Raw genomic sequence first — 72,089 nt, 5'->3', positions numbered from 1 at the left:
TCTTTATCTTTCGCTCTTGGCATTTTAATGATGATGTGTCTTGGTGTGGTCCTCTTTGGATTCCTTTTGTTTGGGGTTCTCCGCGCTTCTTGGACCTGTAAGTCCATTTCTTTCACCAGGTGGGGGAAGTTTTCTGTCATTATTTCTTCAAATAGGTTTTCAATATCTTGCTCTCTCTCATCTTCTGGCACCCCTATAATTCTGATGTTGGTACGCTTGAAGCTGTCCCAGAGGCTCCTTACACTATCCTCGCATTTTTGGATTCTTTTTTCATTTTGCTTTTCCGGTTGGATGTTTTTTGCTTCCTCGCATTTCAAATCATTGACTTGATTCTTGCGCTCCTCTGGTCTGCTGTCGGGCGTCTGTATAATATTCGTTATTTCAGTCTGTGTGTGCTTAATTTCTAGTTGGTTCCCCAATATAAGATCGAGGGTCTTATTAGTTTTCGTGTAGATCTCATTAAGTTTATCGGCAGCTTCTAAACAGTTCTTGAGAGACCTTAAAAGTGTGGTTCTGAACTCTATTTCTTCCATTGACAATTTTGTCCTGTTTCTTTGTCTCCGCATTTTGTTATGCTTCCTTGGTGCACCCCCTAGTGGTCTTTGTTCGCAGTCTTATAGATAAATCTTGATTGTTGTAGCTAATTCCAGGGAGGGTTTGACCTCCAGGCCAAGTGGCTATGAGAATCAGCTGTGTCAGCGGTGAGAGAACTTCTGTCCTCTAGGGAGGTGCTAATCTAGCCTTTGCCTGAGGCTATCCGGCAAATGCCTCTGTGCAGGGCTTGGGCGGGGCGGGTCGCACAGGATCAACAGGGTGGGCCAGAGAGAGCAGTTATGGCGGCTCTCAGTCCTGTCCCAAGGTGTTCTGCCTCTCTGAGTCCCAGCACCCGCTGCAAAGCTCGGAGAGAAAGCTGCACTCGCTCTGACCGAAGCCAGACAGTCCCGCTTCTCCCGTTTGAGTCTGGGTCCCTAAAGACTCGCCTGGATCTGGTGCTCAGAGTCTGCGAATCCCTCCCGATTGAAAACAACAACCGCGCCCTCCACCGCCAGCCCGCTCCGCGCACTCCGCACCTCAGAATTTGACTTCAGCACTGCGCCTCCTCTGAGTGTCCGTGTGCGTTTCTCTTTCCTCCTAGTTGTAGGACTTCCACTCAGCCAGCGTTCCTGTGGTTCTGGGTGATGTCCCTTCCGTTTTTTGGTTACACTTTTGAAGTAGTTGTTCAAGGCAGCAAACTCCAGCGTTAACCTATGCCGCCATCTTGGTTCTCCTCGACTCCAGTAAATACTTCTCAGAAAACTCTCTAATTGTGGTAAAACTGTTAAAATACACAAGGATAGCTCCCAGAAATGATTAAGAACGTGTAAGAAACATTTCAAGTACACGAAAATAGATTCTTACTACGTTTACTGCCCTATTCATTCACGATGTTTCCAGGGGAAAGCTGTGAAATGACGAAAATACTGGTCATATTTACAACTCCGGGTATTTCACGTTTCATTTTCTAGGGAAAGTGCTTTCAAATATTAAGAGTTCATGTTTACCGAGCTCAGAATTTGTGTAAAAAGACTTGGAATGACGAGAATAGTGTTTATGTTTACAATTAAGGCTGATGGTCTTTGTCGTGTTTTTGTGTGAGTCAGTTAAAATGGTGACGACTCCAGTAAATACTTCTCAGAAAACTCTCTAATTGTGGTAAAACTGTTAAAATACACAAGGATAGCTCCCAGAAATGATTAAGAACGTGTAAGAAACATTTCAAGTACACGGAAATAGATTCTTACTACTTTTACTGCCCTATTCATTCACGGATGTTTCCAGGGGAAAGCTGTGAAATGACGAAAATACTGGTAATATTCACAACTCCGGGTATTTCACGTTTCATTTTCTAGGGAAAGTGCTTTCAAATATTAAGAGTTCATGTTTACCGAGCTCAGAATTTGTGTAAAAAGACTTGGAATGACGAGAATAGTGTTTATGTTTACAATTAAGGCTGATGGTCTTTGTCGTGTTTTTGTGTGAGTCAGTTAAAATGGTGACGACTCCAGTAAATACTTCTCAGAAAACTGTCTAATTGTGGTAAAACTGTTAAAATACACAATGATAGTTCCCAGAAACGATTAAGAACGTGTCAGAAACATTTCAGGCACACATAAATAGATTCTTACTTCGTTTACTGCCCTATTCAGTCACGGAGGTTTCCAGTGGAAAGCTGTGAAATGACGAAAATACTGGTAATATTCACATCTCCGGGTACTTCACGTGACGTTTCATGGGAATGTGCTTTCAAATATTAAGAGTTCATGTTTACCGAGCTCAGAGTTTTTGTATAAAGTCTTGGAATGACGATAATAGTGTTTATGTTTACAATTCAGGCTGATTGCCTTTGGCTTCTTTTGTGTGAGTCAGTATAAATGGTGACGATTCCAGTAAATACTTCTCAGTAAATTGTCTAATTGTGGTAAAACAGTTAAAATACACATTGATAGTTCCCAGAAATGATTAAGAACAGGTCAGAAACAATTCAAGCACACATAAATAGATTCTTACTATGTTAACGCCCTATTCAGTCACGGAGGTTTCCAGTGGAAAGCTGTGAAATGACGAAAATACTGGTAATATTTACAACTCCGGATAATTCAAGTGGCGTTATCACGGCAATGTGCTTTCCAATATTAAGAGTTCATGTTTACAGAGCTCAGAATTTGTGTAAAAAGCCTTGGAATGACGATAATAGTCTTTATGTTTAAAATTAAGGATGATTGGCTTTGGCGATTTTCGTGTGAGTCAGTAAAAATGGTGACGATTCCAGTAAATACTTCTCAGAAAATAGTCTAATGGCAGTAAAAGTGTTAAAATACTCAATGATAGTTCCCAGAAATGATTAAGAAAGTGTAAGAAACACTTCAAATACACGTGTATACATTCTTACTATGTTTATTGTCCTATTCAATCACGGAGGTTTCCAGTGGAAAGCTGTGAAATGACGAAAATACTGGTAATATTTACAACTCCGGGTACTTCAGGTGGCGTTTTCACGGGAAAGTGCTTTCAAATATTAAGAGTCCATGTTTACAGAGCTCAGAATTTGTGTATACAGCATTGGAATGACGAGAATAGTGTTTCTGTTTACAATTAAGGCTGATGGTTTTGTCGTTTTTTTGTGTGAGTCAGTTAAAATGGTGATGATTCCGGTAAATACTTCTCAGAAAATAGTCCAATTGTGGTAAAACTGTTAAAATAGACAATGATAGTTCCCAGAAATGATTAAGAACGTGTAAGAAACACTTCAAATACACGTAAATAGATTCTTACTACGTTTACTGTCCTATTCAATCACAGAGGTGTCCAGTGGAATGCTGTGAAATGACGAAAATACTGGAAATGTTTAAATTCTGGGTACATCAGGTGGCGTTTTCCCGGGAATGTGTTTTCAAATATTAAGAGTCCATATTTACAGAGCGCAGAATTTGTGTATAAAGCATTGGAATGCCGAGAATAGTGTTTCTGTTTACAATTAAGGCTGATGGTCTTTGTCGTTTTTTTGTGTGAGTCAGTTAAAATGGTGAAGACTCCAGTAAAGACTTCTCAGAAAACTCTCTAATTGTGGTAAAACTGTGAAAATACACAAGGATAGCTCCCAGAAATGATTAAGAACGTGTAAGAAACATTTCAAGTACACGGAAATAGATTCTTACTACGTTTACTGCCCTATTCATTCACGGATGTTTCCAGGGGAAAGCTGTGAAATGACGAAAATACTGGTAATATTCACAACTCCGGGTATTTCACGTTTCATTTTCTAGGGAAAGTGCTTTCAAATATTAAGAGTTCATGTTTACCGAGCTCAGAATTTGTGTAAAAAGACTTGGAATGACGAGAATAGTGTTTATGTTTACAATTAAGGCTGATGGTCTTTGTCGTGTTTTTGTGTGAGTCAGTTAAAATGGTGACGACTCCAGTAAATACTTCTCAGAAAACTGTCTAATTGTGGTAAAACTGTTAAAATACACAATGATAGTTCCCAGAAACGATTAAGAACGTGTCAGAAACATTTCAGGCACACATAAATAGATTCTTACTTCGTTTACTGCCCTATTCAGTCACGGAGGTTTCCAGTGGAAAGCTGTGAAATGACGAAAATACTGGTAATATTCACATCTCCGGGTACTTCACGTGACGTTTCATGGGAATGTGCTTTCAAATATTAAGAGTTCATGTTTACCGAGCTCAGAGTTTTTGTATAAAGTCTTGGAATGACGATAATAGTGTTTATGTTTACAATTCAGGCTGATTGCCTTTGGCTTCTTTTGTGTGAGTCAGTATAAATGGTGACGATTCCAGTAAATACTTCTCAGTAAATTGTCTAATTGTGGTAAAACAGTTAAAATACACATTGATAGTTCCCAGAAATGATTAAGAACGGGTCAGAAACAATTCAAGCACACATAAATAGATTCTTACTATGTTAACGCCCTATTCAGTCACGGAGGTTTCCAGTGGAAAGCTGTGAAATGACGAAAATACTGGTAATATTTACAACTCCGGATAATTCAAGTGGCGTTATCACGGCAATGTGCTTTCCAATATTAAGAGTTCATGTTTACAGAGCTCAGAATTTGTGTAAAAAGCCTTGGAATGACGATAATAGTCTTTATGTTTACAATTCAGGCTGATTGCCTTTGGCTTCTTTTGTGTGAGTCAGTACAAATGGTGACGATTCCAGTAAATACTTCTCAGAAAACTGTCTAATTGTGGTAAAAGTGTTAAAATACACAATGATAGTTCCCAGAAATGATTAAGAACGTGTAAGATACATTTCAAGTACACGTAAAGAGATTCTTACTACGTTTACTGCCCTATTCAGTCACGGAGGTTTCCAGTGGAAAGCTGTGAAATGACGAAAATACTGATAATATTTACAACTCCGGGTACTTCACGTGTCGTTTTCACGGGAATGTGCTTTCAAATATTAAGAGTCTATGTTTACAGAACTCAGAATTTGTGTATAAAACATTGGAATGACGAGAATAGTGTTTATGTTTACAATTAAGGCTGATGGTCTTTGTCGTTTTTTTGTGTGAGTCAGTTAAAATGGTGACGACTCCAGGAAATACTTCTCAGAAAACTGTCTAATTGTGGTAAAACTGTTAAAATACACAATGATAGTTCCAAGAAACGATTAAGAACGTGTCAGAAACAATTCAGGCACACATAAATAGATTCTTACTATGTTAACGCCCTATTCAGTCACGGAGGTTTCCAGTGGAAAGCTGTGAAATGACGAAAATACTGGTAATATTTACAACTCCGGGTACTTCAGGTGGCGTTTTCACGGGAATGTGCTTTCAAGTATTAAGAGTCCTTGTTTACAGAGCTCAGAATTTGTGTATAAAGCATTGGAATGACGAGAATAGTGTTTCTGTTTACAATTAAGGATGATTGGCTTGGGCGTTTTTTTGTGTGAGTCAGTAAAAATGGTGACTATTCCAGTAAATACTTCTCAGAAAATAGTCTAATTGTGGTAAAACTGTTAAAATACACAATGAAAGTTCCCAGAAATGATTAAGAACGTGTTAGAAACAATTCAGGCACACATAAATAGATTCTTACTACGTTAACGCCCTATTCAGTCACGGAGGTTTCCAGTGGTAAGCTGTGAAATGACGAAAATACTGGTAATATTTACAACTCCTGTTACTTCACGTGGCGTTATCACGGCAATGTGCTTTCCAATATTAAGAGTTCATGTGTAAAGAGCTCAGAATTTGTGTAAAAAGCCTTGGAATGACGATAATAGTGTTTATGTTTACAATTAAGGATGATTGGCTTGGGCGATTTTCCTGTGAGTCAGTAAAAATGGTGACGATTCCAGTAAATACTTCTCAGAAAATAGTCTAATTGTGGTAAAACTGTTAAAATGCTCAATGATAGTTCCCAGAAATGAATAAGAACGTGTAAGAAACACTTCAAATACACGTGAATAGATTCTTACTACATTTACTGTCCTATTCAATCACGGAGGTGTCCAGTGGAATGCTGTGAAATGACGAAAATACTGGCAATATTTACAATTCTGGGTACTTCAGGTGGCGTTTTCCCGGGAATGTGTTTCAAATATTAAGAGTCCATGTTTACAGAGTTCAGAATTTGTGTATGAAACCTTGGAATGACGAGAATAGTGTTTACGTTTACAATTCAGGCTGACTGACTTTGGCTTTTTTTTGTGTAAGTTAAAATGGTGACGATTCCAGTAAATACTTCTCAGAGAACTGTCTAATTGTGGTAAAACAGTTAAAATACACAATGATAGTTACCAGAAATGATTAAGAACGTGTCAGAAACAATTCAGGCACACATAAATAGATTCTGACTTCGTTTACTGCCCTATTCAGTCACGGAGGTTTCCAGTGGAAAGCTGTGAAATGACGAAAATACTGGTAATATTTAAAACTCCGCGTATTTCACGTGGCGTTTTCACGGGAATGTGCTTTCCAGTATTAAGAGTTACTGTTTACAGAGCTCAGAATTTGTGTAAAAAGCCTTGGAATGACGATGCTAGTCTTTATGTTTACAATTAAGGATGATTGGCTTTGGCAATTTTTGTGTGATTCAGTAAAAATGGTGACGATTCCAGTAAATACTTCTCAGAAAATAGTCTAATTGTGGTAAAACTGTTAAAATACACAATGATAGTTCCCAGTAATGATTAACAACGTGTAAGAAACACTTCAAATACACGTAAATAGATTCTTTTTTTTAATTAAATCTTTATTGTTCAGATTATTACATTTGTTCCTCTTTTTCCCCCCCCCATAACTCCCCTCCTCCCAGTTCCCGCCCCACCCTCCGCCCTCACTCCCCACCCACTGTCCTCATCCATAGGTGCACGATTTTTGTCCAGTCTCTTCCCACATCTCCCACACCCCTTTCCCCCCCAAGAATAGTCAGTCCATTCCCTTTCTATGTCCCTGATTCTATTATAATCAACAGTTCATTCTGTTCATCAGATTATTTATTCACTTGATTCTTAGATTCACTTGTTGATAGATGCATATTTGTTGTTCATAATTTGTATCTTTACCTTTTTCTTCCTCTTCCTCTTCTTAAAGGATACCTTTCAGCATTTCATATAATCCTGGTTTGGTGGTGATGAACTCCTTTAGCTTTTCCTTATCTGTGAAGCTCTTTATCTGACCTTCAATTCTGAATGATAGCTTTGCTGGATAAAGTAATCTTGGTTGTAGGTTCTTGCTATTCATCACTTTGAATATTTCTTGCCACTCCCTTCTGGCCTGCAAAGTTTTTGTTGAGAAATCAGCTGACAGTCGTATGGGTATTCCCTTGTAGGTAACTGAGTTTCTTTCTCTTGCTGTTTTTAAGATTCTCTCTTTATCTTTCGCTCTTGGCATTTTAATGATGATGTGTCTTGGTGTGGTCCTCTTTGGATTCCTTTTGTTTGGGGTTCTCCGCGCTTCTTGGACCTGTAAGTCCATTTCTTTCACCAGGTGGGGGAAGTTTTCTGTCATTATTTCTTCAAATAGGTTTTCAATATCTTGCTCTCTCTCATCTTCTGGCACCCCTATAATTCTGATGTTGGTACGCTTGAAGCTGTCCCAGAGGCTCCTTACACTATCCTCGCATTTTTGGATTCTTTTTTCATTTTGCTTTTCCGGTTGGATGTTTTTTGCTTCCTCGCATTTCAAATCATTGACTTGATTCTTGCGCTCCTCTGGTCTGCTGTCGGGCGTCTGTATAATATTCGTTATTTCAGTCTGTGTGTGCTTAATTTCTAGTTGGTTCCCCAATATAAGATCGAGGGTCTTATTAGTTTTCGTGTAGATCTCATTAAGTTTATCGGCAGCTTCTAAACAGTTCTTGAGAGACCTTAAAAGTGTGGTTCTGAACTCTATTTCTTCCATTGACAATTTTGTCCTGTTTCTTTGTCTCCGCATTTTGTTATGCTTCCTTGGTGCACCCCCTAGTGGTCTTTGTTCGCAGTCTTATAGATAAATCTTGATTGTTGTAGCTAATTCCAGGGAGGGTTTGACCTCCAGGCCAAGTGGCTATGAGAATCAGCTGTGTCAGCGGTGAGAGAACTTCTGTCCTCTAGGGAGGTGCTAATCTAGCCTTTGCCTGAGGCTATCCGGCAAATGCCTCTGTGCAGGGCTTGGGCGGGGCGGGTCGCACAGGATCAACAGGGTGGGCCAGAGAGAGCAGTTATGGCGGCTCTCAGTCCTGTCCCAAGGTGTTCTGCCTCTCTGAGTCCCAGCACCCGCTGCAAAGCTCGGAGAGAAAGCTGCACTCGCTCTGACCGAAGCCAGACAGTCCCGCTTCTCCCGTTTGAGTCTGGGTCCCTAAAGACTCGCCTGGATCTGGTGCTCAGAGTCTGCGAATCCCTCCCGATTGAAAACAACAACCGCGCCCTCCACCGCCAGCCCGCTCCGCGCACTCCGCACCTCAGAATTTGACTTCAGCACTGCGCCTCCTCTGAGTGTCCGTGTGCGTTTCTCTTTCCTCCTAGTTGTAGGACTTCCACTCAGCCAGCGTTCCTGTGGTTCTGGGTGATGTCCCTTCCGTTTTTTGGTTACACTTTTGAAGTAGTTGTTCAAGGCAGCAAACTCCAGCGTTAACCTATGCCGCCATCTTGGTTCTCCTCGACTCCAGTAAATACTTCTCAGAAAACTCTCTAATTGTGGTAAAACTGTTAAAATACACAAGGATAGCTCCCAGAAATGATTAAGAACGTGTAAGAAACATTTCAAGTACACGAAAATAGATTCTTACTACGTTTACTGCCCTATTCATTCACGATGTTTCCAGGGGAAAGCTGTGAAATGACGAAAATACTGGTCATATTTACAACTCCGGGTATTTCACGTTTCATTTTCTAGGGAAAGTGCTTTCAAATATTAAGAGTTCATGTTTACCGAGCTCAGAATTTGTGTAAAAAGACTTGGAATGACGAGAATAGTGTTTATGTTTACAATTAAGGCTGATGGTCTTTGTCGTGTTTTTGTGTGAGTCAGTTAAAATGGTGACGACTCCAGTAAATACTTCTCAGAAAACTCTCTAATTGTGGTAAAACTGTTAAAATACACAAGGATAGCTCCCAGAAATGATTAAGAACGTGTAAGAAACATTTCAAGTACACGGAAATAGATTCTTACTACTTTTACTGCCCTATTCATTCACGGATGTTTCCAGGGGAAAGCTGTGAAATGACGAAAATACTGGTAATATTCACAACTCCGGGTATTTCACGTTTCATTTTCTAGGGAAAGTGCTTTCAAATATTAAGAGTTCATGTTTACCGAGCTCAGAATTTGTGTAAAAAGACTTGGAATGACGAGAATAGTGTTTATGTTTACAATTAAGGCTGATGGTCTTTGTCGTGTTTTTGTGTGAGTCAGTTAAAATGGTGACGACTCCAGTAAATACTTCTCAGAAAACTGTCTAATTGTGGTAAAACTGTTAAAATACACAATGATAGTTCCCAGAAACGATTAAGAACGTGTCAGAAACATTTCAGGCACACATAAATAGATTCTTACTTCGTTTACTGCCCTATTCAGTCACGGAGGTTTCCAGTGGAAAGCTGTGAAATGACGAAAATACTGGTAATATTCACATCTCCGGGTACTTCACGTGACGTTTCATGGGAATGTGCTTTCAAATATTAAGAGTTCATGTTTACCGAGCTCAGAGTTTTTGTATAAAGTCTTGGAATGACGATAATAGTGTTTATGTTTACAATTCAGGCTGATTGCCTTTGGCTTCTTTTGTGTGAGTCAGTATAAATGGTGACGATTCCAGTAAATACTTCTCAGTAAATTGTCTAATTGTGGTAAAACAGTTAAAATACACATTGATAGTTCCCAGAAATGATTAAGAACAGGTCAGAAACAATTCAAGCACACATAAATAGATTCTTACTATGTTAACGCCCTATTCAGTCACGGAGGTTTCCAGTGGAAAGCTGTGAAATGACGAAAATACTGGTAATATTTACAACTCCGGATAATTCAAGTGGCGTTATCACGGCAATGTGCTTTCCAATATTAAGAGTTCATGTTTACAGAGCTCAGAATTTGTGTAAAAAGCCTTGGAATGACGATAATAGTCTTTATGTTTAAAATTAAGGATGATTGGCTTTGGCGATTTTCGTGTGAGTCAGTAAAAATGGTGACGATTCCAGTAAATACTTCTCAGAAAATAGTCTAATGGCAGTAAAAGTGTTAAAATACTCAATGATAGTTCCCAGAAATGATTAAGAAAGTGTAAGAAACACTTCAAATACACGTGTATACATTCTTACTATGTTTATTGTCCTATTCAATCACGGAGGTTTCCAGTGGAAAGCTGTGAAATGACGAAAATACTGGTAATATTTACAACTCCGGGTACTTCAGGTGGCGTTTTCACGGGAAAGTGCTTTCAAATATTAAGAGTCCATGTTTACAGAGCTCAGAATTTGTGTATACAGCATTGGAATGACGAGAATAGTGTTTCTGTTTACAATTAAGGCTGATGGTTTTGTCGTTTTTTTGTGTGAGTCAGTTAAAATGGTGATGATTCCGGTAAATACTTCTCAGAAAATAGTCCAATTGTGGTAAAACTGTTAAAATACACAATGATAGTTCCCAGAAATGATTAAGAACGTGTAAGAAACACTTCAAATACACGTAAATAGATTCTTACTACGTTTACTGTCCTATTCAATCACAGAGGTGTCCAGTGGAATGCTGTGAAATGACGAAAATACTGGAAATGTTTAAATTCTGGGTACATCAGGTGGCGTTTTCCCGGGAATGTGTTTTCAAATATTAAGAGTCCATATTTACAGAGCGCAGAATTTGTGTATAAAGCATTGGAATGCCGAGAATAGTGTTTCTGTTTACAATTAAGGCTGATGGTCTTTGTCGTTTTTTTGTGTGAGTCAGTTAAAATGGTGAAGACTCCAGTAAAGACTTCTCAGAAAACTCTCTAATTGTGGTAAAACTGTGAAAATACACAAGGATAGCTCCCAGAAATGATTAAGAACGTGTAAGAAACATTTCAAGTACACGGAAATAGATTCTTACTACGTTTACTGCCCTATTCATTCACGGATGTTTCCAGGGGAAAGCTGTGAAATGACGAAAATACTGGTAATATTCACAACTCCGGGTATTTCACGTTTCATTTTCTAGGGAAAGTGCTTTCAAATATTAAGAGTTCATGTTTACCGAGCTCAGAATTTGTGTAAAAAGACTTGGAATGACGAGAATAGTGTTTATGTTTACAATTAAGGCTGATGGTCTTTGTCGTGTTTTTGTGTGAGTCAGTTAAAATGGTGACGACTCCAGTAAATACTTCTCAGAAAACTGTCTAATTGTGGTAAAACTGTTAAAATACACAATGATAGTTCCCAGAAACGATTAAGAACGTGTCAGAAACATTTCAGGCACACATAAATAGATTCTTACTTCGTTTACTGCCCTATTCAGTCACGGAGGTTTCCAGTGGAAAGCTGTGAAATGACGAAAATACTGGTAATATTCACATCTCCGGGTACTTCACGTGACGTTTCATGGGAATGTGCTTTCAAATATTAAGAGTTCATGTTTACCGAGCTCAGAGTTTTTGTATAAAGTCTTGGAATGACGATAATAGTGTTTATGTTTACAATTCAGGCTGATTGCCTTTGGCTTCTTTTGTGTGAGTCAGTATAAATGGTGACGATTCCAGTAAATACTTCTCAGTAAATTGTCTAATTGTGGTAAAACAGTTAAAATACACATTGATAGTTCCCAGAAATGATTAAGAACGGGTCAGAAACAATTCAAGCACACATAAATAGATTCTTACTATGTTAACGCCCTATTCAGTCACGGAGGTTTCCAGTGGAAAGCTGTGAAATGACGAAAATACTGGTAATATTTACAACTCCGGATAATTCAAGTGGCGTTATCACGGCAATGTGCTTTCCAATATTAAGAGTTCATGTTTACAGAGCTCAGAATTTGTGTAAAAAGCCTTGGAATGACGATAATAGTCTTTATGTTTAAAATTAAGGATGATTGGCTTTGGCGATTTTCGTGTGAGTCAGTAAAAATGGTGACGATTCCAGTAAATACTTCTCAGAAAATAGTCTAATGGCAGTAAAAGTGTTAAAATACTCAATGATAGTTCCCAGAAATGATTAAGAAAGTGTAAGAAACACTTCAAATACACGTGTATACATTCTTACTATGTTTATTGTCCTATTCAATCACGGAGGTTTCCAGTGGAAAGCTGTGAAATGACGAAAATACTGGTAATATTTACAACTCCGGGTACTTCAGGTGGCGTTTTCACGGGAAAGTGCTTTCAAATATTAAGAGTCCATGTTTACAGAGCTCAGAATTTGTGTATACAGCATTGGAATGACGAGAATAGTGTTTCTGTTTACAATTAAGGCTGATGGTTTTGTCGTTTTTTTGTGTGAGTCAGTTAAAATGGTGATGATTCCGGTAAATACTTCTCAGAAAATAGTCCAATTGTGGTAAAACTGTTAAAATACACAATGATAGTTCCCAGAAATGATTAAGAACGTGTAAGAAACACTTCAAATACACGTAAATAGATTCTTACTACGTTTACTGTCCTATTCAATCACAGAGGTGTCCAGTGGAATGCTGTGAAATGACGAAAATACTGGAAATGTTTAAATTCTGGGTACATCAGGTGGCGTTTTCCCGGGAATGTGTTTTCAAATATTAAGAGTCCATATTTACAGAGCGCAGAATTTGTGTATAAAGCATTGGAATGCCGAGAATAGTGTTTCTGTTTACAATTAAGGCTGATGGTCTTTGTCGTTTTTTTGTGTGAGTCAGTTAAAATGGTGAAGACTCCAGTAAAGACTTCTCAGAAAACTCTCTAATTGTGGTAAAACTGTGAAAATACACAAGGATAGCTCCCAGAAATGATTAAGAACGTGTAAGAAACATTTCAAGTACACGGAAATAGATTCTTACTACGTTTACTGCCCTATTCATTCACGGATGTTTCCAGGGGAAAGCTGTGAAATGACGAAAATACTGGTAATATTCACAACTCCGGGTATTTCACGTTTCATTTTCTAGGGAAAGTGCTTTCAAATATTAAGAGTTCATGTTTACCGAGCTCAGAATTTGTGTAAAAAGACTTGGAATGACGAGAATAGTGTTTATGTTTACAATTAAGGCTGATGGTCTTTGTCGTGTTTTTGTGTGAGTCAGTTAAAATGGTGACGACTCCAGTAAATACTTCTCAGAAAACTGTCTAATTGTGGTAAAACTGTTAAAATACACAATGATAGTTCCCAGAAACGATTAAGAACGTGTCAGAAACATTTCAGGCACACATAAATAGATTCTTACTTCGTTTACTGCCCTATTCAGTCACGGAGGTTTCCAGTGGAAAGCTGTGAAATGACGAAAATACTGGTAATATTCACATCTCCGGGTACTTCACGTGACGTTTCATGGGAATGTGCTTTCAAATATTAAGAGTTCATGTTTACCGAGCTCAGAGTTTTTGTATAAAGTCTTGGAATGACGATAATAGTGTTTATGTTTACAATTCAGGCTGATTGCCTTTGGCTTCTTTTGTGTGAGTCAGTATAAATGGTGACGATTCCAGTAAATACTTCTCAGTAAATTGTCTAATTGTGGTAAAACAGTTAAAATACACATTGATAGTTCCCAGAAATGATTAAGAACGGGTCAGAAACAATTCAAGCACACATAAATAGATTCTTACTATGTTAACGCCCTATTCAGTCACAGAGGTTTCCAGTGGAAAGCTGTGAAATGACGAAAATACTGGTCATATTTACAACTCCGGGTATTTCACGTTTCATTTTCTAGGGAAAGTGCTTTCAAATATTAAGAGTTCATGTTTACCGTGCTCAGAATTTGTGTAAAAAGACTTGGAATGACGAGAATAGTGTTTATGTTTACAATTAAGGCTGATGGTCTTTGTCGTGTTTTTGTGTGAGTCAGTTAAAATGGTGACGACTCCAGTAAATACTTCTCAGAAAACTGTCTAATTGTGGTAAAACTGTTAAAATACACAATGATAGTTCCCAGAAACGATTAAGAACGTGTCAGAAACATTTCAGGCACACATAAATAGATTCTTACTTCGTTTACTGCCCTATTCAGTCACGGAGGTTTCCAGTGGAAAGCTGTGAAATGACGAAAATACTGGTAATATTCACATCTCCGGGTACTTCACGTGACGTTTCATGGGAATGTGCTTTCAAATATTAAGAGTTCATGTTTACCGAGCTCAGAGTTTTTGTATAAAGTCTTGGAATGACGATAATAGTGTTTATGTTTACAATTCAGGCTGATTGCCTTTGGCTTCTTTTGTGTGAGTCAGTATAAATGGTGACGATTCCAGTAAATACTTCTCAGTAAATTGTCTAATTGTGGTAAAACAGTTAAAATACACATTGATAGTTCCCAGAAATGATTAAGAACGGGTCAGAAACAATTCAAGCACACATAAATAGATTCTTACTATGTTAACGCCCTATTCAGTCACGGAGGTTTCCAGTGGAAAGCTGTGAAATGACGAAAATACTGGTAATATTTACAACTCCGGATAATTCAAGTGGCGTTATCACGGCAATGTGCTTTCCAATATTAAGAGTTCATGTTTACAGAGCTCAGAATTTGTGTAAAAAGCCTTGGAATGACGATAATAGTCTTTATGTTTAAAATTAAGGATGATTGGCTTTGGCGATTTTCGTGTGAGTCAGTAAAAATGGTGACGATTCCAGTAAATACTTCTCAGAAAATAGTCTAATGGCAGTAAAAGTGTTAAAATACTCAATGATAGTTCCCAGAAATGATTAAGAACGTGTAAGAAACACTTCAAATACACGTGTATACATTCTTACTATGTTTATTGTCCTATTCAATCACGGAGGTTTCCAGTGGAAAGCTGTGAAATGACGAAAATACTGGTAATATTTACAACTCCGGGTACTTCAGGTGGCGTTTTCACGGGAAAGTGCTTTCAAATATTAAGAGTCCATGTTTACAGAGCTCAGAATTTGTGTATAAAGCATTGGAATGATGAGAATAGTGTTTCTGTTTACAATTAAGGCTGATGGTTTTGTCGTTTTTTTGTGTGAGTCAGTTAAAATGGTGATGATTCCGGTAAATACTTCTCAGAAAATAGTCCAATTGTGGTAAAACTGTTAAAATAGACAATGATAGTTCCCAGAAATGATTAAGAACGTGTAAGAAACACTTCAAATACACGTAAATAGATTCTTACTACGTTTACTGTCCTATTCAATCACAGAGGTGTCCAGTGGAATGCTGTGAAATGACGAAAATACTGGAAATGTTTAAATTCTGGGTACATCAGGTGGCGTTTTCCCGGGAATGTGTTTTCAAATATTAAGAGTCCATATTTACAGAGCGCAGAATTTGTGTATAAAGCATTGGAATGCCGAGAATAGTGTTTCTGTTTACAATTAAGGCTGATGGTCTTTGTCGTTTTTTTGTGTGAGTCAGTTAAAATGGTGAAGACTCCAGTAAAGACTTCTCAGAAAACTCTCTAATTGTGGTAAAACTGTGAAAATACACAAGGATAGCTCCCAGAAATGATTAAGAACGTGTAAGAAACATTTCAAGTACACGGAAATAGATTCTTACTATGTTTACTGCCCTATTCATTCACGGATGTTTCCAGGGGAAAGCTGTGAAATGACGAAAATACTGGTAATATTCACAACTCCGGGTATTTCACGTTTCATTTTCTAGGGAAAGTGCTTTCAAATATTAAGAGTTCATGTTTACCGAGCTCAGAATTTGTGTAAAAAGACTTGGAATGACGAGAATAGTGTTTATGTTTACAATTAAGGCTGATGGTCTTTGTCGTGTTTTTGTGTGAGTCAGTTAAAATGGTGACGACTCCAGTAAATACTTCTCAGAAAACTGTCTAATTGTGGTAAAACTGTTAAAATACACAATGATAGTTCCCAGAAACGATTAAGAACGTGTCAGAAACATTTCAGGCACACATAAATAGATTCTTACTTCGTTTACTGCCCTATTCAGTCACGGAGGTTTCCAGTGGAAAGCTGTGAAATGACGAAAATACTGGTAATATTCACATCTCCGGGTACTTCACGTGACGTTTCATGGGAATGTGCTTTCAAATATTAAGAGTTCATGTTTACCGAGCTCAGAGTTTTTGTATAAAGTCTCGGAATGACGATAATAGTGTTTATGTTTACAATTCAGGCTGATTGCCTTTGGCTTCTTTTGTGTGAGTCAGTATAAATGGTGACGATTCCAGTAAATACTTCTCAGTAAATTGTCTAATTGTGGTAAAACAGTTAAAATACACATTGATAGTTCCCAGAAATGATTAAGAACGGGTCAGAAACAATTCAAGCACACATAAATAGATTCTTACTATGTTAACGCCCTATTCAGTCACAGAGGTTTCCAGTGGAAAGCTGTGAAATGACGAAAATACTGGTCATATTTACAACTCCGGGTATTTCACGTTTCATTTTCTAGGGAAAGTGCTTTCAAATATTAAGAGTTCATGTTTACCGTGCTCAGAATTTGTGTAAAAAGACTTGGAATGACGAGAATAGTGTTTATGTTTACAATTAAGGCTGATGGTCTTTGTCGTGTTTTTGTGTGAGTCAGTTAAAATGGTGACGACTCCAGTAAATACTTCTCAGAAAACTGTCTAATTGTGGTAAAACTGTTAAAATACACAATGATAGTTCCCAGAAACGATTAAGAACGTGTCAGAAACATTTCAGGCACACATAAATAGATTCTTACTTCGTTTACTGCCCTATTCAGTCACGGAGGTTTCCAGTGGAAAGCTGTGAAATGACGAAAATACTGGTAATATTCACATCTCCGGGTACTTCACGTGACGTTTCATGGGAATGTGCTTTCAAATATTAAGAGTTCATGTTTACCGAGCTCAGAGTTTTTGTATAAAGTCTTGGAATGACGATAATAGTGTTTATGTTTACAATTCAGGCTGATTGCCTTTGGCTTCTTTTGTGTGAGTCAGTATAAATGGTGACGATTCCAGTAAATACTTCTCAGTAAATTGTCTAATTGTGGTAAAACAGTTAAAATACACATTGATAGTTCCCAGAAATGATTAAGAACGGGTCAGAAACAATTCAAGCACACATAAATAGATTCTTACTATGTTAACGCCCTATTCAGTCACGGAGGTTTCCAGTGGAAAGCTGTGAAATGACGAAAATACTGGTAATATTTACAACTCCGGATAATTCAAGTGGCGTTATCACGGCAATGTGCTTTCCAATATTAAGAGTTCATGTTTACAGAGCTCAGAATTTGTGTAAAAAGCCTTGGAATGACGATAATAGTCTTTATGTTTAAAATTAAGGATGATTGGCTTTGGCGATTTTCGTGTGAGTCAGTAAAAATGGTGACGATTCCAGTAAATACTTCTCAGAAAATAGTCTAATGGCAGTAAAAGTGTTAAAATACTCAATGATAGTTCCCAGAAATGATTAAGAACGTGTAAGAAACACTTCAAATACACGTGTATACATTCTTACTATGTTTATTGTCCTATTCAATCACGGAGGTTTCCAGTGGAAAGCTGTGAAATGACGAAAATACTGGTAATATTTACAACTCCGGGTACTTCAGGTGGCGTTTTCACGGGAAAGTGCTTTCAAATATTAAGAGTCCATGTTTACAGAGCTCAGAATTTGTGTATAAAGCATTGGAATGACGAGAATAGTGTTTCTGTTTACAATTAAGGCTGATGGTTTTGTCGTTTTTTTGTGTGAGTCAGTTAAAATGGTGATGATTCCGGTAAATACTTCTCAGAAAATAGTCCAATTGTGGTAAAACTGTTAAAATAGACAATGATAGTTCCCAGAAATGATTAAGAACGTGTAAGAAACACTTCAAATACACGTAAATAGATTCTTACTACGTTTACTGTCCTATTCAATCACAGAGGTGTCCAGTGGAATGCTGTGAAATGACGAAAATACTGGAAATGTTTAAATTCTGGGTACATCAGGTGGCGTTTTCCCGGGAATGTGTTTTCAAATATTAAGAGTCCATATTTACAGAGCGCAGAATTTGTGTATAAAGCATTGGAATGCCGAGAATAGTGTTTCTGTTTACAATTAAGGCTGATGGTCTTTGTCGTTTTTTTGTGTGAGTCAGTTAAAATGGTGAAGACTCCAGTAAAGACTTCTCAGAAAACTCTCTAATTGTGGTAAAACTGTGAAAATACACAAGGATAGCTCCCAGAAATGATTAAGAACGTGTAAGAAACATTTCAAGTACACGGAAATAGATTCTTACTATGTTTACTGCCCTATTCATTCACGGATGTTTCCAGGGGAAAGCTGTGAAATGACGAAAATACTGGTAATATTCACAACTCCGGGTATTTCACGTTTCATTTTCTAGGGAAAGTGCTTTCAAATATTAAGAGTTCATGTTTACCGAGCTCAGAATTTGTGTAAAAAGACTTGGAATGACGAGAATAGTGTTTATGTTTACAATTAAGGCTGATGGTCTTTGTCGTGTTTTTGTGTGAGTCAGTTAAAATGGTGACGACTCCAGTAAATACTTCTCAGAAAACTGTCTAATTGTGGTAAAACTGTTAAAATACACAATGATAGTTCCCAGAAACGATTAAGAACGTGTCAGAAACATTTCAGGCACACATAAATAGATTCTTACTTCGTTTACTGCCCTATTCAGTCACGGAGGTTTCCAGTGGAAAGCTGTGAAATGACGAAAATACTGGTAATATTCACATCTCCGGGTACTTCACGTGACGTTTCATGGGAATGTGCTTTCAAATATTAAGAGTTCATGTTTACCGAGCTCAGAGTTTTTGTATAAAGTCTTGGAATGACGATAATAGTGTTTATGTTTACAATTCAGGCTGATTGCCTTTGGCTTCTTTTGTGTGAGTCAGTATAAATGGTGACGATTCCAGTAAATACTTCTCAGTAAATTGTCTAATTGTGGTAAAACAGTTAAAATACACATTGATAGTTCCCAGAAATGATTAAGAACGGGTCAGAAACAATTCAAGCACACATAAATAGATTCTTACTATGTTAACGCCCTATTCAGTCACAGAGGTTTCCAGTGGAAAGCTGTGAAATGACGAAAATACTGGTCATATTTACAACTCCGGGTATTTCACGTTTCATTTTCTAGGGAAAGTGCTTTCAAATATTAAGAGTTCATGTTTACCGTGCTCAGAATTTGTGTAAAAAGACTTGGAATGACGAGAATAGTGTTTATGTTTACAATTAAGGCTGATGGTCTTTGTCGTGTTTTTGTGTGAGTCAGTTAAAATGGTGACGACTCCAGTAAATACTTATCAGAAAACTGTCTAATTGTGGTAAAACTGTTAAAATACACAATGATAGTTCCCAGAAACGATTAAGAACGTGTCAGAAACATTTCAGGCACACATAAATAGATTCTTACTTCGTTTACTGCCCTATTCAGTCACGGAGGTTTCCAGTGGAAAGCTGTGAAATGACGAAAATACTGGTAATATTCACATCTCCGGGTACTTCACGTGACGTTTCATGGGAATGTGCTTTCAAATATTAAGAGTTCATGTTTACCGAGCTCAGAGTTTTTGTATAAAGTCTTGGAATGACGATAATAGTGTTTATGTTTACAATTCAGGCTGATTGCCTTTGGCTTCTTTTGTGTGAGTCAGTATAAATGGTGACGATTCCAGTAAATACTTCTCAGTAAATTGTCTAATTGTGGTAAAACAGTTAAAATACACATTGATAGTTCCCAGAAATGATTAAGAACGGGTCAGAAACAATTCAAGCACACATAAATAGATTCTTACTATGTTAACGCCCTATTCAGTCACAGAGGTTTCCAGTGGAAAGCTGTGAAATGACGAAAATACTGGTCATATTTACAACTCCGGGTATTTCACGTTTCATTTTCTAGGGAAAGTGCTTTCAAATATTAAGAGTTCATGTTTACCGTGCTCAGAATTTGTGTAAAAAGACTTGGAATGACGAGAATAGTGTTTATGTTTACAATTAAGGCTGATGGTCTTTGTCGTGTTTTTGTGTGAGTCAGTTAAAATGGTGACGACTCCAGTAAATACTTCTCAGAAAACTGTCTAATTGTGGTAAAACTGTTAAAATACACAATGATAGTTCCCAGAAACGATTAAGAACGTGTCAGAAACATTTCAGGCACACATAAATAGATTCTTACTTCGTTTACTGCCCTATTCAGTCACGGAGGTTTCCAGTGGAAAGCTGTGAAATGACGAAAATACTGGTAATATTCACATCTCCGGGTACTTCACGTGACGTTTCATGGGAATGTGCTTTCAAATATTAAGAGTTCATGTTTACCGAGCTCAGAGTTTTTGTATAAAGTCTTGGAATGACGATAATAGTGTTTATGTTTACAATTCAGGCTGATTGCCTTTGGCTTCTTTTGTGTGAGTCAGTATAAATGGTGACGATTCCAGTAAATACTTCTCAGTAAATTGTCTAATTGTGGTAAAACAGTTAAAATACACATTGATAGTTCCCAGAAATGATTAAGAACGGGTCAGAAACAATTCAAGCACACATAAATAGATTCTTACTATGTTAACGCCCTATTCAGTCACGGAGGTTTCCAGTGGAAAGCTGTGAAATGACGAAAATACTGGTAATATTTACAACTCCGGATAATTCAAGTGGCGTTATCACGGCAATGTGCTTTCCAATATTAAGAGTTCATGTTTACAGAGCTCAGAATTTGTGTAAAAAGCCTTGGAATGACGATAATAGTCTTTATGTTTAAAATTAAGGATGATTGGCTTTGGCGATTTTCGTGTGAGTCAGTAAAAATGGTGACGATTCCAGTAAATACTTCTCAGAAAATAGTCTAATGGCAGTAAAAGTGTTAAAATACTCAATGATAGTTCCCAGAAATGATTAAGAACGTGTAAGAAACACTTCAAATACACGTGTATACATTCTTACTATTTTTATTGTCCTATTCAATCACGGAGGTTTCCAGTGGAAAGCTTTGAAATGACGAAAATACTGGTAATATTTACAACTCCGGGTACTTCAGGTGGCGTTTTCACGGGAAAGTGCTTTCAAATATTAAGAGTCCATGTTTACAGAGCTCAGAATTTGTGTATGAAACCTTGCAATGCCGAGAATAGTGTTTATGTTTACAATTAGGGCTGATGGTCTTTGTCGTTTTTTTGTGTGAGTCAGTTAAAATGGTGACGACTCCAGTAAATACTTCTCAGAAAACTCTCTAATTGTGGTAAAACTGTTAAAATACACAATGAGAGTTCCCAGAAATGATTAAGAACGTGTCAGAAACAATTCAGGCACACATAAATAGATTCTTACTACGTTACGCCCTATTCAGTCACGGAGGTTTCCAGTGGAAAGCTGTGAAATGACGAAAATACTGGTAATATTTACAACTCCGGGTACTTCACGTGGCGTAATCACGGCAATGTGCTTTCCAATATTAAGAGTTCATGTTTACAGAGCTCAGAATTTGTGTAAAAAGCCTTGGAATGACGATAATAGTCTTTATGTTTAAAATTAAGGATGATTGGCTTTGGCGATTTTCGTGTGAGTCAGTAAAAATGGTGACGATTCCAGTAAATACTTCTCAGAAAATAGTCTAATGGCAGTAAAAGTGTTAAAATACTCAATGATAGTTCCCAGAAATGATTAAGAACGTGTAAGAAACACTTCAAATACACGTGTATACATTCTTACTATGTTTATTGTCCTATTCAATCACGGAGGTTTCCAGTGGAAAGCTGTGAAATGACGAAAATACTGGTAATATTTACAACTCCGGGTACTTCAGGTGGCGTTTTCACGGGAAAGTGCTTTCAAATATTAAGAGTCCATGTTTACATAGTTCAGAATTTGTGTATGAAACCTCGGAATGACGAGAATAGTGTTTATGTTTACAATTAAGAATGATTGGCTTTGGCGTTTTTTCGTGTGCGTATGTTAAAATGGTGACGATTCCAGTAAATACTTCTCAGAAAACTGTCTAATTGTGGTAAAACAGTTAAAATACACAATGATAGTTCCCAGAAATGATTAAGAACGTGTCAGAAACAATTCAGGCACACAGAAATAGATTCTTACTATGTTAACGCCCTATTCAGTCACGGAGGTTTCCAGTGGAAAGCTGTGAAATGACGAAAATACTGGTAATACTTACAACTCCGGGTACTTTAGGTGGCGTTTTCATGGGAATGTGCTTTCCAGTATTAAGAGTTCCTGTTTACAGAGCTCAGAATTTGTGTATAAAGCATTGGAATGACGAGAATAGTGTTTCTGTTTACAATTAAGGCTGATGGTCTTTGTCGTTTTTTTGTGTGAGTCAGTTAAAATGGTGATGATTCTGGAAATACTTCTCAGAAAATAGTCTTATTGTGGTAAAATTGTTAAAATACACAATGATAGTACCCAGAAATGATTAAGAACGTGTAAGAAACACCTCAAGTACAAGTAAATAGATTCTTACTACATTTAATGTCGTATTCAATCACGGAGGTTTCCAGGGGAAAGCTGTGGAATGACGCAAATACTGGTAATACTTACAACTCCGGGTACTTCCGGTGGCGTTTTCACGGGTCTGTGCTTTGAAATATTAAGAGTTCATGCTTACAGAGCTCAGCATTGGTGTCTAAAGCCTTGGAATGACGAGAATAGTGTTTCTGTTTACAATTAAGGAGGATTGGCTTTGGCGTTTTTTTGTGTGAATCAGTTAAAATGGTGACGATTGCAATAAACACTTTAAGCAAACTGTCTAATTGTGGTAAAACTGTTAAAATACACAATGATAGTTCCCAGAAATTATTGAGAACGTGTAGGAAACACCTCAAGTACACGTAAATAGATTCTTACTACATTTACTGTCGTATTCAATGACGGAGATTTCCAGTGGAAAGCTGTGAAATGACGAAAATACTGGTAATATTTACGTCTCCGGGTACTTCCGGTGGCGTTTTGACGGGACTGTGCTATGAAATATTAAGAGTTCATGCTTACAGAGCTCAGCATTGGTGTCTAAAGCCTTGGAATGACGAGAATAGTGTTACTGTTTACAATTAAGGAGGATTGGCTTTGGCCATTTTTGTGTGAGTCAGTAAAAATGGTGACGATTCCAGTAAATACTTCTCAGTGAATTGTCTAATTGTGATAAAACTGTTAAAATACACAATGATAGTTCCCAGAAATTATTAAGATCGTGTCAGAAACAATTCAGGCACACATAAATAGATTCTTACTACGTTAACGCCCTATTCAGTCACGGAGGTTTCCTGTGGAAAGCTGTGAAATGACGAAAATACTGGTAATATTTACAACTCCGGGTACTTCACGTGGCGTAATCACGGCAATGTGCTTTCCAATATTAAGAGTTCATGTTTACAGAGCTCAGAATTTGTTTAAAAAGCCTTGGAATGACGATAATAGTCTTTATGTTTAAAATTAAGGATGATTGGCTTTGGCGATTTTCGTGTGAGTCAGTAAAAATGGTGACGATTCCAGTAAATACTTCTCAGAAAATAGTCTAATTGGGCTAAAAGTGTTAAAATACTCAATGATAGTTCCCAGAAATGATTAAGAACGTGTAAGAAACACTTCAAATACACGTGTATAGATTCTTACTATGTTTACTGTCCCATTCAATCACGGAGGTGTCCAGTGGAATGCAGTGAAATGACGAAAATACTGGCAATATTTACAATTCTGGGTACTTCATGTGGCGTTTTACCGGGAATATGCTTTCAAATATTAAGAGTCCATGTTTACATAGTTCAGAATTTGTGTATGAAACCTTGGAATGACGAGAATAGTGTTTATGTTTACAATTAAGACTGATTGGCTTTGGCGTTTTTTCGTGTGCGTATGTTAAAATGGTGACGATTCCAGTAAATACTTCTCAGAAAACTGTCTAATTGTGGTAAAACTCTTAAAATACACAATGAGAGTCCCCAGAAATGATTAAGAACGTGTCAGAAACAATTCAGGCACACATAAATAGATTCTTACTTCGTTTACTGCCCTATTCAGTCACGGAGGTTTCCAGTGGAAAGCTGTGAAATGACGAAAATACTGGTAATATTTACAACTCCGGGTACTTCAGGTGGCGTTTTCACGGGAATGTGCTTTCAAATATTGAGTTCATGTTTACAGAGCTCAGAGTTTTTGTATAAAGCCTTGGAATGATGATAATATTGCTTATGTTTACAATTAAGGCTGATTGGCTTTGAGGTTTTTTTGTGTGAGTCAGTATAAATGGTGACAATTCCAGTAAATACTTCTCAGAAAATAGTCTAATTGGGCTAAAAGTGTTAAAATACTCAATGATAGTTCCCAGAAATGATTAACAACGTGTAAGAAACACTTCAAATACACGTGAATAGATTCTTACTATGTTTACTGTCCTATTCAATCACGGAGGTGTCCAGTGGAATGCAGTGAAATGACGAAAATACTGGCAATATTTACAATTCTGGGTACTTCAGGTGGCGTTTTCCTGGGAATGTGCTTTCAAATATTAAGAGTCCATGTTTACAGAGTTCAGAATTTGTGTATGAAACCTTGGAATGCCGAGAATAGTGTTTATGTTTACAATTAGGGCTGATTGGCTTTGGCGTTTTTTCGTGTGAGTAAGTTAAAATGGTGACGATTCCAGTAAATACTTCTCAGAAAACTGTCTCATTGTGGTAAAACTGTTAAAATACACAATGATAGTTCCCAGAAATGATTAAGAAAGTGTCAGAAACAATTCAGGCACACAGAAATAGATTCTTACTACGTTAACGCCCTATTCAGTCACGGAGGTTTCCAGTGGAAAGCTGTGAAATGACGAAAATACTGGTAATATTTACAACTCCGGGTACTTCACGTGGCGTAATCACGGCAATGTGCTTTCCAATATTAAGAGTTCATGTTTACAGAGCTCAGAATTTGTGTAAAAAGCCTTGGAATGACGATAATAGTCTTTATGTTTAAAATTAAGGATGATTGGCTTTGGCGATTTTCGTGTGAGTCAGTAAAAATGGTGACGATTCCAGTAAATACTTCTCAGAAAATAGTCTAATTGCGGTAAAAGTGTTAAAATACTCAATGATAGTTCCCAGAAATGATTAAGAACGTGTAAGAAACACTTCAAATACACGTGAATAGATTCTTACTACGTTTACTGTCCTATTCAATCACGGAGGTGTCAAGTGGAATGCTGTGAAATGACGAAAATACTGGCAATATTTACAATTCTGGGTACTTCAGGTGGCGTTTTCATGGAATGTGCTTTCAAATATTAAGAGTCCATGTTTACAGAGTTCAGAATTTGTGTATGAAACCTTGGAATGCCGAGAATAGTGTTTATGTTTACAATTAAGGCTGATTGGCTTTGGCGTTTTTTCGTGTGAGTAAGTTAAAATGGTGACGATTCCAGTAAATACTTCTCAGAAAACAGTCTAATTGTGGTAAAACAGTTAAAATACACAATGAGAGTTCCCAGAAATGATTAAGAACGTGTCAGAAACAATTCAGGCACACATAAATAGACTCTTACTTCGTTTACTGCCCTATTCAGTCACGGAGGTTTCCAGTGGAAAGCTGTGAAATGACGAAAATACTGGTAATATTTACAACTCCGGGTACTTCAGGTGGCGTTTTCACGGGAATGTGCTTTCAAATATTGAGTTCATGTTTACAGAGCTCAGAGTTTTTGTATAAAGCCTTGGAATGATGATAATATTGCTTATGTTTACAATTAAGGCTGATTGGCTTTGAGGTTTTTTTGTGTGAGTCAGTATAAATGGTGACAATTCCAGTAAATACTTCTCAGAAAATAGTCTAATTGGTCTAAAAGTGTTAAAATACTCAATGATAGTTCCCAGAAATGATTAAGAACGTGTAAGAAACACTTCAAATACACGTGAATAGATTCTTACTATGTTTACTGTCCTATTCAATCACGGAGGTGTCCAGTGGAATGCAGTGAAATGACGAAAATACTGGCAATATTTACAATTCTGGGTACTTCAGGTGGCGTTTTCCTGGGAATGTGCTTTCAAATATTAAGAGTCCATGTTTACAGAGTTCAGAATTTGTGTATGAAACCTTGGAATGCCGAGAATAGTGTTTATGTTTACAATTAGGGCTGATTGGCTTTGGCGTTTTTTCGTGTGAGTAAGTTAAAATGGTGACGATTCCAGTAAATACTTCTCAGAAAACTGTCTCATTGTGGTAAAACTGTTAAAATACACAATGATAGTTCCCAGAAATGATTAAGAACGTGTCAGAAACAATTCAGGCACACAGAAATAGATTCTTACTACGTTAACGCCCTATTCAGTCACGGAGGTTTCCAGTGGAAAGCTGTGAAATGACGAAAATACTGGTAATATTTACAACTCCGGGTACCTCACGTGGCGTAATCACGGCAATGTGCTTTCCAATATTAAGAGTTCATGTTTACAGAGCTCAGAATTTGTGTAAAAAGCCTTGGAATGACGATAATAGTCTTTATGTTTAAAATTAAGGATGATTGGCTTTGGCGATTTTCGTGTGAGTCAGTAAAAATGGTGACGATTCCAGTAAATACTTCTCAGAAAATAGTCCAATTGGGCTAAAAGTGTTAAAATACTCAATGATAGTTCCCAGAAATGATTAAGAACGTGTAAGAAACACTTCAAATACACGTGTATAGATTCTTACTATGTTTACTGTCCTATTCAATCACGGAGGTGTCCCATGGAATGCAGTGAAATGACGAAAATACTGGCAATATTTACAATTCTGGGTACTTCATGTGGCGTTTTACCGGGAATATGCTTTCAAATATTAAGAGTCCATGTTTACATAGTTCAGAATTTGTGTATGAAACCTTGGAATGACGAGAATAGTGTTTATGTTTACAATTAAGAATGATTGGCTTTGGCGTTTTTTCGTGTGCGTATGTTAAAATGGTGACGATTCCAGTAAATACTTCTCAGAAAACTGTCTAATTGTGGTAAAACAGTTAAAATACACAATGATAGTTCCCAGAAATGATTAAGAACGTGTAAGAAACAATTCAGGCACACGTAAATCGATTCTTACTTCGTTTACTGCCCTATTCAGTCACGGAGTTGTCCAGTGGAAAGCTGTGAAATGACGAAAATACTGGTAATATTTACAACTCCGGGTACTTCACGTGGCGTTTTCACGGGAATGTGCTTTCAAGTATTAAGAGTCCATGTTTACAGAGCTCAGAATTTGTGTATAAAGCATTGGAATGACGAGAATAGTGTTTCTGTTTACAATTAAGGCTGATGGTCCTTGTCGTTGTTTTGTGTGAGTCAGTTAAAATGGTGACGATTCCAGTAAATACTTCTCAGAAAACCGTCTAATTGTGGTAAAACTCTTAAAATACACAATGAGAGTTCCCAGAAATGATTAAGAACGTGTCAGAAACAATTCAGGCACACATAAATAGATTCTTACTTCGTTTACTGCCCTATTCAGTCACGGAGGTTTCCAGTGGAAAGCTGTGAAATGACGAAAATACTGGTAATATTTACAACTCCGGGTACTTCAGGTGGCGTTTTCACGGGAATGTGCTTTCAAATATTGAGTTCATGTTTACAGACCTCAGAGTTTTTGTATACAGCCTTGGAATGATGATAATAGTGCTTATGTTCACAATTAAGGCTGATTGGCTTTGAGGTTTTTTTGTGTGAGTCAGTATAAATGGTGACAATTCCAGTAAATACTTCTCAGAAAATAGTCTAATTGCGGTAAAAGTGTTAAAATACTCAATGATAGTTCCCAGAAATGATTAAGAACGTGTAAGAAACACTTCAAATACACGTGAATAGATTCTTACTACGTTTACTGTCCTATTCAATCACGGAGGTGTCAAGTGGAATGCTGTGAAATGACGAAAATACTGGCAATATTTACAATTCTGGGTACTTCAGGTGGCGTTTTCATGGAATGTGCTTTCAAATATTAAGAGTCCATGTTTACAGAGTTCAGAATTTGTGTATGAACCCTTGGAATGCCGAGAATAGTGTTTATGTTTACAATTAAGGCTGATTGGCTTTGGCGTTTTTTCGTGTGAGTAAGTTAAAATGGTGACGATTCCAGTAAATACTTCTCAGAAAACAGTCTAATTGTGGTAAAACAGTTAAAATACACAATGAGAGTTCCCAGAAATGATTAAGAACGTGTCAGAAACAATTCAGACACACATAAATAGATTCTTACTTAGTTTACTGCCCTATTCAGTCACGGAGGTTTCCAGTGGAAAGCTGTGAAATGACGAAAATACTGGTAATATTTACAACTCCCGGTACTTGTGACGTTTTCCCGGGAATGTGCTTTCAAATATTAAGAGTCCATGTTTACAGAGTTCAGAATTTGTGTATGAAACCTTGGAATGACGACAATAGTGTTTATGTTTACAATTAAGACTGATTGGCTTTGGCGTTTTTTCGTGTGCGTAAGTTAAAATGGTGACGATTCCAGTAAATACTTCTCAGAAAACTGTCTAATTGTGGCAAAACAGTTAAAATACACAATGATAGTTCCCTGAAATGATTAAGAATTTGTAAGAAACACCTCAAGTACAGGTAAATAGATTCTTACTACATTTACTGTCGTATTCATTCACGGAGGTTTCCAGTGGAAAGCTGTGAAATGACGAAAATACTGGCAATATTTACAAGTCCGGGGACTTCCAGTGGCGTTTTCAAGTGACTGTGTTTTCAAACATTAAGAGTTCATGCTTACAGAGCTCAGAATAGGTGTCTAAAGCCTTGGAATGACGAGAATAGTGTTTCTGTTTACAATTACGGAGGATTGGCTTTGGCGTTTTTTTGTGTGAATCAGTTAAAATGGTGACGATTCCGGTAAATACTTCTAAGCAAAGGGTCTTATTTTGGTAAAACTGTTAAAATACACAATGATAGTTCCCAGAAATGATTAAGAACGTGTAAGAAACACCTCAAGTACAAGTAAATAGATTCTTACTTCATTTACTGTCATATTCAATGACGGAGGTTTCCAGTGGAAAGCTGTGAAATGACGCAAATACTGGTAATACTTACAACTCCGGGTACTTCCGGTGGCGTTTTCACGGGTCTGTGCTTTGAAATATTAAGAGTTCATGCTTACAGAGCTCAGAATTGGTGTCTAAAGCCTTGGAATGATGAGAATAGTGTTTCTGTTTACAATTAAGGAGGATTGGCTTTGGCCTTTTTTTTTGTGAATCAGTTAAAATGGTGACGATTGCAATAAACACTTTAAGCAAACTGTCTAATTGTGGTAAAACTGTTAAAATACACAATGATAGTTCCCAGAAATTATTAAGAACGTGTCAGAAACAATTCAGGCACACATAAATAGATTCTTACTACGTTAACGCCCTATTCAGTCACGGAGGTTTCCAGTGGAAAGCTGTGAAATGACGAAAATACTGGTAATATTTACAACTCCGGGTACTTCACGTGGCGTAATCACGGCAATGTGCTTTCCAATATTAAGAGTTCATGTTTACAGAGCTCAGAATTTGTTTAAAAAGCCTTGGAATGACGATAATATCTTTATGTTTAAAATTAAGGATGATTGGCTTTGGTGATTTTCCTGTGAGTCAGTAAAAATGGTGACGATTCCAGTAAATACTTCTCAGAAAATAGTCTAAGTGGTCTAAAAGTGTTAAAATACTCAATGATAGTTCCCAGAAATGATGAAGAACGTGTAAGAAACACTTCAAATACACGTGTATAGATTCTTACTATGTTTACTGTCCTATTCAATCACGGAGGTGTCCAGTGGAATGCAGTGAAATGACGAAAATACTGGCAATATTTACAATTCTGGGTACTTCATGTGGCGTTTTACCGGGAATATGCTTTCAAATATTAAGAGTCCATGTTTACATAGTTCAGAATTTGTGTATGAAACCTTGGAATGACGAGAATAGTGTTTATGTTTACAATTAAGACTGATTGGCTTTGGCGTTTTTTCGTGTGCGTAAGTTAAAATGGTGACGATTCCAGTAAATACTTCTCAGAAAACTGTCTAATTGTGGTAAAACAGTTAAAATACACAATGATAGATCCCAGAAATGATTAAGAACGTGTCAGAAACAATTCAGGCACACAGAAATAGATTCTTACTACGTTAACGCCCTATTCAGTCACGGAGGTTTCCAGTGGAAAACTGTGAAATGACGAAAATACTGGTAATACTTACAACTCCGGGTACTTCAGGTGGCGTTTTCACGGGAATGTGATTTCCAGTATTAAGAGTTCCTGTTTACAGAGCTCAGAATTTGTGTATAAAGCATTGGAATGACGAGAATAGTGTTTCTGTTTACAATTAAGGCTGATGGTCTTTGTCGTTTTTTTGTGTGAGTCAGTTAAAATGGTGATGATTCCGGTAAATACTTCTCAGAAAATAGTCTAATTGTGGTAAAATTGTTAAAATACACAATGATAGTTCCCAGAAATGATTAAGAACGTGTAAGAAACACTTCAAATACACGTAAATAGATTCTTACTACGTTTACTGTCCTATTCAATCACGGAGGTGTCCAGTGGAATGCTGTGAAATGAGCAAAATACTGCCAATATTTACAATTATGGGTACATCAGGTGGCGTTTTCCCGGGAATGTGCTTTCAAATATTAAGAGTCCATGTTTACAGAGTTCAGAATTTGTGTATGAAACCTTGGAATGACGAGAATAGTGTTTATGTTTACAATTAAGGCTGATTGGCTTTGGCGTTTTTTCGTGTGAGTAAGTTAAAATGGTGACGATTCCAGTAAATACATCTCAGAAAACCGTCTAATTGTGGTAAAACTCTTAAAATACACAATGAGAGTCCCCAGAAATGATTAAGAACGTGTCAGAAACAATTCAGGCACACATAAATAGATTCTTACTTCGTTTACTGCCCTATTCAGTCACAGAGGTTTCCAGTGGAAAGCTGTGAAGTGACGAAAATACTGGTAATATTTACAACTCCAGGTACTTGTGACGTTTTCCCGGGAATGTGCTTTCAAATATTAAGAGTCCATGTTTACAGAGTTCAGAATTTGTGTATGATACCTTGGAATGACGAGAATAGTGTTTATGTTTACAATTAAGACTGATTGGCTTTGGCATTTTTTCGTGTGCGTAAGTTAAAATGGTGACGATTCCAGTAAATACTTCTCAGAAAACTGTCTAATTGTGGCAAAACAGTTAAAATACACAATGATAGTTCCCAGAAATGATTAAGAACCTGTAAGAAACACCTCAAGTGCACGTAAATATATTCTTACTACATTTACTGTCGCATTCACTGACGGAGGTTTCCAGTGGAAAGCTGTGAAATGACGAAAATACTGGCAATATTTACAAGTCCGGGGACTTCCAGTGGCGTTTTCAAGGGACTGTGTTTTCAAACATTAAGAGTTCATGCTTACAGAGCTCAGAATAGGTGTCTTAAGCCTTGGAATGACGAGAATAGTGTTTCTGTTTACAATTACGGAGGATTGGCTTTGGCGTTTTTTTGTGTGAATCAGTTAAAATGGTGACAATTCCGGTAAATACTTCTAAGCAAACTGTCTAATTTTGGTAAAACTGTTAAAATACACAATGATAGTTCCCAGAAATGATTTAGAACCTGTAAGAAACACCTCAAGTACAAGTAAATAGAGTCTTACTACATTTACTGTCGCATTCACTTTCGGAGGTTTCCAGTGGAAAGCTGTGAAATGATGAAAATACTGGTAATATTTACAACTCCGGGTACTTCCGGTGGCGTTTTCACGGGACTGTGCTTTCAAATATTAAGCGTTCAGGCTTGCAGAGCTCAGCATTGGTGCCTAAAGCCTTGTAATGATGAGAATAGTGTTTCTGTTTACAATTAAGGAGGATTGGCTTTGACGTTTTTTTGTGTGAATCATTTAAAATGGTGACGATTCCGGTAAATACTTCTAAGAAAACTGTCTAATTTTGGTAAAACTGTTAAAATACACAATGATAGTTCCCAGAAATGACTAAGAAACTGTAAGAAACACCTCAAGTACACATAAAAAGATTCTTACTACATTTACTGTAGTATTCAATGACGGAGCTTTCCAGTGGAAAGCTGTGAAATGATGAAAATACTGGTAATATTTACAACTCCGGGTTCTTCCGGTGGCGTTTTCAAGGGATTTGGCTTTGAAATATTAAGAGTTCATGGTAAAAGAGCTCCGAATTGTTGTCTAAAGCCTTGGAATGACGAGAATAGTGTTTCTGTTTACAATTAAGGAGGATTGGCTTTTGGCGTTTTTTTGTGTGAATCAGTTAAAATGGTGACAATTCCGGTAAATACTTCTAAGCAAACTGTCTAATTTTGGTAAAACTGTTAAAATACACAATGATAGTTCCCAGAAATGATTAAGAACCTGTAAGAAACACCTCAAGTGCACGTAAATATATTCTTACTACATTTACTGTCGCATTCACTGACGGAGGTTTCCAGTGGAAAGCTGTGAAATGACGAAAATACTGGTAATATTTACAACTCCGAGTACTTCCAGTGGCGTTTTCAAGGGACTGTGTTTTGAAATATTAAGAGTTCATGCTTACAGAGCTCAGAATTGGTGCCTAAAGCCTTGGAATGACGAGAATAGTGTTTCTGTTTACAATTAAGGAGGACTGGCTTTGGACTTTTTTTGTGTGAATCAGTTAAAATGGTGACGATTCCGGTAAATACTTCTAAGCAAACTGTCTTATTTTGGTAAAACTGTTAAAATACACATTGATAGTTCCCAGAAATGATTAAGAACGTGTAAGAAACACCTCAAGTACACGTAAATATATTCATACTACATTTACTGTCGTATTCAGTCACAGAGGTTTCCAGTGGAAAGCTGTGAAATGACGAAAATACTGGTAATATTTACAATTCCGGGTACTTTCGGTGGCGTTTTCACGGGACTGTGCTTTCAAATATTAATAGTTCATGCTTACAGATCTCAGCATTGGTGTCTAAAGCCTTGGAATGACGAGAATAGTGTTTCTGTTTACAATTAAGGAGGATTGGCTTTGGAGTTTTTTTGTGTGAATCAGTTAAAATGGTGACGATTCCGGTAAATACTTCTAAGCAAACTGTCTAATTTTGGTAAAACTGTTAAAATACACAATGATAGTTCCCAGAAATGATTAAGAACCTGTAAGAAACTCCTCAAGTACACGTAAATAGATTCTTACTACATTTACTGTCGCATTCAATGACGGAGGTTTCCATTGGAAAGCTGTGAAATGACGAAAATACTGGTAATATTTACAACTCCGGGTACTTCCAGTGGCGTTTTCACGGGACTGTGCTTTGAAATATTAAGAGTTCATGCTTACAGAGCTCAGCATTGGTGCCTACATGTTTGGGGCCAGATGTAAGCTGGCAAGGTCCTTGCACCTGTAGGGGCTAGCAAGGCTGGGACCCTTACCCACACAGTTTTCCCAGACTTGTTTGGATGGTGATTATCAGTAGAAATGGAGTAACATTTGTAGAATGAGAACAGCTTTTCATAGCTTGCCAAGAAGTCTGTAACTATTTTACTGAGATATGCTGTACTGAGAACTTGTCCTTCTGCTGTATCTCTCCCTTAGAGATTAAGAGGAACAAACAATACATTCCTCTTGACCGACCTCCGATTCAGTGTGTTGTGTATAAATAGGATTGTATAGCTAATAAACTCCCTTCAGTTCATCAAGAGAACTGGGGTCCTCCCGAGCTCGCTTTCCTCTCTTTCTTCCTTTTCTCAATTCCCACCTCCCTGCCTCAGCCCGGCTCAACCTGTCAGGCTGGCCCTGACAGATCTGGTGCCCGAGCTAAGGGACTGAGGGACTGGGAAAAAGACGGTGAGGAACTCCGTCGGGCTTGGAGAGACGACGGTGAGGAACTCCTCCGGATCAAGAGTGCACTCGTTAAGGTAAGGGAGGAGCAATTTTTTGATAATCGGGAGTAAAGCATGGGGCAATTAGAATCTAGAGAAAATGCCCTTTATGGGCAAATGTTAAAGTTTATGTTCAATAGTAGAGGAACTAAGGTTAATGACAAGCAAGTAGAAAATTTTTTAAAATTCATTCAGGAGGTCTGCATTTCCTTATCGAATTTAATACGGGATTATTTAGATCCCAGGCATGACCATAATCAACCGTCTCTTAAGCCAGAAAAAAAGGAGAAGCAGCGTGATAGCACAAAACAGGGGTCTAAAAAAGACAGTATATTAAAAAGAAATAATGTAACTTTTAAAGACAATTTAACTCCTCAAGATGAGGAGGGTTTTGAGGAAGCTGCTGCTCTTTGTCATGATGATAATACAGGTGTTGTTCAGGCAAAAGAGGAGGAAGAATGTTTTTCTGCTGGAACTGAAGAGGGCAGTGATATAGAGGATGTGTTGGAATCCTTTTTAGAAACATTAAAGCTTCTTGGCAAGAAAAAGAGAAGCCGCGGGGGCCGTTCCCGCCGCTCTCCGCTGCCTTTTGCAGCACCAGTTCCACTTTCCCCTCTCCAGATGGCCTTGCAGGAAGCACGAAAGTGTGGTGAGGAATTGGGCATTCACGCCTTCCCTGTTATGGAACAGGTGAACCCTCACACGGGACAGCATGAGCGTGTTTATGACCCGCTTCCTTTTAAAACTTTAAAAGAGTTAAAAACAGCCTGTGCTCAGTATGGGCCCACTTCCCCTTATACTTTAACTATCTTGGAAACTATGGCCTCAGAGGCTCTCCCACCTAATGATTGGAGAGCTATTGCCAAGGCTTGTTTATCAGGAGGGGATTATCTCTTGTGGAAGTCAGAATATGATGAAAAGGCTAAGGAACAAGCTTCTCGTAATCGAGCTGCCCAGATTAATATTTCTTATGAAATGCTGGTAGGTGAAGGAGTCTATGCTGATACCCACAATCAAATTCAATACCCCCAGGAAGCTTATGGACAGATTAATGGAGCTGGGATCAGAGCCTGGAAAAAGTTACCCACCTCTGGTCAGAAAACAGAGGAGCTCTCAAAAATTATTCAAGGGCCAGATGAAAAGTATCAGGATTTTATCTCTCGGCTATTACAGGCTGTTGGCCGAGTAGTGGTGGATGGAGAGGCTGGCATGTTGATAGTTAAACAGTTGGCATATGAAAACGCCAACACTGCCTGCCAAGCTGCACTGCGGCCCTATCAAAGACAGGGGACTCTCTCAGATTATATCCGCATTTGCGCAGATATTGGTCCCTCATATATACAAGGAGTTGCCATTGGGGCTGCATTAAAGGGAACCACCATTGAAGGAATTCTTCAGCAACAATTTAGCACAGGGAAAAGTCAAACATACAAGTGTTACACTTGTGGAGGAACAGGACACATGGCAAAACAGTGTCCTTCTAATAAAGGGGTTAATAAAGGAAATGGCAGAGGTCCCAAACAACCTGGACTATGCCCTAAATGTAAAAAAGGGAAACATTGGGCAAATGAGTGTAAATCTAAGTCAGATATCCAGGGAAATTCTTTGCCTCAACACCAGTCGGGAAACTACCAAAAGGGGCCGGCCCAGCCACGGCAAATAACAGGGGCATTGTCTATTTACCCTCCTGTCCCTGTGCTGTCTCAAGGCCAGCAGGCTACACAGCACCCAGCCTGCCCCAGAGAGCAAAATAGATACAAGAGCTATTCCGAGCAACCCCAGGGAGTGCCGGGCTGGACCTTGGATCCATAGGAATAAGACATTCTGTCTGCCCTGGGTGCTGCCCTTGCCTATTGAAATAAACAAAATATCATTAGATTTAAAACCTCCCACATAGAGAAGAAATGATGATTTCCTTGCATTTCCGATACAGCTACAGCAAATGCCACCGGATCTGAAATTTAAAAATACGTCTGGGATTTCTGTACACGTGTAAAGAGAAAACTGGCTTGAAACTAATGCGCGCAACGTCCGATTTTGGACATTTAGATAGAGTTTCAAGCTAAAATCTCTTTACAAATATACAAAATAAAACCCAAGACTGATTATTTCCTAATAAAAATAGCAAAATTTGACCCAAAGGAAAAAAGATGCTGGCTAGATTCTAGCAGCAGGATTGGCATTTCCATAATAAAGAACAGTTTTTAAATACTAATAAAAAATATTAAAAAATTATTTTCAAGGCTGAAGAGGAAATTCAGTAAAATTGTCTCTGTTAGAAAAATTTGCTAAAGAATATGCCTTAAAATAATAAATTGGATTTAAATCTCAAGAATTATTAAAATATATTAATTATAAAAATATAAGTAGCCCAGGTAAAAGACGGCTACGCCCTCTAATTAAGGCTGGCTTCCCAAAGCAATTTTTAATAGAGGAAGGGCTAGCCCCCGTTCCCCCAACAGAGCAAGTAGGCAAAAAATTTCCTGCCAGTGACAACTTTTAAAGAGAGGCTTGCTTCCCAGTTTCCCATCCTTGGTAGAAAGAATATAATTTACATTTTAATGGTTACCTGTTTTCAGTCAATGGCTCCCCAAGGCTTAGGAGTTTGCTTAATTATATTAGATATTCTGAAATAACAAAATGTTAAAATATTAATCTAAATTTCCCTCACAAAAAATCTAGAGGACAGAATTAAATCTATTAATTATGTCTTGTATTTTTAAAGTATGTTTTTTAAAAAAGTTACTGATTTAAAAATACTAAATATTTAACTTGCCAGCTAAGAGTTTAAAGTTCTGGTTAAATAAATTGAGAAAGATCATATAATTATAATAAAATTTCAACATTTACCTAATTGAAAAAAGAGGATAAATTCTATAATCCCAACCAAAATTTTTAAATACAAAAATCAGTTTTAATTTAATTGATATCTCTTAATAATTATAAAAGGTATATAATCTTTAAATTATATATACACATATATATTTAATAGTTTTTTAAGTTAGATTTCAAAACTATAATCAAGGAATGACTTTAGGACATTTCATGGGCCCTGAAATGTTTTCAAAAGTTTATTCTCTTTTCTTAAATAATTTTTTAATAAAGCCAATTTAATATACTTGAAATCACCTAGAAAGCTTTATCAGATAAATATTAATAAATATACATTTTAAGTTTTTGCCTCTAAGAAAGGGCAAAACAAGTTATCTTATTTAATATTTCTTAAAATACAGCAGTAGAATTTTAATATATAATTTAAAATAACAAAAGCTCATTAATAATTTTTAATATTTTATAACAGCATATTAACATTTACTCCAAACAAGCTTACAAACTAATTGTTTGGCAGCAATTTAATAAGAACATGAAAGGATTTTATCCCTTCCACTGTGTGGAGGGCCCCCTAGGAAGGCACTTGAGCATTCTATATTGACCTCTCTTGACCTTTTTACCAAAGGGGTCCCTCTTCCAATTGCCCATAGCTGTTACCTAAGCTCTCTGTTCATGCTGAGGTTGAAGCCTCATGGTGGCTGGTACCATGGATCTGTCTCTTGCCCAATGGCGTAAGCTGGGCCCTCTTCAGAGAAGAAATCTGGGTTCCCCATGATCAATGCCGGGGCCCCACCAGCAGGTGAGGGGATCCAAAGGCAGTTACTGGGCATGGAGGCCACAGGGGCATACACTACCAAGGAGACAAAACTAAACCTCACATCACCCTGCTTGGCCCCGGAGGATGGCTGGTTAGTCAACGACGGGTAAGACCCCTCTGGGAGGGGCAACCTAAGACAGGCACAGTCGCAGGGGGCCTCAGGGAAGAACTTGGGGGTCAACAGAGGTGGGGCAGAGATCCTCACCCCCCCAGTTGTGCAGGGGCTTGAACACTCGCCCCTTCTGAGGGAGGTCTCCTGCCCCCATGGCTGCTGCGCTTCCCATGCCCAGCTCAGATCGGGACCCAAATAACAGAAAGAGACTTAGGCCAGCCGAAATCGATAGCCAGATAACAGAGACTTGGCTAACAGCAACTACCCTATATCTAAATCCAGCTTAACACCAGGAATGCTCAGGGCCTCCTCAAGGATACAAAATAATCCTTTCCATTAATATTTGCAGTGTAAACTAAGATTGTTATTAGATTATTAAATTTAACAGTAAAATAATAGTCAAGTTTTCAGATTAATTAAAACTAGCTCAAGAAGTATTAACCAAAATTTTCATTTCATGGACAAATTGCTTAACATACTATAAACCTAAAGCAGTCAGATTTTTATACAAAAATTAAAATTTAAAGTTATCTAGACTGCATTATATAATTTCCAAAAACCTCCTAATATTAAAAAATAAAAAAGGGGGGATAGTGGAATAATAACCTGTTAAGTAAATGATAACCTGTTAAGTAAATGCCTTAATTGTTTTAATATTTTTACTTGAAAATTAATTTTTTCATTTATAATGCTAATAGCAAGACACCCATGAAAAACATACGTGGTGTCAAAATAAGCCAAAGGAAAATCGTTTGGACAAAAATTAAAAGAATCCCAAGTCTAAATTATAGATATGATTCCTTTATTAACCTTTGGTCGAGAATACATTTGTGTATTTTCAGAAAAAAACTCCAAAACCATGTGGATTCCTGCAACAGAAGAGAATTATCAGGAATGCTCCAGCCATGAAGACAAGAGAAAAAACAATCCAGAGATAAAGAACAAAGTGGAACAAGAACTCACTCCACCATTCAAGAGGCTACGAGTCGGTCCACTAGCGCCCGTGCCGCCGCCACCGCCACGGAGATCACGGATGACTCGGAGGACATCTCCACCAACTTGGGAACAGCTGAAGAAGCTGACAATGAAGGCCGAGGCCATGTTCCCTTGCCAAGGAGCACAACGAACTGCTAAGACTTTGTTTCTAGCCATGCTGTCAATTTTGGCTGTTCAGGTCTGTGATGCTCAGACTCCATACTGGGCATACATTCCAGATCCACCCTTTCTCAGGGCTGTTACTTGGGATGACCCCAGCATTCCTGTTTTTGTTAATGATACAGATATCATGGGCCAATCAAGTGCAGATTTTCTTACCCCTCAATGGGTAGGAGATATAGATATGATGGAAGGTCAACCAGGGTCCCCATATGTTTTACAGCCATTAAATATTGGAATAACTGTCTTACTGTAGAACCTTCACCAAGATATATCCATGGCATTAGCAGAGGTGGAGATCCTGAAGAGTATGAGGGGTGGATCCGACGAGAATGGTTCCTTACTATATATGGCTTGCCTGACATCACCCATACTGTCTCTCAGGGTGTCCCGCCCAAATTGCCTCCATGTGTGTATAATGAATATAGGCTATTTCTGAAGTATCCACCTTGGCGGCGTTGCCGTCATGAGTTGGCTGTGGTACATACTCCCATTAAAAATTCCTTTCAGTTACTTGATTGGTCCTATCCCAACCCGCTATTTAGCAGAAGTAGTTTTAAGGCTAGAGAGACCCCTGGAGGCTGGGTAGAAGAGATACTCACCACCAAGCGGGGAGGAATACAATTAGAAATATTTAAGCTTATGGCCGCTGTAGGTAGCATTTCTTTGCATCATGATAACCTTACAGTGATCACAGGTCTTACTGCTTGTGTACCTCCTCCTTACCTTCTCCTTATTGGAATTGTAGATATTGTACTTAAGGACAACTTGTATACAATTTTTTGTACTCATTGCAACTTGTCTAACTGTGTGTCTAGATACAACTTTGATTATGAAGTGGTTGTATTACATCAGCCTTCCTTTGTCATGCTCCCGGTTAATATTACTGGACCTTGGTACAGGGATACAGGTTCCCAAGTATTAAGGGAACTAAATGAATTGCTAAGCCGCCCTAAGAGGTTCATCGGAATGCTTATTGCTGGCCTCGTGGCTCTAGTCTCCCTCATTGCTACTGCCACTACTGCGCCCATAGCTTTAACCCAAGAAATACACACAGCTCATTTTGTAGATAGCTTGGCGAAGAATGTTTCGGATGCCTTAGGAGCTCAAGAGCTCATAGATAAGAAAATAGAACAAAGGCTCAATGCACTAGAAGAAGCTGTGCTCCTTATAGGAAATCAAATGCACAGCTTAAAAGTACGTTCTACCCTTCAGTGTCATGCTGAGTTTGATTGGATTTGTGTCACCCCCAAGATATATAATGGTACTATGTGGCATTGGGATCGAGTTCGCAAACACCTGCTAGGAGTTTGGGATCAGACTAACTTTACTTTAGATATCAGTAGATTACATGGAGAGATTCAAGCTATTAGTGATGCAGGTTCTGCTCTATTGCCTCCTAGCGAAGTAGCACAGAATATTTTTAATGAAATTCAAAGCCTTATGTCCTTTCATGGATTACAGTCTTTTATTTGGTCTCTATTAACTGTTGTTATCCTTGCTCTCGTTATTCTCTGTTTACTTCCAGTCTGCTTCCGAACCATCGGATCCAGCATCCGATCCCTACAAATAGAACTACATAAACTTCGCCTAAAAAACAAAGAAGGGGGATCTGTTGGAGGCCAGATGTAAGCTGGCAAGGTCCTTGCACCTGTAGGGGCTAGCAAGGCTGGGACCCTTACCCACACAGTTTTCCCAGACTTGTTTGGATGGTGATTATCAGTAGAATGGGAGTAACATTTGTAGAATGAGAACAGCTTTTCATAGCTTGCCAAGAAGTCTGTAACTATTTTACTGAGATATGCTGTACTGAGAACTTGTCCTTCTGCTGTATCTCTCCCTTAGAGATTAAGAGGAACAAAGAATACATTCCTCTTGACCGACCTCCGATTCAGTGTGTTGTGTATAAATAGGATTGTATAGCTAATAAACTCCCTTCAGTTCATCAAGAGAACTGGGGTCCTCCCGAGCTCGCTTTCCTGTCTTTCTTTCTTTTCTCAATTCCCACCTCCCTGCCTCAGCCCGGCTCAACCTGTCAGGCTGGCCCTGACACCTAAAGCCTTGGAATAACGAGAATAGTGTTTCTGTTTACAATTAAGGAGGATTGGCTTTGGCGTTTTTTTGTGTGAATCAGTTAAAATGGTGACGATTCCGGTAAATACTTCTAAGCAAACTGTCTTATTTTGGTAAAACTGTTAAAATACACATTGATAGTTCCCAGAAATGATTAAGAACGTGTAAGAAACACCTCAAGTACACGTAAATATATTCTTACTACATTTACTGTCGTATTCAATCACAGAGGTTTCCAGTGGAAAGCTGTGAAATAAGGAAAATGCTGGTAATATTTACAACTCCGGGTACTTCGGGGTGCGTTTTCACGGGACTGTGCTTTGAAATATTAAGAGTTCATGCTTACAGAGCTCAGCATTGGTGTCTAAAGCCTTGGAATGACGAGAATAGTGTTTCTGTTTACAATTAAGGAGGATTGGCTTTGGCGTTTTTTTGTGTGAATCAGTTAAAATGGTGACGATTCTGGTAAATACTTCTATCAAACTGTCTAATTTTGGTAAAACTGTTAAAATACAAAATGATAGTTCCCAGAAATGATTAAGAAACTGTAAGAAACACCTCAAGTACACGTAAAAAGATTCTTACTACATTTACTGTCGTATTCAATGACGGAGGTTTCCAGTGGAAAGCTGTGAAATGATGAAAATATTGGTAATATTTACAACTCCGGGTACTTCCGGTGGCGTTTTCAAGGGACTTTGCTTTGAAATATTAAGATTTCATGCTAAAAGAGCTCAGAATTGTTGTCTAAAGCCTTGGAATAACGAGAATAGTGTTTCTGTTTATAATGAAGGAGGATTGGCTTTGGCGTTTTTTTGTGTGAATCAGTTAAAATGGTGACGATTCCGGTAAATACTTCTAAGCAAACTGTCTAATTTTGGTAAAACTGTTCAAATACACAATGATAGTTCCCAGAAATAATTAACAACCTGTAAGAAACACCTCAAGTACACGTAAATAGATTCTTACTACATTTACTGTCGCATTCAATGACGGAGGTTTCCAGTGGAATGCTGTGAAATGACGAAAATCCTGGTAATATTTACAATTCCGGATACTTCCAGTGGCGTTTTCAAGGGACCGTGCTTTGAAATATTAAGAGTTCATGCTTACAGAGCTCAGCATTGGTGTCTAAAGCCTTGGAATGACGAGAATAGTGTTTCTGTCTACAATTAAGGAGGATGGGTTTTGGCGTTTTTTTGTGTGAATCAGTTAAAATGGAGACGATTCTGGTAAAGACTTCTACGCAAACTGTCTAATTTTGGTAAAACTGTTCAAATACACAATGATAGTTCCCAGAAATGATTAAGAAAGTGTAAGAAACACCTCAAGTACACGTAAATAGATTCTTACTACATTTACTGTCCTATTCAATCACGGAGGTTTCAAGTGGAAAGCTGTGAAATGACGAAAATACTGGTAATATTTACAACTCCGGGTACTTCCGGTTGCGTTTTCACGGGACTGTGCTTTCAATTATTAAGAGTTCATGCTTACAGAGCTCAGCATTGGTGTCTAAAGCCTTGGAATGACGAGAATAGTGCTTCTGTTTACAATTAAGGCGGATTGGCTTTGGAGTTTTTTTGTGTGAATCAGTTAAAATGGTGACGATTCCGGTAAATATTTCTAATCAAACGGTCTTATTTCGGTAAAACTGTTCAAATACACAATGACAGTTCCCAGAAATGATTAAGAACGTGTAAGAAACACCTCAAGTACACGTGAATAGATTCTTACTACATTTACTATCACATTCAATGACGGAGGTTTCCATTGGAAAGCTGTGAAATGACGAAAATACTGGTAATATTTACAACTCCGGGTACTTCCGGTGGCGTTTTCACGGGACTGTGCTTTGAAATATTAAGAGTTCATGCTTACAGAGCTCAGAATTGGTGCCTAAAGCCTTGGAATGACGAGAATAGTGTTTCTGTTTACAATTAAGGAGGATTGGCTTTGGAGTTTTTTTGTGGGAATCAGTTAAAATGGTGACGATTCTGGTAAAGACTTCTACGCAAACTGTCTAATTTTGGTAAAACTGTTCAAATACACAATGATAGTTCCCAGAAATAATTAACAACCTGTAAGAAACACCTCAAGTACACGTAAATAGATTCTTACTACATTTACTGTCGCATTCAATGACGGAGGTTTCCAGTGGAATGCTGTGAAATGACGAAAATCCTGGTAATATTTACAATTCCGGATACTTCCAGTGGCGTTTTCAAGGGACCGTGCTTTGAAATATTAAGAGTTCATGCTTACAGAGCTCAGCATTGGTGTCTAAAGCCTTGGAATGACGAGAATAGTGTTTCTGTCTACAATTAAGGAGGATGGGTTTTGGCGTTTTTTTGTGTGAATCAGTTAAAATGGAGACGATTCTGGTAAAGACTTCTACGCAAACTGTCTAATTTTGGTAAAACTGTTCAAATACACAATGATAGTTCCCAGAAATGATTAAGAAAGTGTAAGAAACACCTCAAGTACACGTAAATAGATTCTTACTACATTTACTGTCCTATTCAATCACGGAGGTTTCAAGTGGAAAGCTGTGAAATGACGAAAATACTGGTAATATTTACAACTCCGGGTACTTCCGGTTGCGTTTTCACGGGACTGTGCTTTCAATTATTAAGAGTTCACGCTTACAGAGCTCAGCATTGGTGTCTAAAGCCTTGGAATGACGAGAATAGTGCTTCTGTTTACAATTAAGGCGGATTGGCTTTGGAGTTTTTTTGTGTGAATCAGTTAAAATGGTGACGATTCCGGTAAATATTTCTAATCAAACGGTCTTATTTCGGTAAAACTGTTCAAATACACAATGACAGTTCCCAGAAATGATTAAGAACGTGTAAGAAACACCTCAAGTACACGTGAATAGATTCTTACTACATTTACTATCACATTCAATGACGGAGGTTTCCATTGGAAAGCTGTGAAATGACGAAAATACTGGTAATATTTACAACTCCGGGTACTTCCGGTGGCGTTTTCACGGGACTGTGCTTTGAAATATTAAGAGTTCATGCTTACAGAGCTCAGAATTGGTGCCTAAAGCCTTGGAATGACGAGAATAGTGTTTCTGTTTACAATTAAGGAGGATTGGCTTTGGAGTTTTTTTGTGGGAATCAGTTAAAATGGTGACGATTCTGGTAAAGACTTCTACGCAAACTGTCTAATTTTGGTAAAACTGTTCAAATACACATTGATAGTTCCCAGAAATGATTAAGAACGTGTAAGAAACACCTCAAGTACACGTAAATAGATTCTTACTACATTTACTGTAGTATTCAATCACGGAGGTTTCCAGTGGAAAGTTGTGAAATGATGAAAATACTGGTAATATTTACAACTCCGGGTACTTCCCGTGGCGTTTTCACGGGACTGTGCTTTGAAATATTAAGAGTTCATGCTTACAAAGCTCAGCATTGGTGCCTAAAGCCTTGGAAAGACGAGAATAGTGTTTCTGTTTACAATTAAGGAGGATTGGCTTTTGAGTTTTTTTGTGTGAATCAGTAAAAATGGTGACGATTCCGGTAAATACTTCTAAGAAACTGTATTATTTTGGTAAAATTGTTCATATACACAATGATATTTCCCAGAAATGATTAAGAACATGTAAGAAACACCTCAAGTACACATAAATAGATTCTTACTACATTTACTGTTGTATTCAATCACAGAGGTTTCCAGTGGAAAGCTGTGAAATGACGAAACTACTGGTAATATATACAACTCGGGGTACTTCCGGTGGCGTTTTCACGGGACTGTGCTTTCAAATATTAAGAGTTCATGCTTACAGAGCTCAGAATAGGTGTCTAAAGCCTTGGAATGACGAGAATAGTGTTTCTGTTTACAATTAAGGAGGATTGGCTTTGGAGTTTTTTTGTGTGAATCAGTTAAAACGGTGATGATTCAGGTAAATACCTCTAAGCAAACTGTCTTATTTTGGTAATATTGTTCATATACACAATGATAGTTCCCAGAAATGATTAAGAACGTGTAAGAAACACTTTAAGTACACGTAAATATATTCATACTACATTTACTGTCGTATTCAATCACAGAGGTTTCCAGTGGAAAGCTGTGAAATGCGAAAATACTGGTAATATTTACAACTCCGGGTACTTCCGGTGGCGTTTTTACGGGACTGTGCTTTCCAATATTAAGAGTTCATGCTTACAGAGCTCAGCATTGGTGTCAAAAGCCTTGGAACAATGAGAATAGTGTTTCTGTTTACAATTAAGGAGGATTGGCTTTGGCGTTTTTTTGTGTGAATCAGTTAAAATGGTGACGATTCCAGTAAAGACTTCTTTGCAAACTGCTTAATTTTGGTAAAACTGTTAAAATACACAATGATAGTTCCCAGAAATGATTAAGAACGTGTAAGAAACACCTCAAGTACACGTAAATATATTCGTACTACATTTACTGTCGTATTCAATCACAGAGGTTTCCAGTGGAAAGCTGTGAAGTGACGAATATACTGGTAATGTTTACATCTCCGGGTACTTCCGGTATCGTTTTCACGGGACTGTGCTTTGAAATATTAAGAGTTCATGCTTACAGAGCTCAGCATTGGTGCCTAAAGCCTTGGAATGACTAGAATAGTGTTTCTGTTTACAATGAAGGAGGATTGGCTTTGGAGTTTATTTGTGTGAATCAGTTAAAATTGTGACGATTCCGGTAAATACTTGTAAGCAAACTGTCTTATTTTTTTAAAATTGTTCGTATACACAATGATATTTCCCAGAAATGATTAAGAACGTGTAAGAAACACCTCAAGTACACGTAAATATATTCATACTACATTTACTGTCGTATTCAATCACAGAGGTTTCCAGTGGAAAGCTGTGAAATGAGGAAAATACTGGTAATATTTACATCTCCGGGTACTTCCGGTGGCGTTTTGACGGGACTGTGCTTTGAAATATTAAGAGTTCATGCTTACAGAGCTCAGAATTGTTGTCTAAAGCCTTGGAATGACGAAAATAGTGTTTCTGTTTGCAATTAAGGAGGATTGGCTTTGGCGTTTTTTTGTGTGAATCAGTTAAAATGGTGAAGGTTCCGGTAAATACTTCTAAGCAAACTGTCTAATTTTTGGTAAAACTGTTAAAATACACAATGATAGTTCCCAGAAATGATTAAGAACATGTAAGAAACACCTCAAGTACACATAAATAGATTCTTACTACATTTACTGTTGCATTCAATGACGGAGGGTTCCGGTGGAAAGCTGTGAAATGACGAAACTACTGGTAATATATACAACTCGGGGTACTTCCGGTGGCGTTTTCACGGGACTGTGCTTTCAAATATTAAGAGTTCATGCTTACAGAGCTCAGAATAGGTGTCTAAAGCCTTGGAATGACGAGAATAGTATTGATGTTTACAATTAAGGAGGATTGGCTTTGGCGTTTTTTTGTGTGAATCAGTTAAAATCGTGACGATTCCGGTAAAGACTTCTAAGCAAACTGTCTAATTTTGGTAAAACTGTTAAAATACACATTGATAGTTCCCAGAAATGATTAAGATTGTGTAAGAAACACCTCAAGTACACGTAAATAGATTCTTACTACATTTACTGTAGTATTCAATCACGGAGGTTTCCAGTGGAAAGTTGTGAAATGATGAAAATACTGGTAATATTTACAACTCCTGGTACTTCCCGTGGAGTTTTCATGGGACTTTGCTTTGAAAAATTAAGAGTTCATGCTTACAAAGCTCAGCATTGGTGCCTAAAGCCTTTGAATGACGAGAATAGTGTTTCTGTTTACAATTAAGGAGGATTGGCTTTGGAGTTTTTTTGTGTGAATCAGTTAAAACGGTGATGATTCAGGTAAATACCTCTAAGCAAACTGTCTTATTTTGGTAATATTGTTCATATACACAATGATAGTTCCCAGAAATGATTAAGAACGTGTAAGAAACACTTCAAGTACACGTAAATATATTCATACTACATTTACTGTCGTATTCAATCACAGAGGTTTCCAGTGGAAAGCTGTGAAATGCGAAAATACTGGTAATATTTACAACTCCGGGTACTTCCGGTGGCGTTTTTACGGGACTGTGCTTTCCAATATTAAGAGTTCATGCTTACAGAGCTCAGCATTGGTGTCTAAAGCCTTGGAATAATGAGAATAGTGTTTCTGTTTACAATTAAGGAGGATTGGCTTTGGCGTTTTTTTGTGTGAATCAGTTAAAATGGTGACGATTCCAGTAAAGACTTCTTTGCAAACTGCTTAATTTTGGTAAAACTGTTAAAATACACAATGATAGTTCCCAGAAATGATTAAGAACGTGTAAGAAACACCTCAAGTACACGTAAATATATTCGTACTACATTTACTGTCGTATTCAATCACAGAGGTTTCCAGTGGAAAGCTGTGAAGTGATGAATATACTGGTAATGTTTACATCTCCGGGTACTTCCGGTATCGTTTTCACGGGACTGTGCTTTGAAATATTAAGAGTTCATGCTTACAGAGCTCAGCATTGGTGCCTAAAGCCTTGGAATGACTAGAATAGTGTTTCTGTTTACAATGAAGGAGGATTGGCTTTGGAGTTTATTTGTGTGAATCAGTTAAAATTGTGACGATTCCGGTAAATACTTCTAAGCAAACTGCCTTATTTTTTTAAAATTGTTCGTATACACAATGATATTTCCCAGAAATGATTAAGAACGTGTAAGAAACACCTCAAGTACACGTAAATATATTCATACTACATTTACTGTCGTATTCAATCACAGAGGTTTCCAGTGGAAAGCTGTGAAATGAGGAAAATACTGGTAATATTTACATCTCCGGGTACTTCCGGTGGCGTTTTGACGGGACTGTGCTTTGAAATATTAAGAGTTCATGCTTACAGAGCTCAGAATTGTTGTCTAAAGCCTTGGAATGACGAAAATAGTGTTTCTGTTTGCAATTAAGGAGGATTGGCTTTGGCGTTTTTTTGTGTGAATCAGTTAAAATGGTGAAGGTTCCGGTAAATACTTCTAAGCAAACTGTCTAATTTTTGGTAAAACTGTTAAAATACACAATGATAGTTCCCAGAAATGATTAAGAACATGTAAGAAACACCTCAAGTACACATAAATAGATTCTTACTACATTTACTGTTGCATTCAATGACGGAGGGTTCCGGTGGAATGCTGTGAAATGACGAAACTACTGGTAATATATACAACTCGGGATACTTCCGGTGGCGTTTTGACGGGACTGTGCTCTGAAATATTAAGAGTTCATACTTACAGAGCTCAGAATTGGTGTCTAAAGCCTTGGAATGACGAGAATAGTGTTTCTGTTTACAATTAAGGAGGATTGGCTTTGGCGTTTTTTTGTGTGAATCAGTTAAAATGGTGACGATTCCGGTAAAGACTTCTAAGCAAACTGTCTATGTTTGGTAAAACTGTTAAAATACACGATAGTTCCCAGAAATGATTAAGAACATGTAAGAAACACCTCAAGTACACGTAAATATATTCTTACTACATTCACTGTCGTATTCAATCACAGAGGTTTCCAGTGGAAAGCTGTGAAAGGACGAAAATACTGGTAATATTTACATCTCCTGGTACTTCCGGTATCATTTTCACGGGACTGTGGTTTGAAATATTAAGAGTTCATGCTTACAGAGCTCAGCATTGGTGTCTAAAGCCTTGGATTGACGAGAATAATGTTTCTGTTTACAATTAAGGAGGATTGGCTTTGGCGTTTTTTTGTGTGAATCAGTTAAAATGGTGACGATTCTGGTAAATACTTCTAAGCAAACTGTCTAATTTTGGTAAAACTGTTAAAATATACAATGATAGTTCCCAGAAATGATTAAGAACGTGGAAGAAACACCTCAAGTACACGTAAATATATTCTTACTACATTTACTGTCGTATTCAATCACAGAGGTTTCCAGTGGAAAGCTGTGAAATGACGAAAATACTGGTAATATTTACAACTATGGTACTTCCGGTGGCGTTTTCACGGGACTGTGGTTTCAAATATTAAGAGTTCATGCTTACAGAGCTCAGAATTGGTGCCTAAAGCCTTGGCATGACGAGAATAGTGTTTCTGTTTACAATGAAGGAGGATTGGCTTTGGCGTTTTTTTGGGTGAATCTGTTAAAATGGTGGCGATTCCGATAAAGACTTCTAAGCAAACTGTCTAATTTTGGTAAAACTGTTCATATACACAATGATATTTCCCAGAAATGATTAAGAACGTGGAAGAAACACCTCAAATACACATAAATATATTCATACTACATTTACTGTCGTATTCAATCACAGAGGTTTCCAGTGGAAAGCTGTGAAATGACGAAAATATTGGTAATATTTACATCTCCGGGTACTTCCGGTGGCGTTTTGAGGGGACTGTGCTTTGAAATATTAAGAGTTCATGCTTACAGAGCTCAGAATTGGTGGCTAAAGCCTTGGAATGACTAGAATAGTGTTTCTTTTTACAATGAAGGAGGATTGGCTTTGGCGTTTTTTTGTGTGAATCAGTTAAAATGGTGACGATTCCGGTAAATACTTCTAAGCAAACTGTCTTATTTTGGTAAAACTTTTAAAATACACAATGATAGTTCCAAGAAATGATTAAGAACGTGTAAGAAACACCTCAAGTACACGTAAATAGATTCTTACTACATTTACTGTCCTATTCAATCACAGAGGTTTCCAGTGGAAAGCTCTGAAATGACGAAAATATTAGTAATATTTACATCTCCGGGTACTTCCGGTGGCGTTTTGACGGGACTGTGCTTTGAAATATTAAGAGTTCATGCTTACAGAGCTCAGAATTGTTGTGTAAAGCCTTGGAATAACGAGAATAATGTTTCTTTTTACAATTAAGGAGGATTGGCTTTGGAGTTTTTTTGTGTGAATCAGTTAAAATGGTGACGATTCCGGTAAATACTTCTAAGCAAACTGTCTTTTTCTGGTAAAATTGTTCATATACGCAATGATTTCCCAGAAATGATTAAGAACGTGTAAGAAATACCTCAAGTACACGTAAATATATTCATACTACATATACTGTCGTATTCAATCACAGAGGTTTCCAGTGGAAAGCTGTGAAATGACGAAAATACTGGTAATATTTACAACTGCGGGTACTTCCCGCGGCCTTTTTAAGGGATTGTGCTTTCAAATATTAAGAGTTCATGCTTACAGAGCTCAGCATTGGTGCCTAAAGCCTTGGAATGACGAGAATAGTGTTTCTGTTTACAATTAAGGAGGATTGGCTTTGGAGTTTTTTTGTGGGAATCAGTTAAAATGGTGACGATTCCGGTAAATACTTCTAAGCAAACTGTCTAATTTAGGTAAAACTGTTAAAATACACAATGATAGTTCCCAGAAATGATTAAGAATGTGGAAGAAACACCTCAAGTACACGTAAATATATTCTTACTACATTTACTGTCGTATTCAATGACGGAGGATTCCAGTGGAAAGCTGTGAAATGACGAAAATACTGGTAATATTTACGTCTCCGGGTACTTCCGGTGGCGTTTTCACGGGACTGTGCTTTGAAATATTAAGAGTTCATGCTTACAGAGCTCAGAATTGGTGCCTAAGACTTGGAATGACGAGAATAGTGTTTCTGTTTACAATGAAGGAGGATTGGCTTTGGCGTTTTTTTGTGGGAATCAGTTAAAATGGTGACGATTCCGGTAAAGACTTCTAAGCAAACTGTCTAATTTTGGTAAAACTGTTAAAATACACAATGATAGTTCCCAGAAATGATTAAGAACGTGTAAGAAACACCTGAAGTACACGTAAATAGATTCTTACTACATTTACTGTAGTATTCAATCACGGAGGTTTCCAGTGGAAAGTTGTGAAATGATGAAAATACTGGTAATATTTACAACTCCGGGTACTTCCCGTGGCGTTTTCACGGGACTGTGCTTTGAAATATTAAGAGTTCATGCTTACAAAGCTCAGCATTGGTGCCTAAAGCCTTGGAATGACGAGAATAGTGTTTCTGTTTACAATTAAGGAGGATTGGCTTTTGAGTTTTTTTGTGTGAATCAGTTAAAATGGTGACGATTCCGGTAAATACTTCTAAGAAAACTGTCTAATTTTCGTAAAACTGTTAAAGTACACAATGATAGTTCCCAGAAATGATTAAGAACGTGTAAGAAACACCTCAAGTACACGTAAATATATTCTTACTACATTTACTGTCGTATTCAATCACAGAGGTTTCCAGTGGAAAGCTGTGAAATGACGAAAATACTGGTAATATTTACAACTATGGTACTTCCGGTGGCGTTTTCACGGGACTGTGCTTTCAAATATTAAGAGTTCATGCTTACAGAGCTCAGCATTGGTGTCTAAAGCCTTGGAATGACGAGAATAGTGTTTCTGTTTACAATTAAGGAGGATTGGCTTTGGCGTTTTTTTGTGTGAATCACTTAAAATGGTGACGATTCCGGTAAATACTTCGAAGCAAACTGTCTAATTATGGTAAAACTGTTAAAATACACAATGATAGTTCCCAAAAATGATTAAGAACGTGTAAGAAACACCTCAAGTACAAATAAATAGATTCTTACTATATTTACTGTCGCGTTCAATGACGGAGGTTTCAATTGGAAAGCTGTGAAATGACGAAAATACTGGTAATATTTATGTCTCCGGGTACTTCCGGTGGCGTTTTCACGGGACTGTGCTTTGAAATATTAAGAGTTCATGCTTACAGAGCTCAGAATTGGTGCCTAAAGCCTTGGCATGACGAGAATAGTGTTTCTGTTTACAATGAAGGAGGATTGGCTTTGGCGTTTTTTTGTGGGAATCAGTTAAAATGGTGACGATTCCGGTAAAGACTTCTAAGCAAACTGTCTAATTTTGGTAAAACTGTTAAAATACACAATGATAGTTCCCAGAAATGATTAAGAACGTGTAAGAAACACCTCAATACACGTAAATAGATTCTTACTACATTTACTGTCGTATTCAATCACGGAGGTTTCCAGTGGAAAGTTGTGAAATGATGAAAATACTGGTAATATTTACAACTCCTGGTACTTCCCGTGGAGTTATCATGGGACTTCGCTTTGAAAAATTAAGAGTTCATGCTTACAAAGCTCAGCATTGGTGCCTAAAGCCTTGGAATGACGAGAATAGTGTTTCTGTTTACAATTAAGGAGGATTGGCTTTGGAGTTTTTTTGTGTGAATCAGTTAAAACGGTGATGATTCAGGTAAATACCTCTAAGCAAACTGTCTTATTTTGGTAATATTGTTCATATACACAATGATAGTTCCCAGAAATGATTAAGAACGTGTAAGAAACACTTCAAGTACACGTAAATATATTCATACTACATTTACTGTCGTATTCAATCACAGAGGTTTCCAGTGGAAAGCTGTGAAATGCGAAAATACTGGTAATATTTACAACTCCGGGTACTTCCGGTGGCGTTTTTACGGGACTGTGCTTTCCAATATTAAGAGTTCATGCTTACAGAGCTCAGCATTGGTGTCTAAAGCCTTGGAATAATGAGAATAGTGTTTCTGTTTACAATTAAGGAGGATTGGCTTTGGCGTTTTTTTGTGTGAATCAGTTAAAATGGTGAAGGTTCCGGTAAATACTTCTAAGCAAACTGTCTAATTTTTGGTAAAACTGTTAAAATACACAATGATAGTTCCCAGAAATGATTAAGAACGTGTAAGAAACACCTCAAGTACACGTACATATATTCATACTACATTTACTGTCGTATTCAATCACAGAGGTTTCCAGTGGAAAGCTGTGAAATGAGGAAAATACTGGTAATATTTACATCTCCGGGTACTTCCGGTGGCGTTTTGACGGGACTGTGCTTTGAAATATTAAGAGTTCATGCTTACAGAGCTCAGAATTGTTGTCTAAAGCCTTGGAATGACGAAAATAGTGTTTCTGTTTGCAATTAAGGAGGATTGGCTTTGGCGTTTTTTTGTGTGAATCAGTTAAAATGGTGAAGGTTCCGGTAAATACTTCTAAGCAAACTGTCTAATTTTTGGTAAAACTGTTAAAATACACAATGATAGTTCCCAGAAATGATTAAGAACATGTAAGAAACACCTCAAGTACACATAAATAGATTCTTACTACATTTACTGTTGCATTCAATGACGGAGGGTTCCGGTGGAATGCTGTGAAATGACGAAACTACTGGTAATATATACAACTCGGGGTACTTCCGGTGGCGTTTTCACGGGACTGTGCTTTCAAATATTAAGAGTTCATGCTTACAGAGCTCAGAATTGGTGTCTAAAGCCTTGGAATGACGAGAATAGTGTTTCTGTTTACAATTAAGGAGGATTGGCTTTGGAGTTTTTTTGTGTGAATCAGTTAAAATGGTGACGATTCCGGTAAAGACTTCTAAGCAAACTGTCTATGTTTGGTAAAACTGTTAAAATACACGATAGTTCCCAGAAATGATTAAGAACATGTAAGAAACACCTCAAGTACACGTAAATATATTCTTACTACATTCACTGTCGTATTCAATCACAGAGGTTTCCAGTGGAAAGCTGTGAAAGGACGAAAATACTGGTAATATTTACATCTCCTGGTACTTCCGGTATCATTTTCACGGGACTGTGCTTTGAAATATTAAGAGTTCATGCTTTCAGAGCTCAGCATTGGTGCCTAAAGCCTTGGATTGACGAGAATAATGTTTCTGTTTACAATTAAGGAGGATTGGCTTTGGCGTTTTTTTGTGTGAATCAGTTAAAATGGTGACGATTCTGGTAAATACTTCTAAGCAAACTGTCTAATTTTGGTAAAACTGTTAAAATATACAATGATAGTTCCCAGAAATGATTAAGAACGTGGAAGAAACACCTCAAGTACACGTAAGTATATTCTTACTACATTTACTGTCGTATTCAATCACAGAGGTTTCCAGTGGAAAGCTGTGAAATGCCGAAAATACTGGTAATATTTACAACTATGGTACTTCCGGTGGCGTTTTCACGGGACTGTGCTTTCAAATATTAAGAGTTCATGCTTACAGAGCTCAGAATTGGTGCCTAAAGCCTTGGCATGACGAGAATAGTGTTTCTGTTTACAATGAAGGAGGATTGGCTTTGGCGTTTTTTTGGGTGAATCAGTTAAAATGGTGGCGATTCCGATAAAGACTTCTAAGCAAACTGTCTAATTTTGGTAAAACTGTTCATATACACAATGATATTTCCCAGAAATGATTAAGAACGTGGAAGAAACACCTCAAGTACACATAAATATATTCATACTACATTTACTGTCGTATTCAATCACAGAGGTTTCCAGTGGAAAGCTGTGAAATGACGAAAATACTGGTAATATTTACATCTCCGGGTACTTCCGGTGGCGTTTTGAGGGGACTGTGCTTTGAAATATTAAGAGTTCATGCTTACAGAGCTCAGAATTGGTGGCTAAAGCCTTGGAATGACTAGAATAGTGTTTCTTTTTACAATGAAGGAGGATTGGCTTTGGCGTTTTTTTGTGTGAATCAGTTAAAATGGTGACGATTCCGGTAAATACTTCTAAGCAAACTGTCTTATTTTGGTAAAACTTTTAAAATACACAATGATAGTTCCAAGAAATGATTAAGAACGTGTAAGAAACACCTCAAGTACACGTAAATAGATTCTTACTACATTTACTGTCCTATTCAATCACAGAGGTTTCCAGTGGAAAGCTCTGAAATGACGAAAATATTAGTAATATTTACATCTCCGGGTACTTCCGGTGGCGTTTTGACGGGACTGTGCTTTGAAATATTAAGAGTTCATGCTTACAGAGCTCAGAATTGTTGTGTAAAGCCTTGGAATAACGAGAATAATGTTTCTTTTTACAATTAAGGAGGATTGGCTTTGGAGTTTTTTTGTGTGAATCAGTTAAAATGGTGACGATTCCGGTAAATACTTCTAAGCAAACTGTCTTTTTCTGGTAAAATTGTTCATATACGCAATGAAATTTCCCAGAAATGATTAAGAACGTGTAAGAAATACCTCAAGTACACGTAAATATATTCATACTACATATACTGTCGTATTCAATCACAGAGGTTTCCAGTGGAAAGCTGTGAAATGACGAAAATACTGGTAATATTTACAACTGCGGGTACTTCCCGCGGCCTTTTTAAGGGATTGTGCTTTCAAATATTAAGAGTTCATGCTTACAGAGCTCAGCATTGGTGCCTAAAGCCTTGGAATGACGAGAATAGTGTTTCTGTTTACAATTAAGGAGGATTGGCTTTGGAGTTTTTTTGTGGGAATCAGTTAAAATGGTGACGATTCCGGTAAATACTTCTAAGCAAACTGTCTAATTTAGGTAAAACTGTTAAAATACACAATGATAGTTCCCAGAAATGATTAAGAATGTGGAAGAAACACCTCAAGTACACGTAAATATATTCTTACTACATTTACTGTCGTATTCAATGACTGAGGATTCCAGTGGAAAGCTGTGAAATGACGAAAATACTGGTAATATTTACGTCTCCGGGTACTTCCGGTGGCGTTTTCACGGGACTGTGCTTTGAAATATTAAGAGTTCATGCTTACAGAGCTCAGAATTGGTGCCTAAGACCTTGGAATGACGAGAATAGTGTTTCTGTTCACAATGAAGGAGGATTGGCTTTGGCGTTTTTTTGTGGGAATCAGTTAAAATGGTGACGATTCCGGTAAAGACTTCTAAGCAAACTGTCTAATTTTGGTAAAACTGTTAAAATACACAATGATAGTTCCCAGAAATGATTAAGAACGTGTAAGAAACACCTGAAGTACACGTAAATAGATTCTTACTACATTTACTGTAGTATTCAATCACGGAGGTTTCCAGTGGAAAGTTGTGAAATGATGAAAATACTGGTAATATTTACAACTCCGGGTACTTCCCGTGGCGTTTTCACGGGACTGTGCTTTGAAATATTAAGAGTTCATGCTTACAAAGCTCAGCATTGGTGCCTAAAGCCTTGGAATGACGAGAATAGTGTTTCTGTTTACAATTAAGGAGGATTGGCTTTTGAGTTTTTTTGTGTGAATCAGTTAAAATGGTGACGATTCCGGTAAATACTTCTAAGAAAACTGTCTTATTTTGGTAAAATTGTTCATATACACAATGATATTTCCCAGAAATGATTAAGAACATGTAAGAAACACCTCAAGTACACATAAATAGATTCTTACTACATTTACTGTTGTATTCAATCACAGAGGTTTCCAGTGGAAAGCTGTGAAATGACGAAAATACTGGTAATATTTACAACTCCGGGTACTTCCGGTGGCGTTTTCACGGGACTGTGCTTTGAAATATTAAGAGTTCATGCTTACAGAGCTCAGCATTGGTGCCTAAAGCCTTGGAATGACGAGAATAGTGTTTCTGTTTACAATTAAGGAGGATTGGCTTTGGAGTTTTTTTGTGTGAATCAGTTAAAACGGTGATGATTCAGGTAAATACCTCTAAGCAAACTGTCTTATTTTGGTAAAATTGTTCATATACACAATGATAGTTCCCAGAAATGATTAAGAACGTGTAAGAAACACCTCAAGTACACGTAAATATATTCATACTACATTTACTGTCGTATTCAATCACAGAGGTTTCCAGTGCAAAGCTGTGAAATGCGAAAATACTGGTAATATTTACAACTCCGGGTACTTCCGGTGGCGTTTTAACGGGACTGTGCTTTCAAATATTAAGAGTTCATGCTTACAGAGCTCAGCATTGGTGTCTAAAGCCTTGGAATGATGAGAATAGTGTTTTTGTTTACAATTAAGGAGGATTGGCTTTGGCGTTTTTTTGTGTGAATCAGTTAAAATGGTGACGATTCCGGTAAATACTTCTAAGAAACTGTCTTATTTTGGTAAAATTGTTCATATACACAATGATATTTCCCAGAAATGATTAAGAACATGTAAGAAACACCTCAAGTACACATAAATAGATTCTTACTACATTTACTGTTGTATTCAATCACAGAGGTTTCCAGTGGAAAGCTGTGAAATGACGAAACTACTGGTAATATATACAACTCGGGGTACTTCCGGTGGCGTTTTCACGGGACTGTGCTTTCAAATATTAAGAGTTCATGCTTACAGAGCCCAGAATAGGTGTCTAAAGCCTTGGAATGACGAGAATAGTGTTGATGTTTACAATTAAGGAGGATTGGCTTTGGCGTTTTTTTGTGTGAATCAGTTAAAATCGTGACGATTCCGGTAAAGACTTCTAAGCAAACTGTCTAATTTTGGTAAAACTGTTAAAATACACATTGATAGTTCCCAGAAATGATTAAGATTGTGTAAGAAACACCTCAAGTACACGTAAATAGATTCTTACTACATTTACTGTCGTATTCAATCACGGAGGTTTCCAGTGGAAAGTTGTGAAATGATGAAAATACTGGTAATATTTACAACTCCTGGTACTTCCCGTGGAGTTTTCATGGGACTTTGCTTTGAAAAATTAAGAGTTCATGCTTACAAAGCTCAGCATTGGTGCCTAAAGCCTTGGAATGACGAGAATAGTGTTTCTGTTTACAATTAAGGAGGATTGGCTTTGGAGTTTTTTTGTGTGAATCAGTTAAAACGGTGATGATTCAGGTAAATACCTCTAAGCAAACTGTCTTATTTTGGTAATATTGTTCATATACACAATGATAGTTCCCAGAAATGATTAAGAACGTGTAAGAAACACTTCAAGTACAAGTAAATATATTCATACTACATTTACTGTCGTATTCAATCACAGAGGTTTCCAGTGGAAAGCTGTGAAATGCGAAAATACTGGTAATATTTACAACTCCGGGTACTTCCGGTGGCGTTTTTACGGGACTGTGCTTTCCAATATTAAGAGTTCATGCTTACAGAGCTCAGCATTGGTGTCTAAAGCCTTGGAATAATGAGAATAGTGTTTCTGTTTACAATTAAGGAGGATTGGCTTTGGCGTTTTTTTGTGTGAATCAGTTAAAATGGTGACGATTCCAGTAAAGACTTCTTTGCAAACTGCTTAATTTTGGTAAAACTGTTAAAATACACAATGATAGTTCCCAGAAATGATTAAGAACGTGTAAGAAACACCTCAAGTACACGTAAATATATTCGTACTACATTTACTGTCGTATTCAATCACAGATGTTTCCAGTGGAAAGCTGTGAAGTGACGAATATACTGGTAATGTTTACATCTCCGGGTACTTCCGGTATCGTTTTCACGGGACTGTGCTTTGAAATATTAAGAGTTCATGCTTACAGAGCTCAGCATTGGTGCCTAAAGCCTTGGAATGACTAGAATAGTGTTTCTGTTTACAATGAAGGAGGATTGGCTTTGGCGTTTTTTTGTGTGAATCAGTTAAAATGGTGAAGGTTCCGGTAAATACTTCTAAGCAAACTGTCTAATTTTTGGTAAAACTGTTAAAATACACAATGATAGTTCCCAGAAATGATTAAGAACGTGTAAGAAACACCTCAAGTACACGTAAATATATTCATACTACATTTACTGTCGTATTCAATCACAGAGGTTTCCAGTGGAAAGCTGTGAAATGAGGAAAATACTGGTAATATTTACATCTCCGGGTACTTCCGGTGGCGTTTTGACGGGACTGTGCTTTGAAATATTAAGAGTTCATGCTTACAGAGCTCAGAATTGTTGTCTAAAGCCTTGGAATGACGAAAATAGTGTTTCTGTTTGCAATTAAGGAGGATTGGCTTTGGCGTTTTTTTGTGTGAATCAGTTAAAATGGTGAAGGTTCCGGTAAATACTTCTAAGCAAACTGTCTAATTTTTGGTAAAACTGTTAAAATACACAATGATAGTTCCCAGAAATGATTAAGAACATGTAAGAAACACCTCAAGTACACATAAATAGATTCTTACTACATTTACTGTTGCAATCAATGACGGAGGGTTCCGGTGGAATGCTGTGAAATGACGAAACTACTGGTAATATATACAACTCGGGGTACTTCCGGTGGCGTTTTCACGGGACTGTGCTTTCAAATATTAAGAGTTCATGCTTACAGAGCTCAGAATTGGTGTCTAAAGCCTTGGAATGACGAGAATAGTGTTTCTGTTTACAATTAAGGAGGATTGGCTTTGGAGTTTTTTTGTGTGAATCAGTTAAAATGGTGACGATTCCGGTAAAGACTTCTAAGCAAACTGTCTATGTTTGGTAAAACTGTTAAAATACACGATAGTTCCCAGAAATGATTAAGAACATGTAAGAAACACCTCAAGTACACGTAAATATATTCTTACTACATTCACTGTCGTATTCAATCACAGAGGTTTCCAGTGGAAAGCTGTGAAAGGACGAAAATACTGGTAATATTTACATCTCCTGGTACTTCCGGTATCATTTTCACGGGACTGTGCTTTGAAATATTAAGAGTTCATGCTTTCAGAGCTCAGCATTGGTGCCTAAAGCCTTGGATTGACGAGAATAATGTTTCTGTTTACAATTAAGGAGGATTGGCTTTGGCGTTTTTTTGTGTGAATCAGTTAAAATGGTGACGATTCTGGTAAATACTTCTAAGCAAACTGTCTAATTTTGGTAAAACTGTTAAAATATACAATGATAGTTCCCAGAAATGATTAAGAACGTGGAAGAAACACCTCAAGTACACGTAAGTATATTCTTACTACATTTACTGTCTTATTCAATCACAGAGGTTTCCAGTGGAAAGCTGTGAAATGCCGAAAATACTGGTAATATTTACAACTATGGTACTTCCGGTGGCGTTTTCACGGGACTGTGCTTTCAAATATTAAGAGTTCATGCTTACAGAGCTCAGAATTGGTGCCTAAAGCCTTGGCATGACGAGAATAGTGTTTCTGTTTACAATGAAGGAGGATTGGCTTTGGCGTTTTTTTGGGTGAATCAGTTAAAATGGTGGCGATTCAGATAAAGACTTCTAAGCAAACTGTCTAATTTTGGTAAAACTGTTCATATACACAATGATATTTCCCAGAAATGATTAAGAACGTGGAAGAAACACCTCAAGTACACATAAATATATTCATACTACATTTACTGTCGTATTCAATCACAGAGGTTTCCAGTGGAAAGCTGTGAAATGACGAAAATACTGGTAATATTTACATCTCCGGGTACTTCCGGTGGCGTTTTGACGGGACTGTGCTTTGAAATATTAAGAGTTCATGCTTACAGAGCTCAGAATTGGTGGCTAAAGCCTTGGAATGACTAGAATAGTGTTTCTTTTTACAATGAAGGAGGATTGGCTTTGGCGTTTTTTTGTGTGAATCAGTTAAAATGGTGACGATTCCGGTAAATACTTCTAAGCAAACTGTCTTATTTTGGTAAAACTTTTAAAATACACAATGATAGTCCAAGAAATGATTAAGAACGTGTAAGAAACACCTCAAGTACACGTAAATAGATTCTTACTACATTTACTGTCCTATTCAATCACAGAGGTTTCCAGTGGAAAGCTCTGAAATGACGAAAATATTAGTAATATTTACATCTCCGGGTACTTCCGGTGGCGTTTTGACGGGACTGTGCTTTGAAATATTAAGAGTTCATGCTTACAGAGCTCAGAATTGTTGTCTAAAGCCTTGGAATAACGAGAATAATGTTTCTTTTTACAATTAAGGAGGATTGGCTTTGGAGTTTTTTTGTGTGAATCAGTTAAAATGGTGACGATTCCGGTAAATACTTCTAAGCAAACTGTCTTTTTCTGGTAAAATTGTTCATATACGCAATGAAATTTCCCAGAAATGATTAAGAACGTGTAAGAAACACCTGAAGTACACGTAAATAGATTCTTACTACATTTACTGTAGTATTCAATCACGGAGGTTTCCAGTGGAAAGTTGTAAAATGATGAAAATACTGGTAATATTTACAACTCCGGGTACTTCCCGTGGCGTTTTCACGGGACTGTGCTTTGAAATATTAAGAGTTCATGCTTACAAAGCTCAGCATTGGTGCCTAAAGCCTTGGAATGACGAGAATAATGTTTCTGTTTACAATTAAGGAGGATTGGCTTTTGAGTTTTTTTGTGTGAATCAGTTAAAATGGTGACGATTCCGGTAAATACTTCTAAGAAACTGTCTTATTTTGGTAAAATTGTTCATATACACAATGATATTTCCCAGAAATGATTAAGAACATGTAAGAAACACCTCAAGTACACATAAATAGATTCTTACTACATTTACTGTTGTATTCATTCACAGAGGTTTCCAGTGGAAAGCTGTGAAATGACGAAACTACTGGTAATATATACAACTCGGGGTACTTCCGGTGGCGTTTTCACGGGACTGTGCTTTCAAATATTAAGAGTTCATGCTTACAGAGCCCAGAATAGGTGTCTAAAGCCTTGGAATGACGAGAATAGTGTTGATGTTTACAATTAAGGAGGATTGGCTTTGGCGTTTTTTTGTGTGAATCAGTTAAAATCGTGACGATTCCGGTAAAGACTTCTAAGCAAACTGTCTAATTTTGGTAAAACTGTTAAAATACACATTGATAGTTCCCAGAAATGATTAAGATTGTGTAAGAAACACCTCAAGTACACGTAAATAGATTCTTACTACATTTACTGTCGTATTCAATCACGGAGGTTTCCAGTGGAAAGTTGTGAAATGATGAAAATACTGGTAATATTTACAACTCCTGGTACTTCCCGTGGAGTTTTCATGGGACTTTGCTTTGAAAAATTAAGAGTTCATGCTTACAAAGCTCAGCATTGGTGCCTAAAGCCTTGGAATGACGAGAATAGTGTTTCTGTTTACAATTAAGGAGGATTGGCTTTGGAGTTTTTTTGTGTGAATCAGTTAAAACGGTGATGATTCAGGTAAATACCTCTAAGCAAACTGTCTTATTTTGGTAATATTGTTCATATACACAATGATAGTTCCCAGAAATGATTAAGAACGTGTAAGAAACACTTCAAGTACACGTAAATATATTCATACTACATTTACTGTCGTATTCAATCACAGAGGTTTCCAGTGGAAAGCTGTGAAATGCGAAAATACTGGTAATATTTACAACTCCGGGTACTTCCGGTGGCGTTTTTACGGGACTGTGCTTTCCAATATTAAGAGTTCATGCTTACAGAGCTCAGCATTGGTGTCTAAAGCCTTGGAATAATGAGAATAGTGTTTCTGTTTACAATTAAGGAGGATTGGCTTTGGCGTTTTTTTGTGTGAATCAGTTAAAATGGTGACGATTCCAGTAAAGACTTCTTTGCAAACTGCTTAATTTTGGTAAAACTGTTAAAATACACAATGATAGTTCCCAGAAATGATTAAGAACGTGTAAGAAACACCTCAAGTACACGTAAATATATTCGTACTACATTTACTGTCGTATTCAATCACAGATGTTTCCAGTGGAAAGCTGTGAAGTGACGAATATACTGGTAATGTTTACATCTCCGGGTACTTCCGGTATCGTTTTCACGGGACTGTGCTTTGAAATATTAAGAGTTCATGCTTACAGAGCTCAGCATTGGTGCCTAAAGCCTTGGAATGACTAGAATAGTGTTTCTGTTTACAATGAAGGAGGATTGGCTTTGGAGTTTATTTGTGTGAATCAGTTAAAATTGTGACGATTCCGGTAAATACTTCTAAGCAAACTGTCTTATTTTTTTAAAATAGTTCATATACACAATGATATTTCCCAGAAATGATTAAGAACGTGTAAGAAACACCTCAAGTACACGTAAATATATTCATACTACATTTACTGTCGTATTCAATCACAGAGGTTTCCAGTGGAAAGCTGTGAAATGAGGAAAATACTGGTAATATTTACATCTCCGGGTACTTCCGGTGGCGTTTTGACGGGACTGTGCTTTGAAATATTAAGAGTTCATGCTTACAGAGCTCAGAATTGTTGTCTAAAGCCTTGGAATGACGAGAATAGTGTTTCTGTTGGCAATTAAGGAGGATTGGCTTTGGCGTTTTTTTGTGGGAATCAGTTAAAATGGTGACGATTCCGGTAAAGACTTCTAAGCAAACTGTCTAATTTTGGTAAAACTGTTAAAATACACAATGATAGTTCCCAGAAATGATTAAGAACGTGTAAGAAACACCTCAAGTACACGTAAATAGATTCTTACTACATTTACTGTAGTATTCAATCACGGAGGTTTCCAGTGGAAAGTTGTGAAATGATGAAAATACTGGTAATATTTACAACTCCGGGTACTTCCCGTGGCGTTTTCACGGGACTGTGCTTTGAAATATTAAGAGTTCATGCTTACAAAGCTCAGCATTGGTGCCTAAAGCCTTGGAAAGACGAGAATAGTGTTTCTGTTTACAATTAAGGAGGATTGGCTTTTGAGTTTTTTTGTGTGAATCAGTTAAAATGGTGACGATTCCGGTAAATACTTCTAAGAAACTGTCTTATTTTGGTAAAATTGTTCATATACACAATGATATTTCCCAGAAATGATTAAGAACATGTAAGAAACACCTCAAGTACACATAAATAGATTCTTACTACATTTACTGTTGTATTCAATCACAGAGGTTTCCAGTGGAAAGCTGTGAAATGACGAAACTACTGGTAATATATACAACTCGGGGTACTTCCGGTGGCGTTTTCACGGGACTGTGCTTTCAAATATTAAGAGTTCATGCTTACAGAGCTCAGAATAGGTGTCTAAAGCCTTGGAATGACGAGAATAGTATTGATGTTTACAATTAAGGAGGATTGGCTTTGGCGTTTTTTTGTGTGAATCAGTTAAAATCGTGACGATTCCGGTAAAGACTTCGAAGCAAACTGTCTAATTTTGGTAAAACTGTTAAAATACACATTGATAGTTCCCAGAAATGATTAAGATTGTGTAAGAAACACCTCAAGTACACGTAAATAGATTCTTACGACATTTACTGTAGTATTCAATCACGGAGGTTTCCAGTGGAAAGTTGTGAAATGATGAAAATACTGGTAATATTTACAACTCCTGGTACTTCCCGTGGAGTTTTCATGGGACTTTGCTTTGAAAAATTAAGAGTTCATGCTTACAAAGCTCAGCATTGGTGCCTAAAGCCTTTGAATGACGAGAATAGTGTTTCTGTTTACAATTAAGGAGGATTGGCTTTGGAGTTTTTTTGTGTGAATCAGTTAAAACGGTGATGATTCAGGTAAATACCTCTAAGCAAACTGTCTTATTTTGGTAATATTGTTCATATACACAATGATAGTTCCCAGAAATGATTAAGAACGTGTAAGAAACACTTCAAGTACACGTAAATATATTCATACTACATTTACTGTCGTATTCAATCACAGAGGTTTCCAGTGGAAAGCTGTGAAATGCGAAAATACTGGTAATATTTACAACTCCGGGTACTTCCGGTGGCGTTTTTACGGGACTGTGCTTTCCAATATTAAGAGTTCATGCTTACAGAGCTCAGCATTGGTGTCTAAAGCCTTGGAATAATGAGAATAGTGTTTCTGTTTACAATTAAGGAGGATTGGCTTTGGCGTTTTTTTGTGTGAATCAGTTAAAATGGTGACGATTCCAGTAAAGACTTCTTTGCAAACTGCTTAATTTTGGTAAAACTGTTAAAATACACAATGATAGTTCCCAGAAATGATTAAGAACGTGTAAGAAACACCTCAAGTACACGTAAATATATTCGTACTACATTTACTGTCGTATTCAATCACAGATGTTTCCAGTGGAAAGCTGTGAAGTGACGAATATACTGGTAATGTTTACATCTCCGGGTACTTCCGGTATCGTTTTCACGGGACTGTGCTTTGAAATATTAAGAGTTCATGCTTACAGAGCTCAGCATTGGTGCCTAAAGCCTTGGAATGACTAGAATAGTGTTTCTGTTTACAATGAAGGAGGATTGGCTTTGGAGTTTATTTGTGTGAATCAGTTAAAATTGTGACGATTCCGGTAAATACTTCTAAGCAAACTGTCTTATTTTTTTAAAATTGTTCGTATACACAATGATATTTCCCAGAAATGATTAAGAACGTGTAAGAAACACCTCAAGTACACGTAAATATATTCATACTACATTTACTGTCGTATTCAATCACAGAGGTTTCCAGTGGAAAGCTGTGAAATGAGGAAAATACTGGTAATATTTACATCTCCGGGTACTTCCGGTGGCGTTTTGACGGGACTGTGCTTTGAAATATTAAGAGTTCATGCTTACAGAGCTCAGAATTGTTGTCTAAAGCCTTGGAATGACGAGAATAGTGTTTCTGTTTGCAATTAAGGAGGATTGGCTTTGGCGTTTTTTTGTGGGAATCAGTTAAAATGGTGACGATTCCGGTAAAGACTTCTAAGCAAACTGTCTAATTTTGGTAAAACTGTTAAAATACACAATGATAGTTCCCAGAAATGATTAAGAACGTGTAAGAAACACCTCAAGTACACGTAAATAGATTCTTACTACATTTACTGTAGTATTCAATCACGGAGGTTTCCAGTGGAAAGTTGTGAAATGATGAAAATACTGGTAATATTTACAACTCCGGGTACTTCCCGTGGCGTTTTCACGGGACTGTGCTTTGAAATATTAAGAGTTCATGCTTACAAAGCTCAGCATTGGTGCCTAAAGCCTTGGAAAGACGAGAATAGTGTTTCTGTTTACAATTAAGGAGGATTGGCTTTTGAGTTTTTTTGTGTGAATCAGTTAAAATGGTGACGATTCCGGTAAATACTTCTAAGAAACTGTCTTATTTTGGTAAAATTGTTCATATACACAATGATATTTCCCAGAAATGATTAAGAACATGTAAGAAACACCTCAAGTACACATAAATAGATTCTTACTACATTTACTGTTGTATTCAATCACAGAGGTTTCCAGTGGAAAGCTGTGAAATGACGAAACTACTGGTAATATATACAACTCGGGGTACTTCCGGTGGCGTTTTCACGGGACTGTGCTTTCAAATATTAAGAGTTCATGCTTACAGAGCTCAGAATAGGTGTCTAAAGCCTTGGAATGACGAGAATAGTATTGATGTTTACAATTAAGGAGGATTGGCTTTGGCGTTTTTTTGTGTGAATCAGTTAAAATCGTGACGATTCCGGTAAAGACTTCGAAGCAAACTGTCTAATTTTGGTAAAACTGTTAAAATACACATTGATAGTTCCCAGAAATGATTAAGATTGTGTAAGAAACACCTCAAGTACACGTAAATAGATTCTTACGACATTTACTGTAGTATTCAATCACGGAGGTTTCCAGTGGAAAGTTGTGAAATGATGAAAATACTGGTAATATTTACAACTCCTGGTACTTCCCGTGGAGTTTTCATGGGACTTTGCTTTGAAAAATTAAGAGTTCATGCTTACAAAGCTCAGCATTGGTGCCTAAAGCCTTTGAATGACGAGAATAGTGTTTCTGTTTACAATTAAGGAGGATTGGCTTTGGAGTTTTTTTGTGTGAATCAGTTAAAACGGTGATGATTCAGGTAAATACTTCTACGCAAACTGTCTTATTTTTTTAAAATTGTTCGTATACACAATGATATTTCCCAGAAATGATTAAGAACGTGTAAGAAACACCTCAAGTACACGTAAATATATTCATACTACATTTACTGTCGTATTCAATCACAGAGGTTTCCAGTGGAAAGCTGTGAAATGAGGAAAATACTGGTAATATTTACATCTCCGGGTACGTCCGGTGGCGTTTTGACGGGACTGTGCTTTGAAATATTACGAGTTCATGCTTACAGAGCTCAGAATTGTTGTCTAAAGCCTTGGAATGACGAGAATAGTGTTTCTGTTTGCAATTAAGGAGGATTGGCTTTGGCGTTTTTTTGTGGGAATCAGTTAAAATGGTGACGATTCCGGTAAAGACTTCTAAGCAAACTGTCTAATTTTGGTAAAACTGTTAAAATACACAATGATAGTTCCCAGAAATGATTAAGAACGTGTAAGAAACACCTCAAGTACACGTAAATAGATTCTTACTACATTTACTGTAGTATTCAATCACGGAGGTTTCCAGTGGAAAGTTGTGAAATGATGAAAATACTGGTAATATTTACAACTCCGGGTACTTCCCGTGGCGTTTTCACGGGACTGTGCTTTGAAATATTAAGAGTTCATGCTTACAAAGCTCAGCATTGGTGCCTAAAGCCTTGGAAAGACGAGAATAGTGTTTCTGTTTACAATTAAGGAGGATTGGCTTTTGAGTTTTTTTGTGTGAATCAGTTAAAATGGTGACGATTCCGGTAAATACTTCTAAGAAACTGTCTTATTTTGGTAAAATTGTTCATATACACAATGATATTTCCCAGAAATGATTAAGAACATGTAAGAAACACCTCAAGTACACATAAATAGATTCTTACTACATTTACTGTTGTATTCAATCACAGAGGTTTCCAGTGGAAAGCTGTGAAATGACGAAACTACTGGTAATATATACAACTCGGGGTACTTCCGGTGGCGTTTTCACGGGACTGTGCTTTCAAATATTAAGAGTTCATGCTTACAGAGCTCAGAATAGGTGTCTAAAGCCTTGGAATGACGAGAATAGTATTGATGTTTACAATTAAGGAGGATTGGCTTTGGCGTTTTTTTGTGTGAATCAGTTAAAATCGTGACGATTCCGGTAAAGACTTCGAAGCAAACTGTCTAATTTTGGTAAAACTGTTAAAATACACATTGATAGTTCCCAGAAATGATTAAGATTGTGTAAGAAACACCTCAAGTACACGTAAATAGATTCTTACGACATTTACTGTAGTATTCAATCACGGAGGTTTCCAGTGGAAAGTTGTGAAATGATGAAAATACTGGTAATATTTACAACTCCTGGTACTTCCCGTGGAGTTTTCATGGGACTTTGCTTTGAAAAATTAAGAGTTCATGCTTACAAAGCTCAGCATTGGTGCCTAAAGCCTTTGAATGACGAGAATAGTGTTTCTGTTTACAATTAAGGAGGATTGGCTTTGGAGTTTTTTTGTGTGAATCAGTTAAAACGGTGATGATTCAGGTAAATACTTCTAAGCAAACTGTCTTATTTTTTTAAAATTGTTCGTATACACAATGATATTTCCCAGAAATGATTAAGAACGTGTAAGAAACACCTCAAGTACACGTAAATATATTCATACTACATTTACTGTCGTATTCAATCACAGAGGTTTCCAGTGGAAAGCTGTGAAATGAGGAAAATACTGGTAATATTTACATCTCCGGGTACGTCCGGTGGCGTTTTGACGGGACTGTGCTTTGAAATATTACGAGTTCATGCTTACAGAGCTCAGAATTGTTGTCTAAAGCCTTGGAATGACGAGAATAGTATTGATGTTTACAATTAAGGAGGATTGGCTTTGGCGTTTTTTTGTGTGAATCAGTTAAAATCGTGACGATTCCGGTAAAGACTTCTAAGCAAACTGTCTAATTTTGGTAAAACTGTTAAAATACACATTGATAGTTCCCAGAAATGATTAAGATTGTGTAAGAAACACCTCAAGTACACGTAAATAGATTCTTACGACATTTACTGTAGTATTCAATCACGGAGGTTTCCAGTGGAAAGTTGTGAAATGATGAAAATACTGGTAATATTTACAACTCCCGGTACTTCCCGTGGAGTTTTCATGGGACTTTGCTTTGAAAAATTAAGAGTTCATGCTTACAAAGCTCAGCATTGGTGCCTAAAGCCTTTGAATGACGAGAATAGTGTTTCTGTTTACAATTAAGGAGGATTGGCTTTGGAGTTTTTTTGTGTGAATCAGTTAAAACGGTGATGATTCAGGTAAATACCTCTAAGCAAACTGTCTTATTTTGGTAATATTGTTCATATACACAATGATAGTTCCCAGAAATGATTAAGAACGTGTAAGAAACACTTCAAGTACACGTAAATATATTCATACTACATTTACTGTCGTATTCAATCACAGAGGTTTCCAGTGGAAAGCTGTGAAATGCGAAAATACTGGTAATATTTACAACTCCGGGTACTTCCGGTGGCGTTTTTACGGGACTGTGCTTTCCAATATTAAGAGTTCATGCTTACAGAGCTCAGCATTGGTGTCTAAAGCCTTGGAATAATGAGAATAGTGTTTCTGTTTACAATTAAGGAGGATTGGCTTTGGCGTTTTTTTGTGTGAATCAGTTAAAATGGTGACGATTCCAGTAAAGACTTCTTTGCAAACTGCTTAATTTTGGTAAAACTGTTAAAATACACAATGATAGTTCCCAGAAATGATTAAGAACGTGTAAGAAACACCTCAAGTACACGTAAATATATTCGTACTACATTTACTGTCGTATTCAATCACAGATGTTTCCAGTGGAAAGCTGTGAAGTGACGAATATACTGGTAATGTTTACATCTCCGGGTACTTCCGGTATCGTTTTCACGGGACTGTGCTTTGAAATATTAAGAGTTCATGCTTACAGAGCTCAGCATTGGTGCCTAAAGCCTTGGAATGACTAGAATAGTGTTTCTGTTTACAATGAAGGAGGATTGGCTTTGGAGTTTATTTGTGTGAATCAGTTAAAATTGTGACGATTCCGGTAAATACTTCTAAGCAAACTGTCTTATTTTTTTAAAATTGTTCGTATACACAATGATATTTCCCAGAAATGATTAAGAACGTGTAAGAAACACCTCAAGTACACGTAAATATATTCATACTACATTTACTGTCGTATTCAATCACAGAGGTTTCCAGTGGAAAGCTGTGAAATGAGGAAAATACTGGTAATATTTACATCTCCGGGTACTTCCGGTGGCGTTTTGACGGGACTGTGCTTTGAAATATTAAGAGTTCATGCTTACAGAGCTCAGAATTGTTGTCTAAAGCCTTGGAATGACGAGAATAGTGTTTCTGTTTGCAATTAAGGAGGATTGGCTTTGGCGTTTTTTTGTGGGAATCAGTTAAAATGGTGACGATTCCGGTAAAGACTTCTAAGCAAACTGTCTAATTTTGGTAAAACTGTTAAAATACACAATGATAGTTCCCAGAAATGATTAAGAACGTGTAAGAAACACCTCAAGTACACGTAAATAGATTCTTACTACATTTACTGTAGTATTCAATCACGGAGGTTTCCAGTGGAAAGTTGTGAAATGATGAAAATACTGGTAATATTTACAACTCCGGGTACTTCCCGTGGCGTTTTCACGGGACTGTGCTTTGAAATATTAAGAGTTCATGCTTACAAAGCTCAGCATTGGTGCCTAAAGCCTTGGAAAGACGAGAATAGTGTTTCTGTTTACAATTAAGGAGGATTGGCTTTTGAGTTTTTTTGTGTGAATCAGTTAAAATGGTGACGATTCCGGTAAATACTTCTAAGAAACTGTCTTATTTTGGTAAAATTGTTCATATACACAATGATATTTCCCAGAAATGATTAAGAACATGTAAGAAACACCTCAAGTACACATAAATAGATTCTTACTACATTTACTGTTGTATTCAATCACAGAGGTTTCCAGTGGAAAGCTGTGAAATGACGAAACTACTGGTAATATATACAACTCGGGGTACTTCCGGTGGCGTTTTCACGGGACTGTGCTTTCAAATATTAAGAGTTCATGCTTACAGAGCTCAGAATAGGTGTCTAAAGCCTTGGAATGACGAGAATAGTATTGATGTTTACAATTAAGGAGGATTGGCTTTGGCGTTTTTTTGTGTGAATCAGTTAAAATCGTGACGATTCCGGTAAAGACTTCGAAGCAAACTGTCTAATTTTGGTAAAACTGTTAAAATACACATTGATAGTTCCCAGAAATGATTAAGATTGTGTAAGAAACACCTCAAGTACACGTAAATAGATTCTTACGACATTTACTGTAGTATTCAATCACGGAGGTTTCCAGTGGAAAGTTGTGAAATGATGAAAATACTGGTAATATTTACAACTCCTGGTACTTCCCGTGGAGTTTTCATGGGACTTTGCTCTGAAAAATTAAGAGTTCATGCTTACAAAGCTCAGCATTGGTGCCTAAAGCCTTTGAATGACGAGAATAGTGTTTCTGTTTACAATTAAGGAGGATTGGCTTTGGAGTTTTTTTGTGTGAATCAGTTAAAACGGTGATGATTCAGGTAAATACTTCTACGCAAACTGTCTTATTTTTTTAAAATTGTTCGTATACACAATGATATTTCCCAGAAATGATTAAGAACGTGTAAGAAACACCTCAAGTACACGTAAATATATTCATACTACATTTACTGTCGTATTCAATCACAGAGGTTTCCAGTGGAAAGCTGTGAAATGAGGAAAATACTGGTAATATTTACATCTCCGGGTACGTCCGGTGGCGTTTTGACGGGACTGTGCTTTGAAATATTACGAGTTCATGCTTACAGAGCTCAGAATTGTTGTCTAAAGCCTTGGAATGACGAGAATAGTGTTTCTGTTTGCAATTAAGGAGGATTGGCTTTGGCGTTTTTTTGTGGGAATCAGTTAAAATGGTGACGATTCCGGTAAAGACTTCTAAGCAAACTGTCTAATTTTGGTAAAACTGTTAAAATACACAATGATAGTTCCCAGAAATGATTAAGAACGTGTAAGAAACACCTCAAGTACACGTAAATAGATTCTTACTACATTTACTGTAGTATTCAATCACGGAGGTTTCCAGTGGAAAGTTGTGAAATGATGAAAATACTGGTAATATTTACAACTCCGGGTACTTCCCGTGGCGTTTTCACGGGACTGTGCTTTGAAATATTAAGAGTTCATGCTTACAAAGCTCAGCATTGGTGCCTAAAGCCTTGGAAAGACGAGAATAGTGTTTCTGTTTACAATTAAGGAGGATTGGCTTTTGAGTTTTTTTGTGTGAATCAGTTAAAATGGTGACGATTCCGGTAAATACTTCTAAGAAACTGTCTTATTTTGGTAAAATTGTTCATATACACAATGATATTTCCCAGAAATGATTAAGAACATGTAAGAAACACCTCAAGTACACATAAATAGATTCTTACTACATTTACTGTTGTATTCAATCACAGAGGTTTCCAGTGGAAAGCTGTGAAATGACGAAACTACTGGTAATATATACAACTCGGGGTACTTCCGGTGGCGTTTTCACGGGACTGTGCTTTCAAATATTAAGAGTTCATGCTTACAGAGCTCAGAATAGGTGTCTAAAGCCTTGGAATGACGAGAATAGTATTGATGTTTACAATTAAGGAGGATTGGCTTTGGCGTTTTTTTG

Source organism: Myotis daubentonii, chromosome 14 (genome assembly GCF_963259705.1).
Source record: "Myotis daubentonii chromosome 14, mMyoDau2.1, whole genome shotgun sequence".
NCBI lineage: Eukaryota > Metazoa > Chordata > Mammalia > Chiroptera > Vespertilionidae > Myotis > Myotis daubentonii.
The sequence above is the reverse complement of the archived record's forward strand: the minus strand, read 5'-3'. Positions refer to the sequence as shown.